The 71,777-nt window shown below is 50.5% G+C and overlaps 1 protein-coding gene across 1 annotated transcript; it reads left to right on the top strand.

Annotated features, from left to right (window-relative positions):
- Window positions 1–23,813: 23,813 nt before the first annotated feature.
- Window positions 23,814–49,829, top strand: LOC144676320 (myelin protein zero-like protein 3). The gene is made up of 6 exons (XM_078536764.1): window positions 23,814–23,945; window positions 24,532–24,689; window positions 34,299–34,509; window positions 36,578–36,735; window positions 44,769–44,834; window positions 49,616–49,829. The coding sequence occupies exons 1-4, from the start codon at window positions 23,834–23,836 to the stop codon at window positions 36,733–36,735; spliced, it is 639 nt and encodes a 212-aa protein (XP_078392890.1). The 5' UTR covers window positions 23,814–23,833; the 3' UTR covers window positions 44,769–44,834; window positions 49,616–49,829.
- Window positions 49,830–71,777: the final 21,948 nt, after the last annotated feature.

Genomic DNA, 71,777 nt, shown 5'->3' with positions numbered 1-71,777 from the left:
TGTCGCTGGACTGGTAACCCTGAGACCCAGGGTAATGCCCTGGGGGACCCAGGGTAATGCCCTGGGGGACCCAGGTTCAAATCCTGCCACAGCACATGGTGGAATTTGAATTCAATGAAAAGTCTAATGATGACCATGAAACCATTGTTGATTGTTTTGTAAAAAACCATCCTTTAATGTCCTTAAGGACATTTGCTGTCCTTACCTGGTCTGGCCTACATGTGACTAATAGTTCACTCTTTAAAAAAAAAAGCCCTCTGAACAAGGGCATTTAGGGATGGGCAGTAAATGCTATCCTGGCCAATGACACCCACATCCCATGATCGAATTTAAAAAAAAATCTCCTCCACAGGAGCAGAGAGGTAGACACAGTGGTGTCCCTATAAAAAAGAAATGGAAGTCAGAGACTTCAGGGGAGATGTAGTATAATGGGGAGAATTGGAGGCTTGGGGGAGATGTAGTATAAGGGGTGACTAACTATGATATGCTAATGAGAGACAGTATACATCATTACAGGAAGTGATGGAATGTCTCATGATCTTCCTCTCTCTTGTAGACCTTATGGCAAGATGAGGTTTCTCAATAAAGTTAGTGTTTTTCTTAGCTCAGCAGACTCTATAAATAATCCATATTAGCGCAACAAGACCAGAATATTATATGTATATTGAGGTGGATGTAAAAGATCCCATAGATTATTTTGAAGAAGAGCAATTGGTGTCCTGGCCAATATTTATTCTTCAGTCAATATCACAGAAGCAGATTATCTGGTCATGATCACACTGTTAACCACATTCTTAAATGTTGGTGGATGCTGACACAACTAAAGCAGAAGCAGGAGATGGTACACACTGTTGCCACCATGCATTGATGGTGGAGGGAGTGAATGTTGAAGGTGGTGGATGTGGCGCCAATCAAACAGACTGCTTCGTCCTGGATGTTGTCGAGCTTCTTGAGTGTTGTGGGAGCTGCACTCATCCAGGCAAGTGGGGAGTATTCCATCACACTCCTGACTTGTGCCTTGTAGATGGTGGACAGGCTTTGGGGAGCCAGGAGGTGAGTTACTCACTGCAAGATTGCTAGTACCCCTAGGATCTGTTCTTGTAGTCACAGTATTTATATGGCGAGTCCAGTTCAGTTTCTGGTCAATGGTAATCCCCAGGATGTTGATAGTGGGGGATTCAGTGATGGTAATGCCATTGAATGTTAGGGCAATGGTTAGATTTTCTCTTGTTGGAGATGGTCATTGCCTGACATTTGTGTAGCGTGAATATTCTTTTGAAAAATAGCGGGGGTTGGGTGTGGATTTCTCTAGTGTCCTGGAGTTAATATTTATCCCTCAGCTCCCAACACTAAAACAGATTATCTGGTCATTATCACACTACTGTTTGTGGGATCTTGCTGTACATCATTTGGGTTACCTACATTACAAAAATGACTATTTCATTGGCTGTGAGGCACTTTGGGATGTCCTGAGGTTGTGAAAGGTAAGATAGAATTACCAGTTTTTCACTATCCCCCTCAGTTGCTGATTTTTGTTTGGGTGCAGTGTGTGGATGTATTTCCAACTCTGTTCCGTCATTGTCCCTGACCCTGGCTATTGAAGCTCTATTATCCCCCTATTCCTTACCCCATTGTCCTAGAACACGGAATATCAGCACTGCTCCCAACCCTTCCCCTGGGTGTAAGCATCATGTAAGCATCGCTGGCTGGGCCAGTATTTATTGCCCATCCCTAATTGCCCTTGAGAAGGCGGTGGTGAGCTGCCTTCTTGAACCCCTGCAGTCCATGTGGTGTAGGTACATCCACGGTGCTGTTAGGGAGGGAGTCCCAGGATTTTGACCCAGCGACAGCGAAGGAACGGCGATATATTTCCAAGTCAGGATGGTGAGTGACTTGGAGGGGAAATTCCAGGTGGTGGTGTTCCCATCTATCTGTTACTATGAGAGAACAATGTTTGTCATTTGGTTGATGTGTGTCTGTGATGAAGGCTTTAATTTTGCTGCAATTCTGTGAGGCTGTGTGCGAGACTGTGAGCGAGACTGTGAGCGAGACTGTGAGCGAGACTGTGAGCGAGACTGTGAGCGAGACTGTGAGCGAGACTGTGAGCGAGACTGTGTGCGAGACTGTGAGCGAGACTGTGTGCGAGACTGTGTGCGAGACTGTGAGCGAGACTGTGAGCGAGACTGTGCGCGAGACTGTGCGCGAGACTGTGCGCGAGACTGTGCGCGAGACTGTGCGCGAGACTGTGCGCGAGACTGTGCGCGAGACTGTGTGCGAGACTGTGTGCGAGACTGTGTGCGAGACTGTGAAATCTGAAATATATTTTTCTCTTTTCCAGGTCAATTTCTGAACAAAGTTTAGTTTTAACAAGAGAAGAAGCGAAATTTTAAAATAGAACCACACGTCTCTTTATCTTTTGTAGAGGGAAAGAACATTTCAGATTCAATTTTTCCCTCTGCCTTTGCTTTTTACATGGTGCTCAGGTTATTGGGCTAACTGGACGCTATGCTAATGGCCCAGTCTAATATCAATCTACAGCAGCTCAGGATCAAGGTCACCACAGCCTGTGACCTGGCAGATACTTATCAGTAAATCTATGGAGAATTGTAAGGGAGTGTAGTAATTATAGTAATGGGTTACTAATCCAGAAAACGTGGGGTTAAAGTCCAGCAGGACAGTTTAAGAAAGTTAATTCAGTTTAATAAATGTGGAAATAAGATGCTGGTCTCAGTAACAGTCAATGTGAAACAATGAGTCTGTCAGAAAAACCCAGATGGTTCACTCATGTTCTTTAGGGAAGGAAACCTGCCCAGGCAACCCGCTCCGGGTATCCCGCTCCGGATATCCCGCTCCGGGTATCCCGCTCCGGATAACCCGCTCCGGGTATCCCGCTCCGGGTAACCCGCTCCGGATAACCCGCTCCGGGTATCCCGCTCCGGATAACCCGCTCCGGACAACCCGCTCCGGATAACCCGCTCCGGGTATCCCGCTCCGGATAACCCGCTCCGGATAACCCGCTCCGGGTAACCCGCTCCGGGTATCCCGCTCCGGATAACCCGCTCCGGACAACCCGCTCCGGATAACCCGCTCCGGGTATCCTGCTCCGGATAACCCGCTCCGGGTATCCCGCTCTGGATAACCCGCTCCGGACAACCCGCTCCGGATAACCCGCTCCGGGTATCCTGCTCCGGATAACCCGCTCCGGGTATCCCGCTCCGGATAACCCGCTCCGGATAACCCGCTCCGGGTATCCCGCTCCGGATAACCCGCTCCGGATAACCCGCTCCGGATATCCCGCTCCGGGTATCCCGCTCTGGATAACCCGCTCCGGGTATCCCGCTCCGGATAACCCGCTCCGGATAACCCGCTCCGGGTATCCCGGGTATCCCGCTCAGGGAGCCCACTCACCATCACCAATAAATCCTGGCCTTGTGAATGAAGCTCACTTTCTGAGGATGAATTATTAATAAAGTTCCCAATTGGAGGATCTTCCACACAATGTGAACTATTAACCACAGCAAAGTTTCACTTTCTCCATCTGCATCTATTCTCTTTCTTCAGTTTATTTTTTCCTATTCATCCCCTCCCGGAGGCAGTGAATTACGAAGGTCTGGTTTTGTCCTGAAGGATATTCCCTGGCTCTTTACCCTCCTGTAGCTACCCAGCTGCTGCCTCAGCCCCACTCAGTACAAACCCCAGAGTCGACTGGATCCAGATCTAGACTCTGTGCCACGCTGCACTGGATTCAGATCGAGTCTATGTGCCATCCTGCACCGGATCTGGATCTAGACTCTGTGCCACAGTGCACTGGATTCAGATCGAGTCTATGTGCCATCCTGCACCGGATCTGGATCTAGACTCTGTGCCACATTGCACTGGACCCAGGTTGAGACACTGTGCCACACAGCACTGAATCTGGATCGAGACCCTGTGCCACACTGCACTGGATCTGGATTGAGATCCTGTGCCAAACTGCACTGGATCCGGATTGAGATCCTGTGCAACACTGCACTGGATCCAGATTGAGACACTGTGCCACACAGCACTGGATCCTGGCCGAGACCCTGTGCCACACTGCACTGGATCTAGATCGAGACCCTGTGCCACACTACATTGGATTCAGATTGAGATCCTGTGCCACTCTGCACTGGATCCGGATTGAGATCCTGTGCCACACTGCACTGGATCCAGGTTGAGATCCTGTGCCACACTGCACTGGATCCAGGTTGAGATCCTGTGCCACTCTGCACTAGATCCGGATTGAGATCCTGTGCCACTCTGCACTGGATCCGGATTGAGATCCTGTGCCACGCTGCACTGGATCCGGATTGAGACCCTGTGCCACACAGCACTGGATCCTGGACGAGACCCTGTGCCACACTGCACTGGATCTAGATCAAGACCCTGTGCCACACTGCACTGGATCTAGATCGAGACCCTGTGCCACACTACATTGGATTCAGATTGAGATCCTGTGCCACTCTGCACTGGATCCGGATTGAGATCCTGTGCCACACTGCACTGGATCCGGATTGAGATCCTGTGCCACACTGCACTGGATCCAGGTTGAGATCCTGTGCCACACTGCACTGGATCCAGGTTGAGATCCTGTGCCACTCTGCACTAGATCCGGATTGAGATCCTGTGCCACTCTGCACTGGATCCGGATTGAGATCCTGTGCCACTCTGCACTGGATCTGGATTGAGACCCTGTGCCACACAGCACTGGATCCTGGACGAGACCCTGTGCCACACTGCACTGGATCTAGATCAAGACCCTGTGCCACACTGCACTGGATCTAGATCGAGACCCTGTGCCACACTACATTGGATTCAGATTGATATCCTGTGCCACTCTGCACTGGATCCGGATTGAGATCCTGTGCCACACTGCACTGGATCCAGGTTGAGATCCTGTGCCACACTGCACTGGATCCAGGTTGAGATCCTGTGCCACTCTGCACTAGATCCGGATTGAGATCCTGTGCCACTCTGCACTGGATCCGGATTGAGATCCTGTGCCACTCTGCACTGGATCTGGATTGAGACCCTGTGCCACACTGCACTGGATCTAGATCAAGACCCTGTGCCCCACTGCACTGGATCTAGATCGAGACCCTGTGCCACACTACATTGGATTCAGATTGAGATCCTGTGCCACTCTGCACTGGATCCGGATTGAGATCCTGTGCCACACTGCACTGGATCCAGATTGAGATCCTGTGCCACTCTGCACTAGATCCGGATTGAGATCCTGTGCCACTCTGCACTGAATCCGGATTGAGATCCTGTGCCACTCTGCACTGGATCCGGATAGAGACGCTGTGCCACTCTGCACTGGATCCGGGTGAGACTCTGTGCCACACAGCACTGGACCCTGATCGGATTAATCACTGAGCAGAGTCTGGTTCTTTATTACTAACAGGGTGCTTCACGTTTTCTAAAAGACATTTAGATTTCAGGTTGGTTCATTCTTCAATGTAACAGGAGAGGAGGGAGGGGTGAGAGGTCGATGTTAAAGGTTGAGTATCGAAAGGTGACTGTTAGAATTATGTAAATATTCAGCTGTTGTATTTTAAAATAATCCAGGGAATTTAAAATTATTTTAAGATATGTAAAAAAGATTTGTATTTTTATTGTTCAGACGCTATGACTTGGCTATGTACCCATTTAAAATGCACATTTTCATATTTACAATAAAACATTGAACAATAAATCACATTTTAACACAAACTCTGGGTTTTTATTTTCTATCAGGAATTAGCTTCAGTTTTGATTATCCTCCTGCCCTGAACATCTGAACCAAACCTCGGTATCAGGGTGGGGGTGTAGGAGGAGGGGGGACAGAGAATGGGGGGCAGGAGGAGAGGGGGACGGGGGAGACAGTGGGGGCAGGGGGAGGATGGGGAGGAGGGGGCAGGGGGAGAAGGGGGCAGGGGGAGGAGGGGGCGGGGGAGAAGGGGGGCAGAGGGGGCGGGGGAGAAGGGGCAGGGGGTAGGGGTAGGGGGATTGGGGAGAGGGGGAGGGGGTGTGTAGGAGAAGGGGAGGGGATGTGGGGGAGAGGGGGAGGGGGTGTGTAGGAGAAGGGGAGGGGATGTGGGGGAGAGGAGGTGTGGGGGTGAGGGGGAGGGGGTGTGGGGGAGAGGGGCAGGGGGTGTTCGTGAGAGGGGGAGGGGGTGGGACCGCAGGGGAGTGTGGGGTGGGGGAGAGGCCATTGGGGATGGTGGTTCAGGGGAGAGGGGGGCGGGAGGATGGGGCCAGGGGTTGGGGGTGGGGGTGCACGGGGGAGATGGGTGTCGGGGGAGATGGGGGCAGGTGAGATGGGGGCAGGGGGAGATGGGGGGAGGGGGAGATGGGGGGCGGGGTTGATGGGAGGGGGAGATGGGGGGCAGGGGAGATGTGGGCGGGGGTGAGGGGAGGCAGGGGGGGAGGGGGAGATGGGGGGAGGGGGAGATGGGGGGGGCGGGGGTGAGGGGAGGCAGGTGGATGGCGGACAGGGGTCTACGCAGCCCCACTGGCCCCTGTGACCGGATAATTTGTTTTTGTGATGTTGTTTCAGGGATAATATTGCCCGGCTCTTCTTGGAACAAGTAACATGGGGTCTGTTACATCCACCCAAGAGAGCAGGCAGGGCCTCAGTCTAATGTTGCATCTGCAGCACTCCCTCAGAGACAGCACCTCCAACATTGCAGCACTCCCTCAGAGACAGCACCTCCAACAATGCAGCACTCCCTCAGAGACAGCACCTCCAACATTGCAGCACTCCCTCAGAGACAGCACCTCCAACATTGCAGCACTCCCTCAGAGACAGCACCTCCAACATTGCAGCACTCCCTCAGAGACAGCACCTCCAACATTGCAGCACTCCCTCAGAGACAGCACCTCCAACATTGCAGCACTCCCTCAGAGACAGCACCTCCAACAATGCAGCACTCCCTCAGAGACAGCACCTCCAACATTGCAGCACTCCCTCAGAGACAGCACCTCCAACATTGCAGCACTCCCTCAGAGACAGCACCTCCAACAATGCAGCACTCCCTCAGAGACAGCACCTCCAACATTGCAGCACTCCCTCAGAGACAGCACCTCCAACATCGCAGCACTCCCTCAGAGACAGCACCTCCAACATTGCAGCACTCCCTCAGAGACAGCACCTCCAACATTGCAGCACTCCCTCAGAGACAGCACCTCCAACATTGCAGCACTCCCTCAGAGACAGCACCTCCAACATTGCAGCACTCCCTCAGAGACAGCACCTCCAACAATGCAGCACTCCCTCAGAGACAGCACCTCCAACATTGCAGCACTCCCTCAGAGACAGCACCTCCAACAATGCAGCACTCCCTCAGAGACAGCACCTCCAACAATGCAGCACTCCCTCAGAGACAGCACCTCCAACATTGCAGCACTCCCTCAGAGACAGCACCTCCAACAATGCAGCACTCCCTCAGAGACAGCACCTCCAACATTGCAGCACTCCCTCAGTACTGCACTGGGGGGTCAGCTTGGATGTATTTGGAATGGGGATTAAACCCACAACCTTTTAACCCTGAGCTGAGAATGCTCCACATTGAGCAATGATTAACATAATTTACTTTAATCTTTCTGTTAAATGGTGTCTTAACAAAGCCTGATGTTTTTGAGGCATAAACCTAGAGCTTGATAATTTAGGAGTGAAATCAGAAAACCACTTTCACACAAAGGACCCTGGAACTTGTGAACATATGAGTTAGGAGTAGGAGTAGGCCATTCAGCTCCTCGAGTTTAATTAGAGCTTGGCTGCTCTGATTGTGGCCTCAACTCTGCTTCCCTGTCTACCTCCCATAACTCTTAACTCCCTTGTCAATCAAAAATCTAATTCAGTCTTAAAAACATTCAAAGGCCCTGCCTCCATCAATCTTTGGGGATGAGAATTCCACAGACTAACGACGTTCTGTGAAAAAATTTCTCCTCATCTCCGTTTTAAATGGGAGAGCTCTTATGTTTAAACTGTGTCCCCTAGTTCTAGTCTCTCCCACAAGGGGAAACATCCTCTCAGCATCCACCTTGTCAAGTCCCCTCAGGATCTTATGATCAATAAGATCACCTCTCATTCTTCTGAATTCCAATGGATACAGGCCCAGCCTGTCCAACCTTTCCTTGTAGGATAAGCCCTTCATCTTAGGAATCAGTCAAATGAACCTTCTCTGAACTGCTTCTAATGTGATTGTATCTTTTCTGAAGTAAGGAGACAAAAACTATACACAATACTGCAGATGTAGTCTCACCAATGCCCTGTACAGCTGTAGAGGAACTTTTTATTTTAATTTGGTCATGAGATGTGGGCGTCGCTGGCTAGGCCAGCATTTATTGCCCATCCCTAATTGCCCTTGTTCAGAGGGTATTTAAGAGTCAACCACATTGCTGTGGGTCTGGAGTCACATGTAGGCCAGACCAGGTAAGGACAGCAGATTTCCTTCCCTAAAGGACATTAGTGAACCAGATGGGTTTTTACGACAATCGGCAGTGGTTTCATGGGGCTGAATTTTTACCTCAGTGGGTGGGGGGTGCACCCGACCCGCTTGAGCGTGAAATGATGGGCGACGGCATTGGCGAGGATCCCAACGCCAACGCTCACTCCCGCAATAGTTCTGTTGGCGGGCGCACATGGGAGCCGGCAGCACGCCCGCCGACAATTAAAAGGCCTATTAAGGCCATTAAAGTATCAATTAACTTAAATTTTTCGCTGCCCGTCCAACCTAATGGTTGACTTGCAAGCGAAAAGGCCAAGCGGCCTTTGCATTTTTTTCAAAACCTCATCCACGGGTGGGATGAGGTTCCCAGCATCAAATAAAAATGAAATAATTTTTTAAAAATTTCACTTATAACATGTCCCTACTCATATGACAGAGTCACATGAGGGGACATGTTTTATAACATTTTTCTAATCTTTATTATTTTCTTTGAAAACTCTTCATCTCCCTGAGACAGCTCCGCGCCTCAGGGACATTCCCAGGCTCACCCCACTGGTCCCACCCCGCACAGGCAGTGCAGAAAGGATAAATAGAACTGCAGTAAGGACCTTCAGTTCATAAAAGTGGGGGCTTAGAGGAGGCATAGAGTGGGTGAATGATAATAATCGAAAGGTTAAAAAACAGAGGTCAAAGGTCAGATTACAAAGGAAATAAAGAAAATATGAATGCTCTAGGAACAGGAAAGGTTATTGGAATTAATAATAAAGCACTTGCTAAAAATGGTGTGTTGGAAATGTGTCAAATTTTTGGTGTAACAATGTACAAAGTATCAGCAATCTAAAGTGTGAGAAACCGACTATCAGAGCAAGTATGGTACAGTTAAGCCGATATTGGTCTGTCCAGAATATACGCAGCATAATTAATAAAACCAATATTTCGGAAGAACAGAGGTTATGGATGTTGGTGGCCATTACAGAGACCTGGCTACAAACTGGGCATGACCATCATCCAAATATTCCAGGATATAACCAGAAGGAAAAACCAGTAAAACCTGGAAATGACTAGAATTGGTCCAAACTGGTCTTGTATACTTTAAAATGGAACTCCTGTTAGGACCAATACCAGTCATTTCCCAAGTTTTACTGGTTTTTCCTTGGATCTATAGAAAGGACAGGGAATTTGAAAATCCAGGGCAAGTAATAATATTGATAAAGAGAAGATTAGAACAGGGCAGAGAGGGGTTTCCTTTGGCAATCAGGAAGAACAAACACTGTTCAGAGCTCAACAAGAGCAAAGGAAGAGGGTCTACAGAGCAACAGTGCTATAGTCAGGGAAATGTATAAATATCAAGACCATGGACCCCTAATCATAAAAACCACGTGGTTTTAATGTGAAGACTTATCTTCACACTAGAATAGTAGTAAAGACAATAAATTTCTACATCAGGATAGTTTTATATTTTGGAACCAACAAGGGAACAGGAAAGACTAGATTCAGTGTTGAGTAATGAGCCAGAATTAGCTAAGAGTCTGACCCAGTCAACTGCGATTATATTATCACATTTTATATCAGATTTGAGAGGGGAAAGGGGAGAGAGAGACAACACAAGCATTTAGAGTTAATTTCAGAGGGGTGTAAAATAAAGGGAGCAGTCCCATTCCCATTGTCCCAGGATTGCAGATCAAGTAGGTCAGTAATTAAATCAGAGGACTTGGTTTTGGGATTCTTCTGTGTATCGCTGTGAGATGATCCAAGCCCACCCATTCTACATTTTATTTTGCAAATGGTGCCTTGACAACAAGTCTCCTCCCTCCCAGTAAATTCTGTTCTTCCAGTTCTACTGGATCACGAGGTGAGCTCAGATTTCAGACAGTTTAAACAAGTAACTGCAACATATTAATCACTGAACTTGCAACAGAGAATCTGTATGTCAGCAAGTTTGTCACAGCCAGAGTTTCCAGCCTGCCCATCACTTTTTTATTCATATGGTGGGGGCAGTACTTATAGTTGGAGATCTGTGACTATGATCAACCAAGTCAGTCCGTTGCCCACATCTTGAACTTCTGCATTGAGAGACTGAACCCCTGTGGAGTCCTAATTATTTACACTGCTTCAGCTGTTGAGTAGATTATTAACCTTGACATCACTTTAACTAATTTGACGGTATTTAACAGACTAATTTAGAGACACAGATTTTTAAAAAATTGGTTTGAAACAGAATACTCGTGTTAATGATAAAAATGATAATGAGTTGATTTTCCTGAGGTAATTTCAGGAAGGGAAAAGTTTTGCATTTGGTTAATCTAGCCCAGGGTGAGATGGGTTGTGACTGAGGTGGATGCGAGGTATAATCTAGGGAGGGATTAGACCAATGCAAACCCAATGTTACTAAGTTTATAGCAGCAAAATACCCATATTATGACAGCAACAATGGTCAAATTAACAAATAGCAATCGGTCTTGGGGAAAGCTCCTCACACAGTGATTGTGAGGGATTCACTGACAGGATTAGTGGTAGAGGCAGAAAGTGCGTCAACATTCAAAATTAGATTGGAGAAGTTGAAGAAGGGGAGGGTACGGAAACAGCACTGAACCGAGCAATTCCTGGTATAATCACTGCTCCTTTTGCTCAGCAAAATGCATTCTATCTGCCACTTTTCAAACCGGTCTGTAACTCACTCCCGGGTATCTGTTACTCTATATATAAACCACCCCGAACCCCTCGATTATATTCCAGTCTGTAACTCACTCCCGGGTATCTGTTATTATATATAAACCACCCCGAACCCCTCGATTAGATTCCAGTCTATAACTCACTTCCGGGTATCTGTTATTTATATATAAACCACCCCGAACCCCTCGATTAGATTCCAGTCTGTAACTCACTCCCGGGTATATGTTATTTATATATAAACCACCCCGAACCCCTCGATTAGATTCCAGTCTGTTACTCACTCCCGGGTATCTGTTATTCTATATATAAACCACACCGGACCCCCCGATCAGATTCCAGTCTGTAACTCACTCCCAGGTATCTGTTATTTTATATATAAACCACCCCGAACCCCTCGATTAGATTCCAGTCTGTAACTCACTCCCGGGTATCTGATATTCTATATATAAACCCCACCGAAACCCTTGATTAGATTCCAGTGTGTAACTCACTCCCGGGTATCTGTTATTCTATATATAAACCCCACCGAACCCCTCGATTAGATTCCAGTCTGTAACTCACTCCCGGGTACCTGTTATTCTATATATAAACCACCCCGAACCCCTCGATTAGATTCCAGTCTGTAACTCACTCCCGGGTATCTGATATTTATATATAAACCACACCAAACCCCTCGATTAGATTCCAGTCTGTAACTCACTCCCGGGTATCTGTTATTCTATATATAAACCCCCCGAACCCCTCGATTAGATTCCAGTCTGTAACTCACTCCCGGGTATCTGTTATTCTATATATAAACCTCCCGAACCCCTCGATTAGATTCCAGTCTGTAACTCACTTCCGGGTATCTGTTATTTATATATAAACCACCCCGAACCCACCCCCCGATCAGATTCCAGTCTGTAACTCACTCCCGTGTATCTGTTATTCTATATATAAACCCCCCGAACCCCTCGATTAGATTCCAGTCTGTAACTCACTCCCGGGTATCTGTTATTTATATATAAACCACCCCGAACCCCTCGATTAGATTCCAGTCTGTAACTCACTCCCGGGTATCTGTTATTTATATATAAACCACCCCGAACCCCTCCCCCCCGATCAGATTCCAGTCTGTAACTCACTCCCGGGTATCTGTTATTCTATATATAAACCACCCCGAACCCCTCGATTAGATTCCAGTCTGTATCTGACCCCCGGGTATCTGTTATTCTATATATAAACCCCCCGAACCCCTCGATTAGATTCCAGTCTGTAACTCACTCCCGGGTATCTGTTATTCTATATATAAACCACACCGAACCCCTCGATTAGATTCCAGTCTGTATCTGACTCCCGGGTATCTATTATTCTATATATAAACCACACCGAAGCCCCCCCCGATCAGATTCCAGTCTGTAACTCACTCCCGGGTATCTGATATTCTATATATAAACCCCCCGAACCCCTCGATTAGATTCCAGTGGGTAACTCACTCCCGGGTATCTGTTATTCTATATATAAACCACCCTGAACCCCTCGATTAGATTCCAGTCTGTAACTCACTCCCGGGTATCTGTTATTCTATATATAAACCACCCTGAACCCCTCGATTAGATTCCAGTCTGTAACTCACTCCCGGGTATCTGTTATTTATATATAAACCACCCTGAACCCCTCGATTAGAATCCAGTCTGTAACTCACTCCCGGGTATCTGTTATTCTATATAAAAACCCCCCGAACCCCTCGATTAGATTCCAGTCTGTAACTCACTCCCGGGTATCTGTTATTTTATATATAAACCACCCCAAACCCCTCGATTAGATTCCAGTCTGTAACTCACTTCCGGGTATCTGTTATTCTATATATAAACCCCCTCAATTAGATTCCAGTCTGTAACTCATTTCCGGGTATCTGTTATTCTATATATAAACCACCCGAGCCCCTCGATTAGATTCCAGTCTGTAACTCACTCCCGGGTATCTGTTATTCTATATATAAACCACCCCGAACCCCTCGATTAGATTCCAGTCTGTAACTCACTCCTGGATATCTGTTATCCCAGATACAAAACATTCAAATCTCTCCTATTGGCTAATATCTGATTCTTTGTGTTGAATTTGGTTTTTTTTTACTGTGTCTGATGTTTTCTTATATTTCTTTCCGCTAAGTGTGTTGCTGTTTAGTTCAGTAATGACAGGAAATGCCTCAATCCTGGCTAATTGCTGAAATGTACTCAGTTCCACAGATCAAAGTTTTCCCATTTCTATCTGGCTGCACATCTGCTAATTAATGAGTTTTGGGCACTGCCCTGTTCCACATGGTGTCCAGCTACACAAGGAACCAAAGATAGCAGTACCGGCGAAGGTTAAAGTCACAGGCTAGCACATGCAAACTGTGGTCCTGGAATGGGAAAAAAGTAAGGCTCTAGTTAGTTATTGATAGATTTAAACAAACAATCCATGTGTAAAATCTTCTGTTTGACTGAACGAGTTTGTTTTAGTGCTTCATGTCATGGAAAGGACAGCTTCAAAGGAGGCTGTTCAGCCCATCAAGTTTCTAGCAGTACTAGCTTTTCAGCTCTTATTCTCATTTCCGTCACCATCTCCTCATATCCTTTTATACTCTTAATTTTCAAATGCTTACCCAACCCTCAGTTAACTATCTCAAATGCTTTGTCTGAGAATTTTCAAATCCTCAGAATTGATAGCTAGATAGAGAAAAACTTTTACTGCTAATGGGAGAGTTTAGAACATAACCTTAAAATCAGAATTAGAACATTTAGGACAGAAATTAGGAAACACTTCTTCATGCAAAGGACTGTAGAAGTTTGGAACTCTCTCCCACAAAAAGCAGTAAATGCAAATTCAATTAATATTCTTTAAGTCTTGTATCGAATAATTAAGCCCTTGCCAACCAAGGGTATAAAAGGATATGGAACCCAGTGCATAGAGTTAAGATACAGATCAGCCATGATTTCATTGGATAGGAGAATCGCCTTGAGGGGCTGAATGGCTGAAAGGGGAGGCAATTGGTATTGTTGCTGGACTACTAATCCAGAGACCCAGGGTAATGCTCTGGGGACCTGGGTTTGAATCCCACCTTGGCAGATGGTGGAATTTGAATTCAATAAAAATCTGGAATTAAAAGTCTAATGATGACCATGAAACTATTGTCAATTGTTGTAAAAACCCATCTGGTTCACTACTGTCCTTTAGGGAAGGAAACCTGTCATCCTTACCTGGTCTGGCCTACATGTGGTGTGATTAACTCTGAAATGGCCTAGCAAGCCACACAGTTGTAACAAATCACTACAAAGTCACATAAAGGGAATGAAACCAGACGGACCACCCAGAATCGACCTCGGCACCAGAAATGACAAAGGCAATCTCAGCCCTGTCGACCCTGAAAAGTCGTCCTTATTAACATCTGGGGGCTTGTGCCAAAATTGGGAGAGCTATCTCACAGACTAGTCAAGCAACAGCCCGACATAGTCATCCTCACGGAATCATACCTTACGGATAATGTCCCAGACACCACCATCACCATCCCTGGGTATGTCCTGTCCCACCAGCAGGACAGGCCCAGCAGAGGTGGCGGCACAGTGGTATACAGTCGGGAGGAAGTTGCCTGGGAGTCCTCAACATCGACTCCAGACCCCATGAAGTCTTATGGCATCAGGTCAAACTTGGGCAAGGAAACCTCCTGCTGATTACCACGTACCGCTCACCCTCAGCCGATGAATCAGTGCCTCTCCATGTTGAATACCATTTGGAGGAAGCACTGAGGGTGACAAGGGTGCAGAATGTACTCTGGGTGAGGACTTCAATGTCCATCACCAAGAGTGGCTCGGTAGCACCACTACTGACCGAGCTGGCCGAGTCCTAAACGACATAGCTGCTAGACTGGGTCTGCGGCAGGTGGTGAGGGAACCAACAAGAGGGAAAAACACACGACCTCATCCTCACCAACCTGCCTGCCACAGATGCATTTGTCCATGACAGTATCGGTCGGAGTGACCACTGTACAGTCATTGTGGAGATAAAGTCCTGCCTTCACATTGAGGATATCCTCCATCGTGCTGTGTGGCACTAACACCGTGCTAAATGGGATAGATTTCAAACAGATCTAGCAACTCAAGACTGGGCATCCATGAGGTGCTGTGGACCATCAGCAGCAGCAGAATTGTACTCGAACACAATCTGTAACCTCATGGCCCAACATATCCCCTACTCTACCATTACCATCAAGCCAGGGGATCAACCCTGGTTCAATGAAGAGTGCAGGAGGGCATGCCAGGAGCAGCACCAGACATACCTAAAAGTAAGGTGTCAACCTGCTAAAGCTATAACACAGGACTACTTGCGTGCCAAACAGCATAAGCAGCAAGTGATAGACAGAGCTAAGCGATTCCACAACCAATAGATCAGATCTAAGCTCTGCAGTCCTGCCACATCCAGTCGTGAATGGTGGTGGACAATTAAACAACTTACTGGAGCAGGAGGCTCCACAAATATCCCCATCCTCAATGATGGAGGAGCCCAGCACATCAGCGCAAAAGATAGGCTGAAGTATTTGTTCCAATCTTCAGCCAGAAGCGCTGAGTGGATGATCCATTTCGGCCTCCTCCGGAGGTCCCCAGCATCACAGATGTCAGTCTTCAGCCAACTCAATTTATTCCACTGCTCTTCCAGGAATGCCTACCTTGAAGAAGTACTGCTCTTCTCTCTGCAACCTGTCCCACCCCCCTCAACCAGCTTATATTTCAACTCATTTCTATATTTCCTTAGTTCTGTTGAAGAGTCATACGGACTTGAAACATTAATTGTGTTCCTCTCCGCAGATGCTGTCAGACCTGCTGAGTTTTTCCAGCTATTTTTGTTTTTGTTTCAATTTACTCCACGTGATATCAAGAAACAGCTGAAGGAACTGGATAATGCAAAGGCTATGGGCCCTGATAATATTCCAGCAATAGTACTGAAGACTTGTGCTCCAGAAGTTGCCATGCCACTAGCCAAGCTGTTCCAGTACAGCTACAACACTGGCATCTACCCAGCTATGTGGAAAATTGTCCAGGTATGTCCTGTACACAAAAAGCAGGACAAATCCAACCTGGCCAATTACTGCCCCATCAGTCTACTTTCGGTCATTAGTCAAGTAATAGAAGGGGTCATCAACAGTGCTATCAAGCGGCACTTGCTTAGCAATAACCTGCTCACTGATGCCCAGTTTGAGTTCTGCCAGGGTCACTCAGCTCCTGACCTCATTACAGCCTTGTTTTAAACATGGACAAAAGAGCTGAACTCCTGAGGTGAGGTGAGAGTGACTGCCCATGACATCAAGGCAACATTTGACTGAGTGCGGCATCAAGGAGCCCTAGCAAAACTAGAGTCAATGGGAATCAAGGGGAAAACTCTCTGCTGGTTGGAGTCATACCTAGCACAAAGGAAGATGGTTGTGGTTGTTGGAGGTCAGTCATCTCAGCTCCAGGACATCACTGCAGGAGTTCCTCAGGGTAGTGTCCTCAGCCCAACCATCTTCAGCTGCTTCGTCGATGACCTTCCTTCCATCATAAGGTCAGAAGTGGGGGTGTTCACTGATGATTGCACAATGTTTAGCACCATTCATGACTCCTCAGATACTGAAGCAGTCCATGTCAAATGCAGCAAGACCTGTACAATGTCCAGGCTTGTGCTGACAAGTGGCAAGTAACATTCGCGCCACACAAGTGTCAGGCAATGACCATCTCCAACAAGAGAGAATCCAACCATTGCTCTTTGATGTTAAATGGCATTACCATCACTGAATCCCCTACTATCAACATCCTGGAGGGTTACCATTGACCAGAAACTGAACTGGACTAACCATAAAATACTGTAGCTACAAGAGCAGGTCAGAGGCTAGGAATCCTGCTGTGAGTAACTCACCTCCTGACTCCCCAAAGCCTGTCCACCATCTACAAGGCACAAGTCAGGAGTGTGATGGAATAGTCCCTATTTGCCTGGATGAGCACAGCTCCCACAACACTCAAGAAGCTTGACACCATCCAGGACAAAGCAGCCCACTTGATTGGTACCACATCCACAAACATTCACTCCCTTCAGCACCGACGCACAGTAGCGGCAGTGTGTACCATCTACAAGATGCACTGCAGGAATTCACCAAGGCTCCTTAGACAGTACCTTCCAAACTCACGACCACTACCAACTAAAAGGACAAGGGCAGCAGACACATGGGAACACGGGTGAGGTCCCAGAGGACTGGAGAATGGCCAATGTTGTTCCATTGTTTAAGAAGGGTAGCAGGGATAATCCAGGAAATTACAGGCCGGTGAGCCTTACGTCAGTGATAGGGAAATTATTGGAGAAGATTCTTCGTGACAGGATTTACTACCATTTGGAAGCAAATGGGTGCATTAGTGAGAGGCAGCATGGTTTTGTGAAGGGGAGGTCGTGTCTCACTAACTTGATCGAGTTTTTCGAGGAAGTGACAAAGATGATCGACGATGGAAGGGCAGTGGATGTTATCTACATGGATTTCAGTAAGGTCTTTGACAAGGTCCCTCATGGCAGACTGGTACAGAAGGTAAAGTCAGACGGGATCAGAGGTGAGCTGGCAAGATGGATACAGAATTGGCTTGGTCATAGAAGACAGAGGGTAGCAGTGGAAGGGTGCTTTTCTGAATGGAGAGCTGTGACTAGTGGAGTTCCGCAGGGATCAGTGCTGGGACCTTTGCTGTTTGTAGTATACATAAATGATTTGGAGGAAAATGTAACTGGGCTAATTAGTAAGTTTGCAGATGACACTAAGGTTGGAGGAGTTGCAGATAGTGAAGAGGATTGTCAAAGGATACAACGGGATATAGATTGGTTGGAGACTTGGGCGGAGAAATGGCAGATGGAGTTTAATCCGGACAAATGCGAGGTAATGCATTTTGGAAGGTATAATACAGGCAGGATTTATACAGCAAATGGCAGAATCCTTAAGTGTATCGATGGGCAGAGGGATCTGGGTGTACAGGTCCACAGGTCACTGAAAGTGGCAACGCAGGTGGATAAGGTAGTCAGGAAGGCATATGGCATGCTTGCATTCATTGGCAGGGGTTTGAGTATAAAAGCTGGGAAGTCATGCAGCAGCTATATAGAACCTTGGTTAGGCCACACTTGGAATATTGCGTGCAATTCTGGTCACCACATTACCAGAAGGATATGGAGGTGTTGGAGAGGGTGCAGAGGAGGTTTACCAGGATGCTGCCTGGTCTGGAGGTTATTAGCTATGAGGAGAGGTTTGAGAAACTCGGATTGTTCTCACTAGAGCGACGGAGATTGAGGGGAGACTTGGTAGAAGTTTACAAAATTATGAGTGGCATGGACAGAGTAGATAGTCAGAAGCTTTTTCCCAGGGTGGAAGAGTCAATTACTAGGGGACATAGATTTAAGGTGAGAGGAGAAAACTATAGAGGAGATGTGTGGGGCAAGTTTTTTACGCAGAGGGTAGTGAGTGTCTGGAATTCGCTGCCAGAGGAGGTGGTGGAAGCAGGTACGATAGTGGTGTTTAAGAGGCAGCTTGACAAATACATGAATAGGATGGAAATGGAGGGATACGGACCCCGGAAGTGCAAAATGTTTTAGTTGACGGGCAATATGATCGGCGCAGGCTTGGAGGGCCGAAGGGCCTGTTCCTGTGCTGTACTTTTCTTTGTTCTTTGTTCTTAAAACCACCACCTGGAAGTTCCCCTCCAAGTCACTCACCATTCTGACTTGGAAATATATCCCCGTTCCTTCACTGTCGCTGTGTCAAAATCCTGGGACTCCCCCCTTCCCTAACAGCACTGTGGGTGTACCTACACCACATGGACTGCAGCGGTTCAAGAAGGCAGCTCACCGCCACTTTCTGAAGGGCAACTAGGGATGGGTAATAAATGCTGGCCTAGCCAGCGAAGCCCACATCCCATGAACGAATTTTTTTTAAATTTCAATAAAATGCCCATCATAACCCACCTTCCTCTTGTTGTTTCCCGATATCTCAGGTGCTCTAAAAGGGAGGAACAGCCACCAGGTTTTCACTGCTTCAACTCCAAACCTGAGCATCTCCCAAACGGCTTGGTTACTGGACCTGGGTTCAATGGTTGTACTCTGACCCCAACACCGAGTTCAATGGTCAAGATGCATTCTGACCCCAACACTAGACAGATCAATGTTCAATTTATATAAGTGAATGCTGCCTTGCTGTGATTGGACAGGTCAAATATTGTCGACTTTTAGCCCAGAATTTCCTCAAGTTCAATATATTGAGTTGGGAGGTAACTACATCCCGATTGTAATCCCAATAACTACATCCCGATTGTAACCCCAATAACTACATCCCGATTGTAACCCCAATAACTGCATCCCGATTGTAACCCCAATAACTGCATCCCGATTGTAACCCCAATAATTACATCCCGATTGTAACCCCAATAACTACATCTGGATTGTGTTTCCAATAAGCACCTGGGGATTGGCTACTCACCAATTTGGGGTTTTTCACTATTTTTTCCTTTATTCTCTATGGGATGGGGGTTCTCTGACGAGACCAACATTTGTTGTCTATGCCTGATGCCCTTGAACTGAGGGCAGTAGAGAGTCAACCACATTGCTGTGGGTCTAGAGCCACATGTAGGCCAGACCAGGTAAGGATGGCAGATTACCTTCCCTAATGGACGTTAGTGAACCAGATGGGTTTTTAAGACAATCGATGACAGGTCACCATTACTGAGACAAACATTATATTCTAGATTTATTAATTGAATAAACAGTGGGATTTGAACCCATGACCCAGAGCATTAACCTGGGCCTCTAGATTACTAGTTCAGTGGCATTACCACTACAACACCATCACACCTCACATTTTAGTTTAGGCTTGAGCGTGACCCAGGTGAGGCTGCCCCCTTGCTCACACAGGTGAGTCTCCCCAAGGTAGTTGCCCCCCGTTACCCTTCCCCCAGTTGAATCTCCCCCCTCTCCTGCCCAGATGGTGCTCCTCCTCCCCCAGGTGAGTCTCCCCCCTCCCCCGGTGAGTCTCCCCCCTCCCCCGGTGAGTCTCCCTCCTCCCCCGGTGAGTCTCCCTCCTCCCCCGGTGAGTCTCCCTCCTCCCCCCAGGTGAAACTCCCACTCTTGAGAGCCTCTCCCACCTCCCACTCCCCAGGTGAGACCCCCCCCCCCCTTCCGGGGTAAGTTTTTCCTCTCCCCCTCCTCCACAGGTTATTGTTCCCCCTCCCACCTTCCAGATGAGCCCCCCTCCCCCCCCCCACCGTGAGTCCCGCCCCCCCCCCCCAGGTGAGTCTCCCCTCCCCTCTCCTCTCCCCTCCCCTCCCCTCCCCCTCCCCAGGTGAGTCTCCCCTCCCCTCCCCTCCCCCTCCCCAGGTGAGTCTCCCCTCCCCTCCCCCCCACCGCCCCCAAGGTGAGTCTCCCCTCCCTCCTCCCCTCCCCAGGTGAGTCTCCCCTCCCCTCCCCCCCCACCCCCAAGGTGAGTCTCCCCTCCCTCCTCCCCTCCCCAGGTGAGTCTCCCCTCCCCTCCCCAGGTGAGTCTCCCCTCCCCTCCCCCCTCCCCAGGTGAGTCTCCCCTCCCTCCTCCCCTCCCCAGGTGAGTCTCCCCTCCCCTCCCCAGGTGAGTCTCCCCTCCCCTCCCCCCTCCCCTCCCCCCTCCCCCCTCCCCAGGTGAGTCTCCCCTCCCTCCTCCCCTCCCCAGGTGAGTCTCCCCTCCCTCCTCCCCTCCCCAGGTGAGTCTCCCCTCCCCTCCCCAGGTGAGTCTCCCCTCCCCTCCCCCCTCCCCTCCCCCCTCCCCCCTCCCCAGGTGAGTCTCCCCTCCCTCCTCCCCTCCCCAGGTGAGTCTCCCCTCCCCCCTCCCCTCCCCTCCCCCCTCCCCTCCCCAGGTGAGTCTCCCCTCCCCTCCCCCCTCCCCTCCCCAGGTGAGTCTCCCCTCCCCCCTCCCCTCCCCAGGTGAGTCTCCCCTCCCCCCTCCCCTCCCCAGGTGAGTATCCCCTCCCCTCCCCACTCCCCAGGTGAGTCTCCCCTCCCCTGCCTCCTCCCCAGGTGAGTCTCCCCTCCCCCCTCCCCTCCCCAGGTGAGTCTCCCCTCCCCCCTCCCCTCCCCAGGTGAGTCTCCCCTCCCCCCTCCCCCCTCCCCCCGTGAGTCTCCCCTCCCCCCTCCCCCCTCCCCAGGTGAGTCTCCCCTCCCCCCTCCCCTCCCCCCTCCCCTCCCCAGGTGAGTCTCCCCTCCCCCTCCCCTCCCCCCTCCCCTCGCCAGGTGAGTCTCCCCTCCTCCCTCCCCTCCCCAGGTGAGTCTCCCCTCCCCCCTCCCCTCCCCTCCCCCCTCCCCTCCCCTCCCCCCTCCCCTCCCCAGGTGAGTCTCCCCTCCCCTCCCCCCTCCCCTCCCCAGGTGAGTCTCCCCTCCCCCCTCCCCTCCCCAGGTGAGTCTCCCCTCCCCCCTCCCCTCCCCAGGTGAGTCTCCCCTCCCCTGCCTCCTCCCCAGGTGAGTCTCCCCTCCCCCCTCCCCTCCCTCCTCCCCTCCCCAGGTGAGTCTCCCCTCCCCCCTCCCCAGGTGAGTCTCCCCTCCCCCCTCCCCAGGTGAGTCTCCCCTCCCCCCTCCCCTCCCCCCTCCCCAGGTGAGTCTCCCCTCCCCCCTCCCCTCCCCTCCCCCCTCCCCTCCCCTCCCCCCTCCCCTCCCCAGGTGAGTCTCCCCTCCCCCCTCCCCAGGTGAGTCTCCCCTCCCCCCTCCCCAGGTGAGTCTCCCCTCCCCCCTCCCCTCCCCCTCCCCTCCCCTCCCCCCTCCCCTCCCCCCTCCCCTCCCCTCCCCCCTCCCCTCCCCAGGTGAGTCTCCCCTCCCCCCTCCCCAGGTGAGTCTCCCCTCCCCCCTCCCCAGGTGAGTCTCCCCTCCCCCCTCCCCTCCCCCCTCCCCTCCCCTCCCCCCTCCCCTACCCAGGTGAGTCTCCCCTCCCCCCTCCCCTCCCTCCTCCCCTCCCCCCTCCCCTCCCTCCTCCCCTCCCCAGGTGAGTCTCCCCTCCCCCCTCCCCAGGTGAGTCTCCCCTCCCCCCTCCCCCCTCCCCAGGTGAGTCTCCCCTCCCCCCTCCCCAGGTGAGTCTCCCCCTCCCCTCCCCTCCCCTCCCCCCTCCCCCCTCCCCTCCCCCCCCCTCCCCTCCCCCCCCTCCCCCCTCCCCTCCCCCCCCTCCCCCCTCCCCTCCCCCCCCTCCCCTCCCCTCCCCCCCCTCCCCCCTCCCCCCTCCCCTCCCCCCCCTCCCCCCTCCCCCCTCCCCTCCCCCCCTCCCCCCTCCTCCCCCCTCCCCTCCCCAGGTGAGTCTCCCCCTCCCCTCCCCTCCCCCCTCCCCTCCCCTCCCCTCCCCTCCCCCCTCCCCAGGTGAGTCTCCCCCTCCCCTCCCCTCCCCCCTCCCCTCCCCTCCCCTCCCCCCTCCCCTCCCCAGGTGAGTCTCCCCTCCCCCCTCCCCTCCCCAGGTGAGTCTCCCCTCCCCCCTCCCCTCCCCAGGTGAGTCTCCCCTCCCCTCCCCACTCCCCAGGTGAGTCTCCCCTCCCCTGCCTCCTCCCCAGGTGAGTCTCCCCTCCCCTGCCTCCTCCCCAGGTGAGTCTCCCCTCCCCCCTCCCCTCCCTCCTCCCCTCCCCAGGTGAGTCTCCCCTCCCCCCTCCCCAGGTGAGTCTCCCCTCCCCCCTCCCCAGGTGAGTCTCCCCTCCCCCCTCCCCAGGTGAGTCTCCCCTCCCCCCTCCCCTCCCCCCTCCCCAGGTGAGTCTCCCCTCCCCCCTCCCCTCCCCTCCCCCCTCCCCTCCCCTCCCCCCTCCCCTCCCCAGGTGAGTCTCCCCTCCCCTCCCCCCAGGTGAGTCTCCCCTCCCCCCTCCCCAGGTGAGTCTCCCCTCCCCCCTCCCCAGGTGAGTCTCCCCTCCCCCCTCCCCTCTCCCCTCCCCCCTCCCCTCCCCCCTCCCCTCCCCTCCCCCCTCCCCTCCCCAGGTGAGTCTCCCCTCCCCCCTCCCCAGGTGAGTCTCCCCTCCCCCCTCCCCAGGTGAGTCTCCCCTCCCCCCTCCCCTCCCCTCCCCTCCCCCCTCCCCTACCCAGGTGAGTCTCCCCTCCCCCCTCCCCTCCCTCCTCCCCTCCCCCCTCCCCTCCCTCCTCCCCTCCCCAGGTGAGTCTCCCCTCCCCCCTCCCCAGGTGAGTCTCCCCTCCCCCCTCCCCAGGTGAGTCTCCCCCTCCCCTCCCCCCTCCCCCCCCCCTCCCCTCCCCCCCCCTCCCCTCCCCTCCCCCCTCCCCTCCCCTCCCCCCTCCCCTCCCCCCCCCCCTCCCCTCCCCCCCTCCCCCCTCCTCCCCCCTCCCCTCCCCAGGTGAGTCTCCCCCTCCCCTCCCCCCTCCCCTCCCCTCCCCCCTCCCCTCCCCCCCCCCCCTCCCCTCCCCCCCTCCCCCCTCCTCCCCCCTCCCCTCCCCAGGTGAGTCTCCCCCTCCCCTCCCCCCTCCCCCCTCCCCTCCCCTCCCCTCCCCCCCTCCCCCCCCCCTCCCCTCCCCCCCCCCTCCCCTCCCCCCCCCTCCCCTCCCCTCCCCTCCCCTCCCCTCCCCTCCCCCCTCCCCAGGTGAGTCTCCCCTCCCCTCCCCACTCCCCAGGTGAGTCTCCCCTCCCCCCCCGCTCCTCCCTCCCCAGGTGAGTCTCCTCCCTCTGAGCTGCCGCCGTTTCCGGTCTGACCTGGTGTCGCGCGATGAGCCGGAGAGACCGGCACCGGGACTCGATCCGGATCCCGAACCGGGACTCGATCCGGATCCCGAACCGGGACTCGATCCGGATCCTCCTGGTTTTGCTCCTGTTTCCAGGTGAGTCCCGCTCCCGCTCCCGGTTTCTCTTTAATTCTCTCGATTCCCGGGACAGAAAAAACAACAACAACAACAACAACTGGGCCCCTCACAAATTAACGCGAACATTGGTTGAATCCCATTGGCCTCTAACCGGGAAATAATGGTCAAAGTAAGAGTTGCATTTGTGTAGCGCCTTTCCTGGCTTCGTGACATCCCAGAGAGGTTTGCAGCTAATGAAGTATATTTGAAGACTCCAGCAGCCAACTTGTGTACAGCAAGATCCCACAACCAGATCAAAATCTCCCAATGACCAGGTTATCAGATTTCTCACTGAAGTTGGCTGAAGAATAAATATTGTTGGATGCTCTTCTCCAAAATGGGATCATTTACATCTAATTATTTATTTCATAAATTTGTGTCATTTCTTTTTACAATATTGAACAATGTTAATGTCAATGTGATTGTAGAATAAGATTTTCGAGCTCAGTTTAAACCATTTTGATGTTAGAAGCTGTGTACTAAAATAAAATATATGTTTTTTTTATATAAAAGACACAATATAAATTCAAGCTTATTTCCTTGTCCCTTGCATTCCTCTAAACAGGCTCTGATGCTCTCGAAATTTCCATGGCTCCAAAGGTGAGAGGTTTTATCGACGAGGATGTGGAGTTGAGCTGTAAGTTCAGGTCGTCTGTCCCGATCACCGAACGTCTGACAGTGGACTGGTCTTACCGAGCATCAGAAGGAGCGTCAAAGCATGCTGTGAGTTTTAGAAATTGTGTTGACCTGTATTTGGTGGACTCAGTGAGTGGAGCCTTCTTTTGGACGCTTGGTCTCTGACAGTCAATGTTCAGCTGCCAAGGTGTCTGATTTGTGTGACTTTTCTTTCAAAGTTCAATGTAAGGATCATTAGAAGCTTCGCTGTTGACGTCCCCCCCCAGCCCCTGAGAGATGGAGTCAGGGTTCCAGCAAAATCTGTATTAATTTGGATCTGTACTAAAATCTGGTTGTAAAGAGTCCACTTGATCTGGGAAAATCTCCCAGCATCTCTTTCACACACACACACACACACACACAAGTGGAAATCTGGAACTCTCTTCCTCAATAGTCTTGGGGGGGTCAACTGAAATTGTAAAGCCTGCGATCAGGAGATGTTTGTTGGATAAGAGAATATGGAACAATGTCGAGGAAATGGAACTGAGGAGCAATATCTGTTGTGATCTGATTGACTGTTGGAGTGGGCTTGAAGGGCTGAATGGCCTCCACCTTTTCCTTTGTTCCTCTGTGAGCAGATTTGGATCATGGAATCATTACTATGATACAACATAGAAGGAGGCCATTCAGCCCATCATACCTGTGCTGGCTCTTTGAAAGGCCTATCCCTAACCCTAACCCTAACCCTTTCCCATTGTCCTGTAAATTTCCCTTTCAATTATTTGTCCAATTCCCTTTTGAAAGTTCCTATTGAATTTTCTTTCAGGCAGCGAGTTCCAGATCACAACTCACTGTAAAAAGAAAAGATTTCCTCATGTCATCTCTCGTTCTTTTGCTAATCACCTTAAGTCTGTATCCCTCTGGCTGCTGACCCTCTGGCTGCTGACCCTCTGGCTGCTGACCCTCTGATTGCTGACCCTCTGGCTGCTGACCCTCTAGCTGCTGATCCCCTGGTTGCTGACCCTCTGGCTGCTGACCCTCTGGCTGCTGACCCTCTGGCTGCTGACCCTCTGATTGCTGACCCTCTGGCTGTTGACCCTCTGGCTGCTGACCCTCTGGCTGCTGACCCTCTGGCCATTGGAAACAGTTTATCCCTGTTTTACTCTGTCTATTTCACTCTACCTAAACTTCTCAAGACTTTGAACATTTCAGTTAAATCTCCCGTTAACTTTCTTGGCTCTAAGGAGAATAATCCCAGCTCCACTACACTCTCTATATGACTAAAGGCTCTTAACCCTAAATCTAAATCTACTCTGCACCCTCTGCAAGACTGCAACATCCATCTTAAATTGTGGTGCCTAGAACTCGCGATAATGCTCTAGCTGGGGCCTAACCGGTGCTTTGATTCGCTGCTGCAGTTCCTGTCAACACTTCAGGTACATGTCCTGATTAAACCAAACACAATGTTGAGTTTTGGGTGTAAGCAAAATAGCATTGAGAATATTAATCATTCCGATGTAAATCAGAGATGTCATTAGAACAGGAAGGTTGGCCTGTCTGGATTGCAGTTCAATCATCTGAACCTGTAAATGTCTAATTTGAGCTTGTTATTTTTTATTCCTTCATGGGATGTGGGTGTCGCTGGCTGGGCCAGCATTTATTGCCGGTCCCTAATTGCCCTTAAGAAGGTGGTGGTGAGCTGCCTTCTTGAAAGCAGTGTAGGTACATCCACAGTGCTGTTAGGGAGGGAGTTCCAGGATTTGAACCCAGTGACAGTGAAGGAACGATGTTTCCAAGTCAGGACTGTGAGTGACTTGGAGGGGAGCTTCCAGGAGGTGGTGTTCCCATCTATCTGCTGTTCTTGTCCTTCTAGGTGGTAGAGGCCACTGGTTTGGAAAGTGCTGTCTTAGCCTTGGCGAATTGCTGCAGTGCATCTTATAGATGGTACACACTGCTGCAACTGTGCGTCGGTGGTGGAGGGAGTGAATGTTTGTGGATGTGGTGCCAATCAAGTGGGGCTGCTTAGTCCTGGATGGTGTCCAGCTTCTTGAGTGTTGCGGGAGCTGCACTCATCCAGGCAAGTGGACAGTATTCCATCACACTCCTGAATTATGCCTTGTAGATTGTGGACAGGCTTTGGGGAGTCAGGAGGTGAGTTTCTCGCCGCAGGATTCCTAGCCTCAGACCTGCTCTTGTAGCCACAGTATTTTATGGTTAGTCCAGTTCAGTTTCTGGTCAATGGTAACCCTCCAAGATGTTGATAGTGGGGTATTCAGTGATGGTAATACCATTGAACATCATCGGGAGATGGTTAGATTCTCTCTTGTTGGAGGTGGTCATTGCCTGGCGCTTGTGTGACACGAATGTTACTTGTCACTTATCAGCCCAAGCCTGGATGTTGATCTAATATTCAATTCAAGATTACGTTATTTCTGTTTCCCATGACATGAGAGTTTCTGACCACAGTTGGTAACTATAAATATAGTGAGGCCTAGATAAAGAAACACAGGGAACTCTGCTGTCTGACCTTCTCTCAGGACTGGGTAACCTTTAACCTCTATCTTGAAGGTGAAGATTCCCATGATGGGAAAGGGAAGTTTAATGGGCCTTCTCCATGATGTCATAAGCACTTTAATCACAGAAAATGGTTCATCTTCAAGGTCTAAGAACATTCTGGAAGAATTTCTGTATTTTTAAAAGACACTGCCCTTAAAGGGTAGCACAAGGACTCTGGTGGCTGCTGTTCCTAGAAAAGACAGCATTTTACAAGAAAAGGTAATTAATTCGTTTTGAAGAATCTGGGAACCCCTGGACCCCGGTGGACTGTTTACAAAAGGGTTACACGATGGCTTATGGCTTTGAAAAAAACCGTACCATAAAAGTTCTGTTTGAAAGCTGGTCGGCTAATTTTGCTTCAGAGGGAACAAGAAGGAACAACTGTTTAAGTAAAGAAGACAACAGCTCCTGAAGTCCCAGACCCGTGCAAAGCAAAAAGTGAATGGAAGTTGCTCCAAAGTTGCTCTATGCTCTGAAATATGCTAACTGCAAGTTTTCCTCAAAGCCTGCCTGAAAAGTAGCGCAAGAATCAACAATTGTTTTGCAGACCAGTGCTGAAAAATCAACTATATAACCCGGACACCATTTTAAGGAGTTCACCATTTATTCCTTTCCTTTGAACCAATGACTTTTAATCTTTTGGCAGAATTCTTCTATTTTATCTTAGCATTTTTTTGAGTGAGGCCTAGATTTCATCGGCGGAGTTCTGCCGAAGGGTCATGAGGACTCGAAACGTCAACTCTTTTCTTCTCCGCCGATGCTGCCAGACCTGCTGAGTTTTTCCAGGTAATTCTGTTTTTGTTTTGGATTTCCAGCAGCCGCAGTAGTTTTTTGTTTTTATCGCCAGCTTAAAGTAACCTGGTGTGGAGCAACACTGACGCATTGCGAGCACCTTATCTACTTAGGAGTCACCCTTAACAGATGCCTCATCTTCAAGAACCACATCGAAAAGACAAAGGCAAAAGTGAGCGCATAAAACAACATCCTGAATAAGCTCACTAACACAAAATAGGGAGCAAGCCCGAAAACACTGCGAACCAGTGCACTTGCGCTTTGCTATTCCACTGCCGAATATGCCTGCCCTGCATGGGAAAGATCTATTCGTGTTAAGAAGATGGATGCCGTTCTGAATGCAAGCTGCTGACTTATCACAGGTTGTTTAAAACCAACAACCACCAACAGCCTATATATCCTGGCGGGTATCGCTCCCTCTGATATAAGAAGAACGGTAGCCAGCAAGAAAGAGCGACTCCGTCAAACATCAGATGAGAGGCACCCTCTACATGGTCATACACCAACACCCAGCTGCCTAAAGTCAAGGAAGAGCTTCATGAACAGTGTTGTTCCATTACAATCCACCCCATCTGAAGCCCGCATCACCTTGTGGAAAGATCGGCTCGCCAGTCTCAAACAACCCCCAGCGATGGGAATTCTACCGGATGAAATCCTTCCCCAGGAGCTAATTGCAACTGGACAACCTGGAAGTGCCTGAACAGACTTAGCACTGGTGTAGGTCGTTCAAAGGTGTCACTAAGCAAATGGGGATATACAACCAGCCTGACAACATGTGAATGTAGAACTGAGCCACAGGCTATGCAACATCTCCTGTAATGCTTATCACTAGAGGAATCCTGCACTGTTACAGATATTGCTGAATTCAACAACAAGGCACAAAAATGTGTCCAATTCTGGCTGGGCCATGTATAGACTGTCCGTGGACATGATAAGAAGAAGAGGGTCAGTACTGAGGGAGTGCTGCACTGTCAGAGGGTCAATACTGAGGGAGTGCTGCATTGTCAGAGGGTCAATACTGAGGGAGTGCTGCACTGTCAGAGGGTCAGTACTGAGGGAGTGCTGCACTGTCAGAGGGTCAGTACTGAGGGAGTGCTGCACTGTCAGAGGGTCAGTGCTGAGGGAGTGCTGCACTGTCAGAGGGTCAATACTGAGGGAGTGCTGCATTGTCAGAGGGTCAGTACTGAGGGAGTGCCGCACTGTCAGAGGGTCAGTACTGAGGGAGTGCTGCACTGTCAGAGGGTCAGTACTGAGGGAGCGCTGCACTGTCGGAGGGTCAGTACTGAGGGAGTGCTGCACTGTCAGAGGGTCAGTACTGAGGGAGTGCTGCACTGCCGGAGGGCCAGTACTGAGGGAGTGCTGCACTGTTGGAGGGTCAGTACTGAGGGAGTGCTGCACTGTCAGAGGGTCAGTACTAAGGGAGTGCTGCACTGTCAGAAGGTCAGTACTAAGGGAGTGCTGCACTGTCAGAGGGTCAGTACTGAGGGAGTGCTGCACTGTCAGAGGGTCAGTACTGAGGGAGCGCTGCACTGTCGGAGGGTCAATACTGAGGGAGCACTGCACTGTCGGAGGGTCAGTACTGAGGGAGCGTTGCACTGCTGGAGGGCCAGTACTGAGGGAGTGCTGCACTGTCGGAGGGTCAGTACTGAGGGAGCGCTGCACTGTCGGAGGGTCAATACTGAGGGAGCACTGCACTGTCGGAGGGTCGTACTGAGGGAGCGCTGCACTGCCGGAGGGCCAGTACTGAGGGAGTGCTGCACTGTCGGAGGGTCAGTACTGAGGGAGTGCTGCACTGTCAGATGGTCAGCACTAAGGGAGTGCTGCACTGTCAGAGGGTCAGTACTGAGGGAGTGCTGCACTGTCAGAGGGTCAGTACTAAGGGAGTGCTGCACTGTCAGAGGGTCAGTACTGAGGGAGTGCGGCACTGTCAGAGGGTCAGTACTGAGGGAGCGCTGCACTGTCAGAGGGTCAGTACTGAGGGAGCGCTGCACTGTCGGAGGGTCAGTACTGAGGGAGTGCTGCACTGTCAGAGGGTCAGTACTGAGGGAGTGCTGCACTGCCGGAGGGCCAGTACTGAGGGAGTGCTGCACTGTTGGAGGGTCAGTACTGAGGGAGTGCTGCACTGTCAGAGGGTCAGTACTGAGGGAGTGCTGCACTGTCAGAGGGTCAGTACTGAGGGAGCGCTGCACTGTCGGAGGGTCAGTACTGAGGGAGTGCTGCACTGTCAGAGGGTCAGTACTGAGGGAGTGCTGCACTGCCGGAGGGCCAGTACTAAGGGAGTGCTGCACTGTCAGAGGGTCAGTACTGAGGGAGTGCTGCACTGTCAGAGGGTTAGTACTGAGGGAGCGCTGCACTGTCGGAGGGTCAATACTGAGGGAGCACTGCACTGTCAGAGGGTCAGTACTGAGGGAGCGTTGCACTGCTGGAGGGCCAGTACTGAGGGAGTGCTGGACTGTCGGAGGGTCAGTACTGAGGGAGCGCTGCACTGTCGGAGGGTCAGTACTGAGGGAGCACTGCACTGTCGGAGGGTCAGTACTGAGGGAGCGCTGCACTGCCGGAGGGCCAGTACTGAGGGAGTGCTGCACTGTCGGAGGGTCAGTACTGAGGGAGTGCTGCACTGTCAGATGGTCAGTACTAAGGGAGTGCTGCACTGTCAGAGGGTCAGTACTGAGGGAGTGCTGCACTGTCAGAGGGTCAGTACTAAGGGAGTGCTGCACTGTCAGAGGGTCAGTACTGAGGGAGTGCTGCACTGTCAGAGGGTCAGTACTGAGGGAGCGCTGCACTGTCAGATGGTCAGTACTAAGGGAGTGCTGCACTGTCAGAGGGTCAGTACTAAGGGAGTGCTGCACTGTCAGAGGGTCAGTACTAAGGGAGTGTTGCACTGTCAGAGGGTCAGTACTAAGGGAGTGCTGCACTGTCAGAGGGTCAGTACTGAGGGAGTGCTGCACTGTCAGAGGGTCAGTACTAAGGGAGTGCCGCACTGTCAGAGGGTCAGTACTGAGGGAGTGCTGCACTGTCAGAGGGTCAGTACTAAGGGAGTGCTGCACTGTCAGAGGGTCAGTACTAAGGGAGTGCTGCACTGTCAGAGGGTCAGTACTGAGGGAGTGCTGCACTGTCAGAGGGTCAGTACTGAGGGAGCGCTGCACTGTCAGATGGTCAGTGCTAAGGGAGTGCTGCACTGTCAGAGGGTCAGTACTAAGGGAGTGCTGCACTGTCAGAGGGTCAGTACTGAGGGAGTGCTGCACTGTCAGAGGGTCAGTACTGAGGGAACAAGTTTGTTGGTAATTATTTTCTTACATGATATTTTATTGCCTTCAACCCTGATACACCATCTCTCTGTCGCACTGTGGGATTTTGCAACCTACACCTGTGACTGAGATAAGGTACAACAAAGCTCCATGTTTCTATCTAGTATTTGTTTAATTGTCATTAGCTCTGTCTATTGGGTCTTTTCTTCCTGAGAGTTATTGCTGTGTTTACCAGCTGAGGAAAGACTGTAAGTAAAGGTTACCTCCAAACTGATCCTCTGCTGCCAGTGATGCATCAGGTGACCACAAGCCATGAACTGGCTGAGCTCAGTCCATAAGGGCCTTTAGTTGCTGCTGCTTCATCTGGGCCGTGTTGACCATAATCCTGGCAATGTTTCCTTGGTTATCTCTTGTCTGAAGGAGTGACGCTATTTTAGAAATTGCTCATCTGCAGTGACTGGGAGTGTGTGTACACAGTGGGGTATTGGGGTACAGTGTGTAGAAATATCCTAAACCTAAATTAAACCAGAATGCTGCATTGTTAATGTAAATGGAGTGAAGTTTCCCCCAACACAACAGAGAAATTCATCTCCACTTTTGTGTTCATTCCTTCCACCCCTCCCCCTCCCTCCTACCCCACCTCCCCTCCCCCTCCCTCCTACCCCACCTCCCCTCCCCTCCCTCCTACCCCACCTCCCCTCCCCCTCCCTCCTACCCCAACTCCCCTCCCCCTCCCTCCTACCCCACCTCCACTCCCCCTCCCTCCTAACCCACCTCCACTCCCCCTCCCTCCCACCCCACCTCCCCTCCCCTCCCTCCTACCCCACCTCCCCTCCCCCTCCCTCCTACCCCACCTCCCCTCCCCCTCCCTCCTACCCCACCTCCCCTCCTCCTCCCTCCTACCGCACCTCCCCTCCCCCTCCCTCCTACCCCACCTCCCCTCCCCTCCCTCCTACCCCACCTCCCCTCCCCCTCCCTCCTACCCCACCTCCCCTCTCCCTCCCTCCTACCCCACCTCCCCTCCCCCTCCCTCCTACCCCATCTCCCCTACCCTCCCTCCCTACCCCACCTCCCCTCCCCCTCCCTCCTACCCCACCTTCCCTCCCCCTCCCTCCTACCCCACCTCCCCCCCCTCCCTCCTACCCCACCTCCCTCCCCTCCCTCCTACCCCCACCTCCCCTCCCCCTCCCTCCTACCCCACCTCCCCTCCCCCACCTCCCCTCCCCCTCCCTCCTACCCCACCTCCCCTCCCCCTCCCTCGTACCCCACCTCCCCTCCCCCTCCCTCCTACCCCACCTCCCCTCCCCCTCCCTCCTACCCCACCTCCCCTCCTCCTCCCTCCTACCGCACCTCCCCTCCCCCTCCCTCCTACCCCACCTCCCCTCCCCCTCCCTCCTACCCCACCTCCCCTCCCCCTCCCTCCTACCCCACCTCCCCTCCCCCTCCCTCCTACCCCATCTCCCTCCTACCCTCCCTCCTACCCCACCTCCCCTCCCCCTCCCTCCTACCCCACCTCCCCTCCCTCTCCCTCCTACCCCACCTCCCCTCCCCCTCCCTCCTACCCCACGTCCCCTCCCCCACCTCCCCTCCCCCTCCCTCCTACCCCACCTCCCCTCCCCCTCCCTCCTACCCCACCTCCCCTCCCCCTCCCTCCTACCCCACCTCCCCTCCCCCTCCCTCCTACCTCACCTCCCCTCCCCCTCCCTCCTACCCCACCTCCCCTCCTCCTACCCCCCACCTCCCTCCCCCTCCCTCCTACCTCACCTCCCCTCCCCCTCCCACCTACCCCACCTCCCCTCCCCCTCCCTCCTACCCCACCTCCCCTCCTCCTCCCTCCTACCCCACCTCCCCTCCCCCTCCCTCCTACCCCACCTCCCCTCCCCCTCCCTCCTACCCCACCTCCCCTCCCGCTCCCTCCTACCCCACCTCCACTCCCCCTCCCTCCTACCCCACCCCCTCCCTCCTACCCCACCCCCTCCCTCCTACCCCACCTCCACTCCCCCTCCCTCCTACCCCACCTCCACTCCCCCTCCCGCCTACCCCACCTCCCCTCCCCCTCCCTCCTACCCCACCTCCCCTCCCCCTCCCTCCTACCTCACCTCCCCTCCCCCTCCCTCCTACCCCACCTCCCCTCCCCCTCCCTCCTACCCCACCTCCCCTCCCCCTCCCTCCTTTCTCTCGCACGGAAACCTGTTTGGTCTCCTGACCACCATTCATCATTAGGACAATTGGAGAGATGACTTGTTCAAGGGGAGTAGGCGTACAGGAGGGGCTGGTGACAAACTCTCTCTCGCTGAACAGTGGCTAAGCTCTAAAATGTGGTGGAAGCGCCACTGGGTGGCAGTGTTTGGTATTGCAGCGGTTCCAGGTTAGGGACAAGGTGCAGTCAGGGCTGATTAAACCGTGAAGATATCCCACTGAAAGAAAGACTTGCATTAATATTGCACCTTTCCCAACCTCAGGACATCCCAAAGTGTTTTATAGACAAGGAAGTACATTTGAAATGTAACCACTGCTATAAAGTAGGGGAATCTTGGCAATCAAATTGCACAGAGCAAATCCCAGAAAATGTAATGAAATGTTGACCAGATAAATATATTTTGTGATATTGGTTGAAGGATAAATATTGGCCAGGACATCAAATAGTGCTAACAGGGCTTTTAAATCCACCTGAGAGGGCAGACAGAGTCTCAGTTTAATGACTCATCCAAAAGGACAGCACCTTAACAGTGCAGCACTCCCTCAGTAATGCACTGGGTTGTCAGCCACGATCATTGTGGTCAAGGAGTGTGCCCTAGACCCACAATCGTCTGACTCCGAGTTGAGAGTGCTCTCACTGAGCCACGGCTGAAGCAGCAACACAGGCCTCCCACCATGGTCGGTGCTGTGGGCACCTTCTGTTCATTTCCCATCATGAACAACACTAATAGTGACAAATGGCAAGACTGCCAACAGTACTGCCCATGGTCAGTGCCAGATATGGACCTCCAGGAGAAAATAAACCAGGTGTGGCCAGTGCGGGGGGAGGGTTTTCTACAAATCTTTGCTCTGGCTGGAATTGAATCAACTTTATGTTCCACCTAAACCAGTTCATCCTTCATCTATCTCTCTCCCAACATAGGTGCTTCACTATCAGTCCATGGTATTCCTGGCCCTCCATGGCCCCTTTAAGGATCGTGTCCTGTGGAACGGAGAGATTGGAAAAGGCAACGCCTCCATAATTCTGAAGAATTTGACACAGAGTGACAACGGGTCATTTAGTTGCGTGGTGCAGAACCCGCCAGATGTAACCAGTGAAATTCTGAGCACTGTCCTCACTGTGACTGAGAGAGGTCAGAACATAAGGAATAGGAGCAGGAGTAGCCGATCGAGTCTGCTTCACCATTCAATAAGCTGGTTAAAGTGCATGTCTGATTCTCGGAACATTCTTGCTCCTTAAATGTCCCAATTTCAAGGCTGAATTTCATCCTTTCCCTGTTCCAGAAAGCTTAGGATTATAGCTAGATGGCCTCACAGAATGGGGTAGTCTTGATTCTTTCCCCTTGTCCCTTTACCCCCTTTCTCCAAATGACTCCAGTCGAGTCTCTGTGTTGATTCTTTGGGAGTGAGGCTTGTTATGAATTTCGATACCTGTGAACTTCTTGACAGGAGAGGGTAGTTCAAGTGTGGGGGACCTGCTCCATGAACCAGTCAGTCACAGTCTGGACAGTGCAGCTTCTCCAGAATTAACCCTTGAGCCCCAGCCTTGAGCTCCTCTGCCATTTCCGCCAACTCCAGCATGATGCCACCACCAAACACATCTTCCCTTCACCCCCCCCGGCGGCATTCCATAGGAACCGTTCCCTCCTGGACACCCTGGTCCACTCCTCCATCACCCCTAACACCTCATCCCCCTCCCACAGCACCTTCCCATGCAATCGCAGAAGGTGCAACACCTGCCCCTTTACTTCCTCTCTCCTCACCGTCCAAGGGCCCAAACACTCCTTTCAAGTGAAGCAGCATTTCACTTGCACTTCCCTCAATTTAGTCTACTGCATTCGTTGCTCCCAATGCGGTTTCCTCTACATTGGAGAGACCAAACGCAGACTGGGTGACTGCTTTGCGGAACACCTTCGGTCTGTCCGCAAGCATTACCCAAACCTCCCTGTCGCTTGCCATTTTAACACTCCACCCTGCTCTCATGCCCACATGTCCGTCCTTGGCCTGATGCAATGTTCCAGTGAAGCTCAACGCAAACTGGAGGAACAGCACCTCATCTTCCGACTAGGCAGTTTACAGCCTTCCGGACTGAATATTGAGTTCAACAGTTTTAGACCATGGACTCTCTCCTCTACACCCCTTTTTTAATCCAATGTTTATTTATTTATTTTTATATTTAATTATTTGATTTTTTTAATCCTTTTTCCCCATACCACCCCTCCCCCACAAGGTCATCTGTCACTTTTTTTAATGTTTTGCTTTCACAGAGTGATGACCCTTGTTCTGCTATTAACAGCGTCTGGTATCTTACCTTTATGCCACTATCAGCACCTTCTTTACCGTTACGATTAACACTCACTTTGTCTTGTGTCCATGACATCTTTGTCAATATGTCCTTCGCTGTCACCTATCTCTGACTTTCTATCTTATTCCACCTGCTCCACCCCCTCTTAAACAGTTTAAAATCTATCACATTTCTACCTTTCTTTACCTCTGAAGGAGGGTCACACCTACTCGAAACATTAACTCTGTTTCTCCCTCCACAGATGCTGCCAGACCTGCTGAGCTTTTCCAGCATTTTCTATTGTTATTTCAGATTTCCAGCATCCTTATAGTTTTGCTTTTATCTTGAGTCCCTGGTCTTAGCCCTATGACATCCTGTGTTCCACTGCCTCTTCTCTGCAGGCTATCAGTCTATCTGTCACCCAGGGCCATCAACACTAGATAGTAGTAATTCCAATAGGGATCGTAGTGATTATAGTTTTGATAAATGTAAGACTGTAGCTTTAAGATTAATCCTGTGTTGTATGATCTTTGTAACCCAATGGGTTAGCAGCTTGGGGAAACTCTAGGAGACAGTTCCTCTTTAGTTCTAGAGTTTGATGCATACATGTAGCTGCTGCTGCCTTGTAACTAAGGTTAATGTGTCCACCAAGAAAAATTGCCTGGAAATCAACTCTGTAACAGGGAAATAAGAAGTTTCTTTAGTCAGAGTGTGGTTAGACTGTGGACTTGCTACCGCAGGAGGTGGTTGAGATAAATAGCTTGGATGAAAACTAAAGGAGTGCATGAAAGAAAAGAGAATAGAAAGATGGACTGAGAGACTGGGAGTGGGTAGATGGAATGGGAGGAGCCTCGGGTGGAATATAAACAGCAGCATAGACTGGTTGTAATTTCTCTTGTTTCTCTTCCTTTTCACAGAGCTCCCATTTCGCCTCAGTGTGGTTGTCATGTTGGTGCTTCTGGTCGTTGTTCCATCTCTGCTGGTGGTCACATTCTTCCTGCTGTGGATGGGCAAGACATTTGGCTTCTTCAGATCCAGCTCTAAAAACACATTGACAGAGGTGGTGATGGGGTAGGTCCAGCTGGGGCAGGTTTACCGGGGGGTGGTGGGGGTGGGGGGGTGCAGTTTTACTGGGGGCAGGTTCACCAGGGCAGGTCCACCGGGGGCAGGTCCACTGGGGGGGTGGGTTCAGCCGGGGCTTCTTTTCTCTGGTCCCTGTTTTCTCTGGCCCCTGTTTTCTCTGGCCCCTGTTTTCTCTGGCCCCTGTTTTCACTGGCCCCTGTTTTCTCTGGCCCCTGTTTTCTCTGACCCCTGTTTTCTCTGACCCCTGTTTTCACTTGCCCCTGTTTTCACTGGCCCCTGTTTTCTCTGACCCCTGTTTTCTCTGGCCCCTGTTTTCACTGGCCCCTGTTTTCACTGGCCCCTGTTTTCACTGGCTCCTCTTTTCTCTGGCCCCTGTTTTCTCTGGCCCCTGTTTTCACTGGCCCCTGTTTTCTCTGGCCCCTGTTTTCACTGGCTCCTGTTTTCACTGGCCCCTGTTTTCTCTGGCCTTTGTTTTCTCTACCCCCTGTTTTCACTGGCCCCTGTTTTCTCTGGCCCCTGTTTTCTCTGGCCCCTGTTTTCTCTGGCCCTCTTCTCAGCCAACTGAGCCTTCATTTCTGGGACAAAGGATGGAGCCTTGTCTCTTCCGCTGCCTTTGCAAACAGGCATCCTCCAAATGTCCGGCTGTCAGTACTTTCACTGTCAAATTAATTACTTTACAATGTCACAATACTGATTATGAAAAAGACTGGCAACTAACATTAAAAGAAATCCCAAAGTATTCTATAAGCACATCAGTAGTAAAAGGGTGGTAAAGGGAGGAGTAGGGCCGACTAGGGACCAAAAAGGGGATTTACACAGAGGCAAGAGGCATGGCTGAGGTGTGAAATGAATATTTTATATGTCTTTATGTACGAGGCAGATGCTGCCCAGGCCATGGTGACAGAGGAGGAAACTCAGTCACTAGAAGTGTTTAAAATTGAAAAGGAGGTGGTATTGGATAAGCTGTCGGTAATTAAAGTTGATAAGGCACCAGGACTGAATGAGACTCATCCAAGAATATTGAAGGAAGTGAGAGTGGAAATTGCAGAGGCACTGGCATAAATCTTTCAATGTTCCCTGGATTCAGGGAGGTACCAAAGGACTGGCGAATTGTAAACATTACACCCTTGTTCAAAAAAGGTTGTAAAGATCTGCCCTGCAATTACAGACCAGTCAGTTTAACTTCGGTAGTGGGGAAGCTTCTAGAAACAATTATTCGGGATAGAATTAATGGTCACATGGAAAAATGTGGATTGAATCGGAAGAGTCAGCATGGATTTATTAAAGGAAAATTGTGTCTAACTAACTTGATGGAGTTTTTTGAAGGGGTAACAGTGGTGGTTGATGAGGGCAAGGCTGTTGATGTGGTGTATATGGACTTCCAAAAGGCGTTTGATACAGTGCCACACAACAGGCTTGTGAGGAAAAGTTATAGGTCATGGAATAAAAAGGACATTAGCAACGTGGATACAAAATTGGCTGAGGGACAGGAAACAGAGAGTAATGGTTAATGGGCATTTTTCGGGTTGGAAGGTTTGTAGTGGAGTTCCCCAGGGGTCAGTATTGGGGCCCTTGCTTTTCCTGATATACATAAATGATCTAGATCTTGATGTGCATGGGGACAATTTCATGTTTGCAGACAACACAAAACTTGAGTGGATTGTAAACCGTGAGGACAGTGTAGAACTTCAAAAGGACGTTGACACATTGGTGGAGTGGGCAGATAGGTGGCAGATGAAGTTCAATGGGGAGAAGTGTGAGGTGATGCACTTTGGTACAAAGAACATGGAGAGACAATATAAAATAAAGGATACTATTCTAAAGGGTGTGCAGGAGCAGAGAGACCTGGTTGTGTACGTACATAAGTTTTTAAAGGTGGCAGGATTGGTAGAGAGAGCTGTTTCTAAAGCACACAGTATTCTAGGCTTCACTAATAAGGACATAGAATACAAGAGCAGGGAGGTTATGATGAACTTATATGAGACACTGGTTAGACCTCAGCTGGAGTATTGCGTACAGTTCTAGGCACCACATTATGGGAAGGATGTGAATGCATTGAAGAGAGTGCAGATGAGGTTTACGAGAATGGTTCCAGGGATGAGACACTTCAGTTATGAAGAAAGATTGGAGAAGTTGGGACTGTTTTCTTTGGAGAGGAGAAGGCTAAGAGGAGACTTCACAGAATCACAATGCAGAAGTGGCCCTTCGGCCCATCGAATCTGCACCGACACATGAGAAACACCTGACCTACCTACCTAATCCCATTTACCAGCACTTGGCCCATAGCCTTGAATGTTATGACGTGCCAAGTGCTCATCCAGGTACTTTTTAAAGGATGTGAGGCAACCCGCCTCCACCACCCTCCCAGGCAATGCATTCCAGACCGTCACCACCCTCTGGGTAAAAAGGATTTTCCTCACATCCCCTCCTAAACCTCCTGCTCCTCACCTTGAACTTATGTCCCCTCGTGACTGACCCTTCAACTAAAGGGAACAGCTGCTCCCTATCCACCCTGTCTATGCCCCTCATAATCTTGTGCACCTCGATCAGGTCGCCCCTCAGTCTTCTCTGCTCCAATGAAAACAACCCAAGTCTATCCAACCTCTCTTCATAACTTAAATGTTTCATCCCAGGCAACATCCTGGTGAATCTCCTCTGCATCCTCTCCAGTGCAATCACATCCTTCCTATAATGTGGCGACCAGAACTGCACACAGTACTCCAGCTGTGGCCTCACCAAGGTTCTATACAACTCCAACATGACCTCCCTACTTTTGTAATCTATGCCTCGATTGACAAAGGCAAGTGTCCCATATGCCTTTTTCACCACCCCACTAACATGCCCCTCCGCCTTCAGAGATCTATGGACACACACGCCAAGGTCCCTTTGTTCCTCAGAACTTCCTAGTGCCATGCCGTTCATTGAATACTTCCTTGTCAAATTACTCCTTCCAAAGTGTATCACCTCACACTTTTCAGGGTTAAATTCCATCTGCCACTTATCTGCCCATTTGACCATCCCGTCTATATCTTCCTGTAGCCCAAGACATTCAACCTCACTGTTAACCACCCGGCCAATGTTTGTGTTATCTGCAAATTTACTAATCCTACCCCCCACATAGTCATCTATGTCGTTTATATAAATGACGAATAATAGGGGACCCAGCACAGATCCTTGTGGTACGCCACTGGACACTGGCTTCCAGTCACTAAAACATCCTTCTGTCATCACCCTCTGCCTTCTACAACTAAGCCAATTTTGAATCCATCTTATCAGGTTACCCTGTATCCCATGTGCCTTTGCCTTCTTTATAAGTCTCCCATGTGGGACCTTGTCAAAGGCTTTGCTGAAATGCATATAAACTACATCAACTGCACTGCCCTCATCTACACACCCGGTCATCTCCTCAAAAAATTCAATCAAATTTGTTAGGTATGATCTCCCTCTGACAAAGCCATGCTGACTATCCCTGATCAAACCTTGCCTCTCCAAGTGGAGATAGATACTCTCCTTCAGAACTTTCTCCAATAGTTTCCCTACCACTGACGTGAGAATCACTGGCCTGTCGTTCCCTGGCTTATCGCTACAACCCTTCTTAAATAGCGGAACCACATTAGCTGTTCTCCAGTCCTCTGGCACCTCCCCCGTAGCCAGAGAGGAATTAAAAATTTGGGTCAGAGCCCCTGCGATCTCCTCCCTTGCCTCCCTCAGCGGTCTGGGACACAAATCATCTGGACTTGGGGATTTATCCACTTTTAAGCCTGCCAACACCTCCAATACCTTGTCACTCCCAATATCAATTTGCTTAAGAACCTCACAGTAGATTCATTTGGAGAATCACTGGTAGCAAATAGTAAGAAATCTAATCCTTTGTCCCAATCCTTTGGGTATTCATAGCAATAGGTCTTAATCATGGTTTGGAGAGTCTCATGGTATCTCTGTAAAGCTCCCTGTGTCTGTGGATGATAGACAGTAGACTTTAGTTGTTTGATATCCAAATTGCTAATTATGTCCTGGAAAGGTGGAGTGAAAAACTGAGTTAACCTTTCCACTACCACCCTAGCTGTAATTGTCCTTAAAGGAATAGCTTCTGGAAATCAGGTTGTCATATCCATGATTGTAAGGATATACTGATGTCCTGCTTTTGTTTGGGGTAATGGTCCTACACAATCTACTAATACCCAACTGAATGGTTCTTCAAAAACTGGTATGGGTATTAAAGGCATTGGTTTTATTACATGTTGAGGTTTACCTACTACCTGACATGTGTGGCACGTTTTATAAATTGCACTACGTCCTTATGAAGCCTTGGCCAGGTAAAATGCCTGTTTATCAATGCTTGGGTTTTCCGTATTCCTACACGTCCTGCCATAGGGATTTCATGTGCTACTCACAATATCTCCTTATGATATTTGGGCGTTACCACTACCTGATGAACAACCATCCATTCCTCATCTGCAGGTCTGCGAGGATGTCTCCACTTCCTCATCAGAACTCCGTTTTTAATGTAATAGCATTCCGGAACTCCTCCTGCCTCAGCTTCAGTGTGAGCTGACTGTGTTAACTTGTTTAACTCTGGATCTGCTTTCTGAGCCTCAATTAATGAAGACCTGCCAAACACTTCCTTTGAATTATCCTCATCCTTAAAGAAAGTTTTGGCAACTCTAACATCTGTTCGTGATATTCCTTTGACCTCTGTTTAGGTCTCTGTTTGGACTTTGTTTAACCATTGCTCTGGTCACCACACATGATGGAAAAATACCAGGAACTTGTTCTTGTAACTATTCCGTCTCATTAGCCTCTCTCAGACTTTCCGTAATTGTGGGCGAAGCTATAACCTTCACTCCTGCCAAATCATTCCCCAGGAGTAAATCAACTCCATCCACAGGCAATTTCTTAACCACTCCTACAACCATCGATCCAGACAACAAATCGCACTCTAATTGCACTTCGTACAATGGAACCGGGATATACTCTCCACTTATCCCGTTTACCAATACTTTAGCTTTCATTGAACTCTCTGGAGGGAAAACTAGGTCCTTCTCCAACAAAAGAGTTTGAGTAGCTCCTGTGTCCCTTAATATAGTTATGGGTTTAGCTGAACCATTTGGTGAAAAGGGGGTTACCTTTCCTTTAGACAAAAACCTTTTATATCTCTCATCTACCTCATTCACTTCACCTGCGTTCACAGCAGTGTTTACCTCCAGACCCTTATTTGTAGTTAAAGCTGCAATTTGATCCGTGTCATTTTCTTTTTGAGTCCCCTTTTCGGATTCACTCTTACAAACTCCAATAAGTCCCATTGGCTTCCCTCACAACTTCCAACATTCTGAACAAATATGTCCCACTTTATTACAATGGAAACGCTTAGACCTTAGAGTTTCACCTCCACCCTCAGCACCTTCCTGATCTGGGGAGGAGATCTCAAGGGATTCCCAACTATTCACTCTTTACCCTGCCTACTTGTCTTCCTTTTACTCTCCCACTTTCTATCCTTTTCAAATTTATGGGGTGATGGAAAAAAGGTTTAGTTTTATGGATTAGTTCATAATTGTCAGCCATTACTGCTGCCTGTCCAGCAGTTGCAACCCTTTGGTCTTCAACATGGGTTCTTATTACAGAAGGTAGGGAGTTTTTAAATTCTTCCAAGAGAATGATCTCTCTGAGAACTTCATAGATAGTTTCATCTCCTATTGCTCGTATCCACCTGTCAAAACTACTTTGCTTAATCCTTTCAAATTCAATGTAAGACTGTCCAGGCTGTTTTCTTAAATTTCAAAACTTTTGTCCATATGCTTCAGGGACCAATTCTTATGCACTCACAATGGCCTTTTTCACCACATCATAATCCCTGGAAATCGCCTCTGACAGTGAAGCATAAATTTCCTGTGCTCTACCTGTCAATTCGCTCTGCATGGGCAATGTCCAGTTTTTCTTTGGCCAGTCCATCTGTTTAGCTATCTTCACAAATGAAATAAAGAATGCTTCAACATCCCTTTCCTCAAACCTTGGAAGAGCTTGTACAAATTTAGACATCTCCCCACTGGGTTCTGATCTGGAATTAAGTCCTGCCTCACCACCTGGTGTCTGTTTTTTAACTGCCAGCATTTTAAGCTGGAATTCTCTCTTTTTCTCTTTCCTCCTTTTCTAACTTCGTCATTTCTAACTCCCTTTGGAATGGCCCCTTTCTCTTTCCTTTTCTGCTGCCTCTAGTTCCAATTTTTTTATTTGCAACTGAATTTGAGCATTGCAATGAACCAGCCCTCAGAGAACTCGGTCTCTCGGGTATTCCTTCCAATTTCATCTCTTTGATTATCTCTGCTTTCCTAGATTTGGCAGCCAGTCCTACTCTTAATTTACTTGCCAAGTCGTTTAACCTGGCTTTTGGGATCCCTTGTAAAATCATCAGGGACATCTCTTCCACTTGCAGGAAAGCTTTAGCAGTTTCCAGTGCCATCTTAGTTTTGACAGTACAAACCTGGTTTACTTACTAAATCTACACCCAAATTGTTGTTTTTTTTGTTCCAAAGTATCCCAGACCCGAGCCAGCAAACTTTGTCACGAGTCGCTGGGGATAGTGCACTGTAATATCGACTCACTGGGGACAGTGCGCTGTAATATCGACTCACTGGGGACAGTGCGCTGTAATATCGACTCACTGGGGACAGTGCGCTGTAATATCGACTCACTGGGGACAGTGCGCTGTAATTTCGACTCACTGGGGACAGTGCGCTGTAATATCGACTCACTGGGGACAGTGCGCTGTAATTTCGACTCACTGGGGACAGTGCGCTGTAATATCGACTCACTGGGGACAGTGCGCTGTAATTTCTACTCACTGGGGACAGTGCGCTGTAATATCAACTCACTGGGGACAGTGCGCTGTAATATCAACTCACTGGGGACAGTGCGCTGTAATATCGACTCACTGGGGACAGTGCGCTGTAATATCGACTCACTGGGGACAGTGCGCTGTAATATCAGCTCCACTGTTCCCTGAGCCACGACAAACGTGAAAAGTTTGACCAAACCACCAGATTGCCCCAATTCTACCTCACTGTTTAATTTAGGTAACAGAATGCGAGCACCAGGTTTGTAAACTTAATAAGAAAATAACTGTTTATTGAACAATCGTTAACCAGTGGCAAAAGAAAGAAATATGAACTACTAACTTCTAACACCATAACTTAAAGTCTACCCCTTTCTTAAATCCCTACACACACACTCACACCCTGTTCCAGGACTGCAACATTGTATATATCTCTCATCCTGTTCCAGTGGACATGTCTTTCAAACTGCAGCCATTGTAACAACAAAAAATAAAAAGGTATGTTCTTTACAACAGTCCAACAGAAATAAAAAGGTATGTTCTTTACAAGTCCAAATGCAGCAGCCATTGAAAACATAGGAAGATCCCGCAAATAGCAAGAAAACAAATGATCAGCTCTTCTGCAGAATTGCTGGTTAAGGAATAAATACAGCAGAGAATCATGGAAACATTCAGCACAGAAGGAGGCCATTAGGCTCATTGTGTCTCTGCTGGCTCCTTGACAGAGCTATCTAATTTGTCCCACACTCCCCTGCTCTTTCTCCGCAGACATGTAATATTTTTCCTTTCGCATATTCAGTTCCCCTGTAGAAAGTTATTATTGAATCTGCGTCCACCACCCTTTCAGGCAGCGCCTTCCAGATCACAACAACTTGCTGTGTGAAATAAAATAATCCTCGGTTCCCCCTCTGGTTCTCAGTTTTCCCTCCCTCTCCCCCTCCAGCCCAGCCCCCTCCCCCTCCCACCCAGCCCCCTCCCCCTCCCTCTGAACCCTCACCCGCTCCCTCTCCCCTCCCCATCACTTGATACTCTGAAAGAATGAGTTAGAGAAGGAGACAGTTTAGCTGGTTTGATTTTTGGATGATACAAACACTTAATTCTCTAATGAATAATTGGTTATGGAGAATTGAATTGTGCCTATTTGCCTCATGTGACAGACAATAACTGAAGCTATTTTCCTAAACAGGGTGGATGAGGATGAGGATGAGAATGAGGATGGCCTGGGGAACAGAATTTGCCTGCGATGTGCTGCATGTTTCCAGGTGGGAATCTCAGAACACAGCATCTGACTACTGAACACCAACTTCTTCTTTGCTCTGTGGGGGCAGGGGGCAAGGGGGTGGAGGGTTGGTCCTTGGGGCCTGAAGGTGGAATCCATTCACAACCTCAGCAGCCTGAATCATATGATCATAAGAAATAGCAGGTAGGCCATTCGGCCCCTCAAGCCTGCTCTGCCATTCAATAAGGTCAAGGCTGATGTGGTTGTGGCTTTAACTCCACTTTCCTGCCTGTGCCCCAAAACTCTTAAATCCCTCGTCAATCAAAAATCTGTCTAATTCAGCCTTGAATATATTCACTGGCCCAGCTTCCACTGCTCTCTGGGGAAGAGAATTCCAAAGACTAACAACCCTCAGAGAATAAATTTGCCTCATCTCCAACTTAAATGGGAGATCCCTTATTCTGAAACTGTGTCCCCTGGTTCTAGATTCTCCCACGAGAGGAAACATCCTCTCAGCATCCACCCTCTCAAGGCCCCTCAGAATCTTATATCTTTATATGAGATCACCTCTTTTTCCTAAACTTCTAAAATAGGTCCAACCTGCTCAACCTTTCCTTATAAAACAACTCCCTCATCCCAGGAATCAGCTGAGTGAGCCATCTGTGAACTGCTCCCAGTACAAGAATATCCTTCCTTAAGTAGGAGACCAAAACTGGTACGCAGTACTCCAGGTGTGGCCTCACCAATACCCTGTACAGTTGTAGCAAGATTTCCCTACTTTTATACTCCACCTCCTCGCAAGGAACACCGACATTCCATTTTCCTTCCTGACTTTTTGTGATTCCTGTACATGGACACCCAGATCCCTCTGTACCACAGCATTCTGCAGTCTCTCCATTTAAATTAGAAGCTATTGTTAGAAGCTATTACTAAAGATGTTATAGCAGGGCACTTGGCAAAATTCAAGGTTATCAAGCAGAGTCAAGAAAGGGAAATCATGCTTAACCAATTTATTGGCGTTCTTTGAAAAAGTCACATGCGCTGTGGATAAAGGGGAACCGGTGGATGTACTGTACTTAGATTTCCAGAAGGCATTTGAGAAGGTGCCACATCAAAGGTTATTGTGGAAAATAAAAGCTCATGGTGTAGGGGGTAACTTATTGGCATGGATAGAAGATTGCCTGGCTAACAGGAAGCAGAGAATTGACATAAATGGTCATTTTCTGGTTGGCAGGATGTAACAAGTGGTGTGCCACAGGGGTCAGTTCTGGGGCCTCAACTTTTTACAATTTATAGAAATGACTTAGATGAAAAGACCGAAGGTATGATTGCTAAATTTGCTGATGACACAAAGATAGGTAGGAAAGTAAACTGTGAAGAAGACATAAGGAGGCTACAGAGGGATATAGATAGGTTACTGAGTGGGCAAAGATCTGGCAAATGGGGTATAATGTGGGAAAATGTGAAATTGTCCATTTTGGCAGGAAGAATAAAAAAGAAGCTCATTGTCTAAATGGTGAGAGATTGCAGAGTTCTGAGATGCAGTGGGATCTGGGTGTCCTAGTGCATGAATGACAAAAGGTTAGTATGCAGTTACAGCAGGTAATTAGGAAAGCTAATAGAATGTTATTGTTTATTGTGAGGGGAATTGAATATAAAAGTAGAGAAGGTTATGCTTCAGTTAGACAGGACACTGGTGAGACTACATCTGGAGTACTGTGCACAGCAGGGGTGGGAAACCTTTTTCTTAAAAAGGGCCAGTCACACACAGACAAGGTCAGTCAGGGGCCACACACATATAAAAACCAGCTTGATTTATTTTTTTAAAGAGAGAATACAGAAATGTTCAACTCATCCACTACTTTAATGCGATGGCTGAGTTTGTTTTTCCCTAATGGGCAGCACAGCTTCTGTGTCTCAATCACAGCACTCCTGGAATTCAGCTCAACTTTTTGCTTGCTTTCCTATCCCATTCTCTCTGCCTCTCTCTCTCTCTCCTTTCCCCCTTTGTCTGTGTGTGTGTGTGTCTCTCTCTCTCTCTGTGTCCCTCTCTCTCTCTCGGTCCTTTCCCAATCAGCCCCTCTCTCTCTCTTTCTCTCTCTCTCCTTTCCCATTCTGTTTCTCTCTCTCTCATCTCCTTTCCCACTCTGTCTCACCCCCAAACCAGCCCAGGTCAGTGGCTGAACAACCCAAGACTCTGGCCAACACCCAGTCTGAGGCTGCACCTGGGCCTGGAGCCTGGGCCTCTCCCTCAGTCTGCAGGGGCTGAGCCCCTGTCCTGGGACACCAATGGAGCTGGGAGGGAGGGGGCGGGTGAGCCGCCGATGGAGCCAGATGTCCTGCTCCCTTTCTCCCCCACCCCGGGTTACTCACTATAAAGTTCATAGTGTGGAACTTCTAATTTCTGTGCTGTCCCAACAAGTTCCTCTATCCTGGAAGGAATTGTATCTTTGTCAGACACATCTGGGAAATGAAGTTCTCTGAGTTGAGATCTGAGCATTTAGTACACTGACTATCTTATTGAAAATTAGATAACATAATAGAAAGTTATTAGAAGTGGATAAAGAGTACTAAAGTACTCGCTTGTCTTCTTTCTGTTCTATGGTATAAAAGTAAATTTTCCTGTCCTCTTTTATTCTCCACTTCCCCTGCAGCAGAAATCATTCTGACCAGCCCAGTCATGGTTGACCTGAGGATCTGTTCTCAGACCTTTCCTATTAAGCCTCTTGAGTCGGCCTCCACTGTGGTTGTCCGGGTCGCTCACTCTTCCCCATCTGATCGGCAGCCGGCAGCTTGCTGTCCCTGCCCTGTGCTCCTGCTCCTGGATCTCAGGCCTCGCTCCCTCCCCAGAGCCTGGGCCTCTGGTGGCTCCGGCCAAGGCTCAGACATCAGAACATGGTGGCGGCTGGCCCAGCGTGTAGCACGCGGTGGGGGAGGAGGGGGCGGGGGTGGGGCAGGAGGGGGTGGGGCTGGGGGAGGGGGAGGGGGGGTGAGGGTGGGGGAGGACGGGTGGGCTTGGGGGTGGTGGAGGAGGGTGTGGGTGTGGGGGTGGGGGGGGCAGGAGGGGGTGGGGCTGGGGGAGGAAGAAGGGGGTTCGGGGTGGGGAAGGAGGGGGAGGGGGTTGGGGAGGGGGAGGGGGTTGGGGGAGGAGGGGGCGGGGGTGGGGGAGGGCGGGAGGGCTTGGGGGTGATGGAGGAAGGTGTGGGGGTGGGGGAGGGGGAGTGGGGGTGGGGGAGGAGGGGGGTGGGGGTGGGGGTGGTGCAGGAAGGTGTGGGGGAGTGGGGGTGGGGGAGGAGGGGGTGGGGTGGGGGAGGGCGGGTGGGGTTGGGGGAGGGAGGGTGGGGGTGGGGGAGGAGGGTGTGGGGGTGGGGGAGGAGGGGATGGGGGAGGAGGGGGTGGGGCTGGGGGAGGGCGGGTCGGCTTGGGGGTGGTGGAGGAAGGTGTGGGGGAGGGGGAGTGGGGGTGGGGGAGGAGGGGTGGGGATGGGGAGGAGGGGGTGGGGCTGGGGGAGGGGGGGTGGGGCTGGGGGAGGAGGGGGTGGGTGTGGGGCTGGGGGATGAGGGGGTGGGGGCTGGGGGAGGAGGGGTGGGGCTGGGGGAGGAGGGGGTGGGTGTGGGGCTGGGGGATGAGGGGGTGGGGGCTGGGGGGGGGGTGGGGCTGGGTGAGGGGGGGTGGGGCTGGGGGAGGAGGGGGTGGGGCTGGGGGAGGGGGAGTGGGGGTGGTGGAGGAAGGTGTGGGGGTGGGGGAGGAGGGGGTGGGGTGGGGTGGGCGGTGCAGATGTAAAAGCGCAAATGGCGGAATCCAGCCTGGACTGGGGGTTCCCCACCCCTGGTGCACTGGTCTTATTTTTAGGAAAGATATAAATGCGTTGGAAGCAGTTCAGAGAAGGTTTACCAGACTAATACCTGGAATGGGCGGGTTGTCTCTTGAGGAAAGGCTGGACAGGTTAGACTTGTATCCACTGGAGTTTAGAAGAGTAAGAGGCAACTTGATTAAAACCTTTAAGATCCTGAGGGGTCTCGAGAGGGTGGATGTGGAGAGAATGTTTCCTCTTGTGGGAGAATCTAGAACTAGGGGTGACTGTTTAAAAATAAGGCGTCACCCATTTAAAACAGAGATGAGAATTTGTTCTCTCAGAGGGTGGTGAGTCTTTGGAACTCTCATCCTCAAAAGTGTATCTAACCCTGTCCTGTACCTGCCCTGGGAGTGTTTGATGGGAACGGTGTAGAGGGAGATTTACTCTGTATCTAACCCCGTGCTGTACCTGCCCTGGGAGTGTTTGATGGGAACGGTGTAGAGGGAGCTTTACTCTGTATCTAACCCCATGCTGTACCTGTCCTGGGAGTGTTTGATGGGGACAGTGTAGAGGGAGCTTTACTCTGTATCTAACCCCGTGCTGTACCTGTCCTGGGAGTGTTTGATGGGGACAGTGTAGAGGGAGCTTTACTCTGTATCTAACCCCGTGCTGTACCTGTCCTGGGAGTGTTTGATGGGGACAGTGTAGAGGGAGCTTTACTCTGTATCTAACCCCGTGCTGTACCTGTCCTGGGAGTGTTTGATGGGGACAGTGTAGAGGGAGATTTACTCTGTATCTAACCCCGTGCTGTACCTGTCCTGGGAGTGTTTGATGGGGACAGTGTAGAGGGAGCTTTACTCTGTATCTAACCCCGTGCTGTACCTGTCCTGGGAGTGTTTGATGGGGACAGTGTAGAGGGAGATTTACTCTGTATCTAACCCCGTGCTGTACCTGCCCTGGGAGTGTTTGTTCTGTTTATTGTAAGAAGATGAAACCTGTGTGTGATTATTTTGTCTCTTTCTCTCCAGGATTCCGATGAGGAAGATGAAGATTTCCATCGGTTTTACCCTGCATCTGAATCGATTTCGTAGTCTGAATTCTTTGTTGATCCCTGCAGTTTGGAGCAGGGTGCTGCCTGTGAGGTGAATCCCTGGTCTGATCACTGTCCTTTTTAAGTGCTTGAAGCTGTTTAGATGGTGGAGGGAATAGTTCCACAGTCACTGCTCCTGCTGATGCACGGTGTGGGGGTAGTGGGGATGTGGGGGTAGTGGTGTGAGGGCATAGGGGGATGGGGGTGGGGTTACGGGTGGGGGGGATGGGGCTGTGGTAGTGGGGGATGGGGTTTGGGTGTGAGTTGGCCTGGGGGAGTGGGTTTGGGGGAGTTGGGCTGTGGAAGTGGGGTTGGGGGGAATGGGGTTGGGGGAGTGGGGCTGGGGGAGTGGGGCTGGGGGAGTGGGGCAGGGGGAGTGGGGCAGGGGGAGTGGGGCTGGGGGAGTGGGGCTGGGGGAGTGGGGCTGGGGGAGTGGGGCTGGGGGAGTGGGGCTGGGGGAGTGGGGCTGGGGGAGTGGGGCTGGGGGTGCTATTTGTATTTGTATTGCTCACAAACTTTACACATGTAATTATCTAAATTTCAAGAGGCTGCTTAAAGTTCTTGTTAACTCTGTAATGATCTTGGCAGCTTCTTATTGAAGAGGAGTTAATGTTTCAGAATGAAAGGTCATGGATCTGAAACGTAAACTCAGTTTCCTCCTCCATAGATGCTGCCTGAGGGCCTGTTAAATATTTCCAGCATTTTCTGTTTTTATTTCTGATTTCCAGCATCTGCTGTAATTTACTTTTGTGTTGGGAGCCTGCTGTTAAAGAGAAAGGAAGGATATTATTCCAAACCTCCAGAAATCACTGAATAGACCACAGCTGGAGGATTGTGCTCAGTTCTGGCACATGCCCGACCCAACCGAGCGTGAAATGACACGCAGTGACATTGCAGTGACATCGCAGTGATATCGCAGTGACACGCAGTGATATCGCAGTGACACGCAGTGACATCGCAGTGACATCGGGCGAGCGTCCCGACATCATGGCGCACTCCCGCCTGCCCCACCGAGCCCACATGCCAAGGGCAAAATTCTGCCCACTGTTTCACTGGCAGAGGGGATGAGTAACCAGAGGAGAGATGGGGATTTTTTCAGACAGTGAGTTGTGATCTGGAAGGCGCTGTCTGAAAGGGCGGTGGAAACAGATTCAATAGGAACTTTCAAAAAGGAATTGGATAAATACTTGGAAAGGAAAAAATTGCAGGACTCTGGGAAAAGATCAGGAGGAGTGGGATTAATTGGATAGCCCTTTCAAGGAGCTGGCATGGGCACGATGGGCTGAATGGCCTGCTGTGCTTTACCATTCTGTGATTCTAGGCAGATGGACAATAGCTGGTGAAATATCTGAGGTACCAGCAATAGCTCAACTAACTCTGCAAAATACTCTTTGTTGGAAAGAGGACACAAGAATCTCTGGTTTAAAGGAAGTTACTTTAACAAAGTCCATGGTATTTTTATCACAAATCTTCAGGTTATTTTTATATTTTGTATATTTGTGTAAGGATGTTCCTGGCTCTCAGAACAAAGGCAGGGCTGTGAACTGATGCACGTATGTTTGTTGCTGCTCTCTCCATCTCTCGCTCACTAGCTCTGTCTCTCTTATTTACTGGCTCTCTCTCGCTCTCGCACTCACTCACTGTCTCTCTCTCTCTCACACTTGCTGGCTTTCTCTTCCTCTCTCACCTGCTTTCTCTCTCACTCGCACTCTCTCTTTTTCTCACCTGATTTCTCTCATTCTCTCCCTCACCTGCTCTCTTCCCTCTCACTGTCACAGTTTCTTTGTCACTTCTCTATCTTTTTTTTTCCTGTCTCATTTAAACCTTTTCTATCTCAAACCCTTTTCTCTCTCTCTCTTTGTCTCTCTCTGTCTCATTGTGAGTTTTATGCTATATTTAGCTGTATTTTCACTGTGTTTTTTGCGAATAAATGTATTTGTCTATTTTATAGTAAGACACTGATCAGCCTCATGTCACTGACTTTTAAATCTTCAACCACAGCAATGTGATTGACTCTTAAATGTCCTCTGAATTCAGGAACCAGGGATGGGTAATAAACGCTGGCCTGGCCAGCGACACCCACATCCCATAAACGAGTTAAAAAAAAAGAAAAACAGCAAAAAAATATAAAATGAAGCAAAATGTTAATGCTGGAGTAATCCAGCGGAACCTGTAGAAGAACAGGTTAATATTTCAGGTTGTGACCTCTTGCCATAGGGTGAAACTGATTTTCTAACAAACATTAAACTCAAAAAATGTGAGCAGCAGGTGAAGCTGTTTCACGCTGTTACTATACAGCAGCAACACGAGTGGTATTCACCACTAACAGGATGCTACCATCGAGCCAAAAAGACGTTCTGTCTATCATACAAATTACTGATGTGGTATCTGAATTTCGGTGCCAGTGTGATACTGGGTACATAGGCCATACATCCCAAGGACTGGCAGATCGTATCCAACAGCATGTCTCAGCCGCTGTTTGCAATGGACAAGGTACAGACCGTATCCAACCAGCCCGTACCCAGCCAGCCTGTACCCAACCAGCCCGTACCCAACCAGCCCGTATCCAGCCAGCCCGTACCCAACCAGCCCGTACCCAACCAGCCCGTACCCAACCAGCCCGTACCCAACCAGCCCGTACCCAACCAGCCCGTATCCAGCCAGACCGTACCCGACCAGCCCGTACCCGACCAGCCCGTACCCGACCAGCCCGTACCCACAGCCCGTACCCAACCAGCCCGTACCCAACCAGCCCGTGCCCAACCAGCCCGTACCCAACCAGCCCGTGCCCAACCAGCCCGTACCCAACCAGCCCGTGCCCAACCAGCCCGTGCCCAACCAGCCCGTACCCAACCAGCCCTTGCCCAGCCAGACCGTACCCGACCAGCCCGTACCCAACCAGCCCGTACCCAACCAGCCCGTACCCAACCAGCCCGTGCCCAACCAGCCCGTACCCAACCAGCCCATGCCTGACCAGCCCGTACCCAACCAGCCCATACCCAACCAGCCCGTGCCCAACCAGCCCGTACCCAACCAGCCCGTGCCCAACCAGCCCGTACCCAACCAGCCCATGCCTGACCAGCACTACCTTCACATACAGTATAAACTGTTCTTTTCCACCTTTATATTGGTATTCTTGCGAGTGTCCTGATGAGTGCAAGATGAAAAGCTTCGACATGTCTTTTCATGGGGTATGTGCAAATTGGTGGTTGTGTTTTTGACATTACAATAGTGACTGCACTTCCAAAAGTACTTTGTTGGCTGTAAAGCACTTTGAGAGGTCCTGAGATCAAGAAAGACACTATAGAAACATAAGTTCTGTCTTTCTGAACCATTAGAATGACCTGATGGCCCATCACAGGAAGAGGAAGAGGCCATTCAGCCCTCAAACCTGTTCTACAATTCAATTAAATCATGAATAATTTTACCTTGATAAGTTATTTGTGTTTGTTCCATAACATTAACCACTACCAAAGAAAATTCCATCAAACTCAGACTGTGTATGTGAATAAAGACATACATTTATATAGCACCTTTCACAACATCAGGATATCCCAAAGCACTTCACAGCCAATAGAATAATTTTGAAATGTAGTCACTGTTGTAATGTGGGAAACGTGCAGCCAATTTACACACAACAAACTCCCAGAAACAGTAATGTGACAATGAACCAAAAATCTTTACATCCCCTCAGTACTGACCCTCTGACAGTGCAGCACTCCCTCAGTACTGACCCTCTGACAGTGCAGCACTCCCTCAGTACTGACCCTCTGACAGTGCAGCACTCCCTCAGTACTGACCCTCTGACAGTGCAGCACTCCCTCAGTACTGACCCTCTGACAGTGCAGCACTCCCTCAGTACTGACCCTCTGACAGTGCAGCACTCCCTCAGTACTGACCCTCTGACAGTGCAGCACTCCCTCAGTACTGACCCTCTGACAGTGCAGCACTCCCTCAGTACTGATCCTCTGACAATGCAGCGCTCCCTCAGTACTGACCCTCTGACAGTGCAGCGCTCCCTCAGTACTGACCCTCTGACAGTGCAGCACTCCCTCAGTACTGACCCTCTGACAGTGCAGCACTCCCTCAGTACTGACCCTCTGACAGTGCAGCACTCCCTCAGTACTGACCCTCTGACAGTGCAGCACTCCCTCAGTACTGACCCTCCGATGGTGCAGCACGCCCCCAGTGCTGACCCTCTGACAGTGCAGCACTCCCTCAGTACTGACCCACCGATGGTGCAGCACTCCCTCAGTACTGACCCTCCGACAGTGCAGCGCTCCCTCAGTACTGACCCTCCGATGGTGCAGCACTCCCTTAGTACTGACCTTCTGACAGTGCAGCACTCCCTTAGTACTGACCCTCTGACACTACAGCATTCCCTCAGGACTGACACTCCGACAGTTCAGCGCTCCCTCAGGCCTGACGCTCCAACAGTGTAGCACTCCCTCAGTACTGACCCTCTGACAGTGCTGCACTCCCTCAGTACTGACCCGCCGACAGTGCAGCAGCCCCTCAGGACTGACCCTCTGACACTACAGCATTCCCTCAGGACTGACACTCCGACAGTACAGCACTCTATCAGTACTTAGCCTCCAACTGTGCAGCACTCTCTTCCTGTCGGTGATAACATTGACTTCACTCCAGAAAGAGGAATGTCAGAGTTTAGCACTATTAATATTCCATTACCCAGGGTGCTGCAGCCTTCCCTGCTCAGGGCCTCACTTCACTGATAATTGGACAAAATTACCACGTGCTCCTGGAATTCCTTCTCTGGATTTTGCTCCACAATAGCATTGAAGCTATCGTCACTCAGGAAATTAGGAAGTTGCTGTCCGAGATACCCTGCTCAGTATTGAAAAAGTTTGTTTAATTATCCACTAAACACATCCGAAAAATTCGGGCTTGTCCATTCATGTGCAAGTGAATTTTTAACGATGTGAATTGTTAATTACTGCCAAACAATCCCTCTGACACTACAAATTAGCTTTCATAAGTGTAGAGTCTAATTCCATCATATTTGAATTATTGTTGAAGATTTAAAGATTGAAATTAATTTTTACATTTTGTTTTTCCGTTTTGTACCCTTCTCACTCTTAATTCACTGTTTCTTCCCCTCTCTGTTGCTTTCTGTACACAATTTGACATGAATTAAATATTCCAACATACACTTCCTCATTTGGACTCTGTGCTGCTCTTGAACTTTATTGGTTAAAGAGATATATACCATTGCTTGCTCAGTTCACCTGTAGAGGAAACGGTGCCAAAATTATGTTCTAATTACTGAAATTTCAGTTCAAAATCCCACAGAAAACCTGTGGGTGAGTGTAATGACTGCAAAATCCAGGACAATAAGCAGATGCATTTCACCCTTTTCCTGCTAGTGGCATTACTGAGCCTTTAGTTCCAACTGCTCAGCATCTCCATCTGGAAGAGTACAGTGGAACTACAGCCAATTCCTGATGCCACCTTCAACCATTTCTTTAATTTTAAAATTAAAATTTTCTGATCGCAGATAATCACCTTCTGCGCTCTACCATCTGCACTGTGAGAGGTTCAACACTGAGGGAGTGCCGTGTTGTCGGAGGGTCAGGTGTTTGGGGTTGAAAAGTGTACCGTGTGCATATGGTGATTAGCTTCACTCCCCTTGGACTGTTTCTCATCCTCACTGTCCGCTGACGGCTGTTGGTAAATTGTCAGGAGGTTGGGCCAGGCCGAGAGTTGTGATGTCCTCCAGGAACTAATGTCCTGACAGTATTTACTGTTGTGGCTAATGCTTGTGGGATCTGAAATGTTAAAGGAAAATGTTTTTGGGAAAGGGCTGTTTGATAAACCAATGACTGTGTCACCCTCATCCCTTTCACCATCTCCTCTCTCACGTCTTCCCCTTTACTCCTTTGTCTCCAACATAAAATGTCCCAAATACCCCATTTACCCCTCAGCCTCCTCACCCACTTTCCCCTTCTTCCCCCATTCCTTTAGTGTCTGGCTCAGGGTTTCAGGACTTGCTCCTCTAGATACCCCCCCGATCCCCACCCCCCTGCCCTGGCTTCCCTCAGTCAGGCACGTTCTTCATTTCTGAATCCAGACAGAATTGCTGCTTCTCATTGGCCGTGGATCAGAATGGGAACCTCGGGATGATTTTTTGCTTTTCTGGTCCAGAGTGACCACATTGCCTGATCATCACCCCTGTCAAAAACAGTAGCTTGTTCACCCTTAAACGTTGAGGATTTAATCCTATTCTGAAATGCAGAATGTGAGGCAGTTAATGCACAACATTGAATGGACAAAATCCCAATGATAATCTTTAACTGTGTGTGCGCTGCCATTTATGACAATACCACAGGTTGAGTCTGTGCCAACAGGCTGTGCACGGACACTGTGTGCAGCAACATCTAGAATGAAGAATCCTGAGACCCAGTCACTGAATCCAGATTCTCTGATGCTGCATAAACAAGTGGAATCCAGCACAGTCTCCGGGACTGGCGGGAGCTTTTGCCAGCCGAATCTGGGAATGCTGCAGTTTCGCTGTGCCTCTGGGAGAAAATGAGATTATCATCCCAGGGAAGCTTTTCACTGGCCCAGAAAATCCTTTGTCCCTGTTTATCCTCTTCATCTCAGGAGCTGTTTTATTTGAAAAGAAATATTCACCACTCGGTTTGTCTGGTTTTATGGGTTGGGGCAAGAGGCTGGTGGTGAGAACATTGGGTGGAATGTCCCAGATTTGCACTAAGTGCAGCAGCAGACGGGGACGGGGAGAATGACATTTTACTCGTTGGCTGCAATGGTGGATTTTCACGCTGTGTGGTCCCAAACCCACTGCATTAATTATGCGTTCCCAGGAAACACTCCATTTCCATGGCGGGCGATCTCATTCACACGCCACCATCAGCTCACTGCTTCCTCAGGCCGGGCATTATATTTAAAGTGCAGCCATGTTCACAGCTCTCAGCACTTCCAGCCCAGGACTGCTGCACAGAAAACATGGCCCTGAAAGGCAAAACGACTGCAGCCCCCAGGTTCAATGATGCGTCCCTCGAGCGCCTTTTGGACACAGTGGCAGCTCACCGTGATGTCCTCTAACTCTGCTCTGGCCACAGGAGGGGCAGCAACATCACCAATCCGGCTTGGGAGGTGGTCAGCACCAACACCCTACAAAACAGGACACCCTCCCAGTGCCGAAAGAGGATGAATGATCTCCTCCCTTCCACCAGGGTAAGTCACTCTTTTCATCACAACTCACACACTCGTAAACCCATCACACATCTACAGGGCTGTCACTTACTGCCAGCTCAAGGGACATCACCATTAGATGTCTCAAACACACCGCAATTGTCCTCACTCCGTCCACGGGACCACTCACTGCCCACACATGCCAGGCATTCTTATCATCTGTCCTGGCAGCCGTGCTGCTTACACTCTCTCCATCTCTATCCACGCAGGACAAGCTGGCACACAATAACAGGGAGAGGTCGCAGACCGCTGGAGGAATGCCTGAAATCAAGGCCCTCACTGACTTTGAAAACAGAGCCATCCAGTTGGCCGGCGAGGATCTGGACCGGGCCTGTGCTGACGGTGAGGTCGGCGCTGCTCTTCCAAGTGAGGGTCCAGCAGTGCAACATCCATCAGACAAACATGAGTGAGTGATGTGTCCTTATTCACAGGCCACTGCCATGAATTATTTATCTCCCCGTGCTTTCGCAGGCACATCAGCCAAACAGCCGACAGAGTCCACAACTGAGACCTCTGATCAAGCCCCGAAGAAACCTCGGAAGAAGAATCTGGAGGCACCGTCCCTGAAGTCCCATCACCCACAACCTCCACCTCCTAGTTTTAGAGTAGCCTCGGGATCACAATCTGGTGAGCACATCGCACTGTCTGATCCACAGCAGGCGGAGGCAGGGACTTCCCAGGTCCCCGGCACTCGGAGGGCTGCTGGAGGCCAGAACGTTGCTGAGTCCGAGTCAGGTGAGGAGCCTCTGGACTCGGTCATGTCACAGTTGCTGGAGCTGCAAAGGCAAGCTCGGGAACATCAGGAAGGGGTGTCCGCTGCACTCCTCAGATTGCAAGGCACAATGGAGGAATCCGTCCGCCTTCACTCTGAGATGATAGCATCGGCATTGCAACGCACCGAGGTCAACACTGGTAGGATGGCGGCCACCATGGAGACCTTGGTCCAGGACATTGGTCCTGCACTGCTGTGTGGGCTCAACTCCATCACTGATGCTATAGTTGGCCTCTAACAGTGTGTACTCGAGAGGGGTGCTGTGCAGCTCGATCTCACTCCAGCTACCCCTTCCACTCACGGAGTCAGCCAGGGGCCCTCGGGTACCCATAGGGAGGAGGGTCAGCAGGTGCACCCCGGGACCATCCACCCAGGTGACTCTGGGAGTGACCGGCCCAACCGAATCCCCTCTTCCTGTAACCTCAGCAGCTCCAGCTCCACAGGCCCAGGAGGGGCCACTGCCACACAGCAGGACCCCGAAAGCAGGCCGGGGCCCTCCAATTCTCAGCCACCCATAGGACACCCGCCAAAGTCATCACAGACAGGGCGCTGCATTCAGCAGGCTGCTTCCACCTACGCTGTGGATGTCAGGGGAGCACCAAGACGTAGCGGCAGGGTTAGGAGAGTTAAGATGATGTAACCCTTTTGAGTCAACCAAATAAACTAAATTAACAAAATTAGGGACAAAGTAAAAGCAGCCGCTTAAAGGGAAACTCCAAAAACAAAGACATTTAAAGGAAACTTACAAACATCTAACCAAAATGTGATTAAGAGGGTTGATAAAGCACCCAGCCCCCGCGATGCCCACCGGGTATGGAAGACCTCAACGGTGCCAGCAGACACCGCGTGCTCCCTCTCCAGGGACACCCGGCTGCGAACGTAGCCGCGGAAGAGGGGCAAACAGTCGGGTGGGACAACCCCCTCGATCGCCTGCTGCCTGGACCTGTTAATGGCCAACTTGGCCAGGCCCAGGAGCAGGTTCATGAGGAGGTCTTCCTCCCTCCCGGCTCCCCTCCGCACCGGGTGCCCATAAATCAGGAGCATGGGACTGAAGTGCAAACAAAACATTAATAAAATGTTCTTTAAATAACTGAAAAGGGAGTGCAGCCTACCACACCCTACATAAACATGGTCCACAGACTCCACAAGACCGCAAAAAGGGCAGGTATCTTGGGAGTCGGTGAACTGACACATCCTATGATTGTAGGGGACTGCTGCATGCAACCCCCTCCACCTCAGGTCCCCGATGGAAAGTGGGAGGACACCTCCGTAGAGCGCCTCCCAACGGGGACCTCCGCCGCTGGATGGCAACAAGGCAGCCAGGGCATGTCCGGGCGGCAGGCGAGGGCAAGGAAGTGAAGGGTGTGCAGCAGCAGCGCGTACAGGAAACCCCTCCGCACTGTGCTGAAGGAAACGGAGGGCATTTTCCTGAGGCCACTTGGGTTGTGGGGCATTGGCTCCCGAGGGAGAGTTCGAGGCTTGGGGCCAATATGGAATTCTGTCCAAACAGGGATCTGTGACCTCACGAACGCGCCCCGAGACCCGACGGGTTGCAGGTCCCGCAGCCCCTCTTCTCCTCGTACACCAGCCGCAGGGCCGGGTCCACATCGGGCTGACGGAGACGTGTCTCCAAATTGAGCACCTCCTTCTCCAACTCCTCGACCCTGGATTTCCGCCTCTTTGTCGACCCCCTCGCGTATTCCTGACAGAAAACTCGGACGTGAGTCTTGCCCACGTCCCACCAGAGCCTCAAGGAGGGGAAGCCTCCCCGCTTCCTTCTCCAGCCGGCCCAGAAACGACGAAACGAGTCCAGGAACCGCTCGTCCTCCAGCGACAGGTTGTTAAAGGGCCAGTACACGGACCCTGTCCGAGCGCAGAATGGAGCGAGCTCCGCCCACACCAGACGGTGGTCCGTGCACGGCACCTGCTGCACAGAAGCCGCCGGAACGCAGGACACGTATGCCTTCGAAACGTAAAGGCGGTCGAGTCTGGACGCTCCGACTCCAGGTAACACAAAGGTGAAGACGCTGGAGTCAGGATGGAGATGTCGCCAGACGTCCACCAAGTCGAAGGACCTGATCAGGCCCCGTAACTTACTCACACCTAGCGTGCGGTGCTGGGCACCGTGACGGTCCCGGGCCTCGAGGGTGCAATTAAAATCCCCCCTGAGGACGATGCACTTGCCCGCATCGATGGAGCCCAGATGAGTGGACACTTCCTCAAAGAGTCTCGCTTGTTGCTGCGCGCCCAGGGGAGTGAAGCGCCGCGCCCCCCAGGCGCACAGTCAGGTGCAGCAACCAGCCTGGCACCAGCTCCTTCACCCCTAAGATCTCCGGCTGAAAATGCGGGGCCAACAGAGGGCGCTGGTGAGAAATGACTGAAACATTTTGGGAGAAGTCGGCGCAGTCACCACGACTCAGGAGGGAATCGAAGAGAAGGACTCTTGCACTCAACATTTGAAAAAGAGCGCGGATCTTGAAAATAAAAGGAGGGGAAGCTGAAGAGGAGCAGCCAGCCTGTGAGGGACCAGTGGGTGAGTGGCCCAGTGAAGGAGTGGAGCTTTGAGGCTTTGGCTCAAGAGGCTTAGGTGAGCAGAGGCTGAGGACGAGCTTGCTCCCAGTGGGGTAGGGCCGGGTAAAGTCCTTTAATTAAATTAGGAGTAGGTAATGGAGGCAGCAGTTGGGGCAGTCGAGTGCTCCGAATGCAGCATGTGGGAAGTCAGGGAGAGCACAATCGTCCCTGCAAAAGGTGCATCCAGCTGCAGCTCCTGACAAACCGAGTTAGGGAACTGGAGCTGGAGCTGGATGAACTTTGGATCATACTGGAGGCAGAGGCAGTAATAGACAGGAGTTTCAGGGAGACAGTCACTCCTAAAAGTCAGGAGGCAGGTAGCTGGGTGACTGTCAGGAGAGTGAAGGGGAATAGACAGAAAGAGCAGAGCACCCCTGTGGCCGTTCCCATCAACAATAGGTATACCGTTTTGGATACTGTTGGTGGGGACGACCTACAAGGAACTAGTTGTAGTGGTCGCGTCTCTGGCACCGAGGCTGGACCCTCAGCTCAGAAAGGAGGGAGGGAAAAGAGGAGAGCAGTAGTGATAGGGGATTCGATAGTTAGGGGGACAGATAGGAGGTTCTGTGGGAGAGATCGAGAATCCCAGATGGTCTGTTGCCTCCCTGGTGCCAGGGTCCGCGATATCTCGGATCGAGTTCTCAGTATTCTCAGGAGGGAGGGTGAGCAGCCAGATGTCGTGGTCCATGTAGGGACCAATGACGTGGATAGGAAGGAGGAGGTCCTGCAAAGAGAGTTTAGGGAGTTAGGTGCAAAGTTGAAGGACAGGACCTCCAGGGTTACGATCTCAGGAGTCCAACCCTGCCACGTGCTAGTGAGGCTAGAAATAGGAGGATAATGCAGCTAAATACGTGGCTAAGGAGATGGTGCAGGAGGGAGGGCTTCATGTTTCTGGACAATTGGGCTCTGTTCCAGGGAAGGTGGGACCTGTTCCGACGGGACGGTTTGCACCTGAACTGGAGGGGGACTAACATCCTTGCGGGTAGGTTTGCTAGTGCTGCTCCGGGGCGTTTAAACTAGATTTGCAGGGGGAGGGGAACCAGAGTGTTAGAGCAGATAGTGAGGTGGAGGAGGATAAAGGTCAAGCAAGGAATGCATGTATAGACAGAAATCAAAGATTTGTACGGGATAGAAATGTTCTCAGGTGCATCTATTTCAATGCAAGGAGTATTGTCGGAAAGGCAGATGAGCTTAGGGCGTGGATTGGCACGTGGGATTACGACATTATTGCTATTAGTGAGACTTGGTTGCAGGAGGGGCAGGACTGGCAGCTCAATGTTCCGGGGTTCCGTTGTTTCAGACGTGATAGAGGGGGGAGGGATGAAAGGGGGAGGAGTGGCATTACTAGTCAGGGAAAATATCACAGCTGTGTGTAGACAGGACAGCCCGGAGGGCTCGTCTACAGAGGCCATATGGGTGGAGCTGAGGAATGGAAAAGGTGTGACCACACTAATAGGGTGGTATTATAGACCGCCCAATAGTCAGAGAGAATTGGAGGAGCAAATCTGTAGAGAGATAGCAGACTGATGTAAGAAACAGAAAGTTGTGATAGTAGGAGATTTTAACTTTCCACATATTGACTGGGACTCCCATACTGTAAAAGGGCTGGATGGCTTGGAGTTTGTCAAATGTGTTCAGGAAAGTTTTCTAAATCAATATATAGAGGTACCAACGAGAGAGGATGCAATACTTGATCTCCTATTAGGGAACCAGACAGGTCAGGTGACAGAAGTATGTGTAGGCGAACATTTTGGGTCCAGTGACCACAATGTCATTAGTTTTAAGTTAATTATGGATAAGGATAGGTCTGGTCCTCGAGTTGAGATTCTAAATTGGAGAAAGGCCAAATTTGTGGAAATGAGAGAGGATCTAGGAAGAGTGGATTGTGATAAGTTGTTTTCTAGCAAGGATGTGTTCAGTAAGTGGAAGGCATTCAAAGGCGAAATTTTGAGAGTGCAGAGTTTGCATGTTCCTGTCAGGATTAAAGGCAAAGTTAATAGCCATAGGGAACCTTGGTTTTCAAGGGATATTGGCGATCTGGTTAAGAAGAAGAGAGAGGTGTATAGCACGTATAGGCAACAAGAAACAAATGAGGTACTTGTAGAGTATAGAAAATGTAAGAAAATACTAAAAAAGGAAATCAGGAAGGCAAAAAGAAGACATGAGGTTGCTTTGGCAGATAATGTGAAGGTAAACCCGAAGGGTTTCTACAAGTATATTAAGAGTAAAAGGATAGTAAGGGACACAATTGGTCCCCTTGAAGATCAGAGTGGTCATCTATGTGTGGAGCCTCACGAGATGGGGGAGATCTTAAACAGTTTTTTTGCATCAGTATTTACTCAGGAAACTGGCATAGTGTATAAGGAAGGAAGGGAAACAAGCAGTAGTTTCATGGAACATATAGAGATTAAAGAGGAGGAGGTGCTTGCTGCCTTACAGCGAATAAAGGTAGATAAATCCCCCGGGCCTGACATGATATTCCCTCGGACCTTGAGGGAGACTAGTGTAGAAATTGCAGGGGCCCTGGCAGAAATATTTAAAATGTCCTTAGCCACGGGTGAGGTGCCGGAGGATTGGAGGGTAGCTCATGTTGTTCCGTTGTTTAAAAAAGGCTCCAAAAGTAAACCAGGTAATTGCAGGCCAGTGAGCCTGACGTCAGTAGTAGGTAAATTATTGGAAGGTGTTCTGAGAGATCGGATATACAATTATTTGGACAGCCAAGGGCTGATTAAGGATAGTCAGCATGGCTTTGTGCGTGGTAGGTTGTGTTTAACGAACCTTGTAGAGTTTTTCGAGGAGGTTACCAAGAAAGTAGATGAAGTAAAGGCTGTGGATGTTGTCTACATGGACTTTAGTAAGGCCTTTGACAAGGTCCCACATGGGAGGTTAGTTCAGAAGGTTCAGACACTTGGTATCCATGGAGAGGTTGTAAACTGGATTCAAAATTGACTGTGTGAGAGAAGACAGAGAGTGGTAGTGGATGATGCTTCTCAGACTGGAGGTCTGTGACTAGTGGTGTGCCTCAGGGATCTGTACTGGGACCATTGTTGTTTGTTGTCTATATCAATGATTTGGATGATAATGTGGTGAATTGGATCAGCAAGTTTGCTGATGACACTAAGATTGGAGGCGTTGTGGGCAGCGAGGAAGGCTTTCAAAGCTTGCAGAGGGATCTGGACCAACTGGAAAAATGGGCCAGAAAATGGCAGATGGAATTTAATGCAGAAAAGTGTGAGGTGTTACATTTTGGAAGGTCAAACCAAGGTAGGACATACACAGTAAATGGTAGGGCACTGAGGAGTGCGGAGGAACAAAGGGATCTGGGAGTTCAGATACATAATTCCCTGAAAGTAGCGTCACAGGTAGACAAGGTTGTAAAGAAAACTTTTGGCATACTGGCCTTCATAGATCAAAGTATTGAGTATAGGAGTTGGGATGTTATGGCGAGGTTGTATAAGACACTGGTGAGGCCAACTTTGGAGTATTGTGTGCAGTTCTGGTCGCCTAACTACAGGAAGGATATCAGTAAGATTCAGAGAGTGCAGAGAAGATTTACTAGGATGTTGACGGGTCTTAAGGAATTGAGTTACAGGGAAAGATTAAACAGGTTAGGACTTTATTCCTTGGAGCGTAGAAGAATGAGGGGAGATTTGATAGAAGTTTACAAAATTGTGAGGGGTATGGACAGAGTAAATGAGAGTAGGCTCTTTCCACTTAGATTAGGAGAAATAAACATGAGAGGACATGGCTTTAGTGTGAAAGGGGAAAGGTTTAGGGGGAACTTCTTCACTCAGAGAGTGGTGAGAGTGTGGAACGAGCTGCCATCTGACGTGGTAAATGTGGGCTCACTCTTAAGTTTTAAGAATAAATTGGATAGATACATGGATAGGAGAGGTCTGGAGGGTTATGGACTAGGTGCAGGTCAATGGGACTAGCGGAATAATATTTCGGCACAGACTAGAAGGGCCGAATGGCCTGTTTTCTGTGCTGTAGTGTTCTATGGTTCTATGGTTCTAACAAGATAGCCACCCCACCAGAATTGGAGGCTAGGTGAATCATGTAGACATCCCCCCCTTCGCCACTCCAGGAGCCTTGTAGCTTTGTCTCCCGGGACGGTCTCAGTTTCCTGCAGGAAGCACACTGCATACTCCCCGTCCCGGAGGACCGAGAGGTTCTGGAACCTGCACTGTGCGTCCCTGCTGCTGCCCTGGATGTTGAGGGTGGTTATGGTTGTCTTCATTGTCAGGAGTGTGTGCTACCATCACCTAATGAAAAGGGTAAGAAGGAGAGGATTATTTTAATCCTTCCTCTCCTTCAGGAGCCCAGCGAGAAACGTATGGACCCTCCTCTTGGCGTTCCCGAACAGCCCAGGGGCTTTGAGGGTCTCGCGGGTGGACCCAAACGCAAGAGGAAAAGAATGTCACCAGTCCAGGGCCGACTCACTGACCACGATTACTTGCTTAAAAGTCCCGAGTTCCTGCACAGGGATGAGGGTAGAATTGGTGGGGGCACCAGGGAATCCACCACCTCACCCGCCAATGACTCTAAGTCGTCCCCGGTGCTCACCACCGAAACTCTGCCGTCCTCCCGGTCGTCACCTCCAGCTTCCAGCCCCTCCCCGGTATTGAGAACGGGGGCTGGTTCCGAGCTGCCAGTAGGCTCCATCTCCACCTCGATCCCACCCCCAATGTCAGGGGCAGAGGGTCCTCTCTGGTCTCCTCTTGGGGATATGGGCCATAGGGCGGTGGTGGCTCAAAGCCTCACTCCCCTCCCGGCACCGAGTCACCCAGTGAGTCCGGAAAAAGCTCCGGAGCCAGGGCGGAGGTGCCCGGCATTGAAGGTTGGGAGGGAGTGGGGGGGCTCCTCCTCACCACCACCCGATGACCTAGTGGTCAGGGCCATGAAGGGACTGCCGCAGTCCCCTGGAGATGGCACTTCGAGGGTACAAGGTGGGTCGGGGTGGGGCACCACTGCCAGGGCGATACCCTCACCGACCGGCAGCGATGGGGGAGGGGCGATGGAGGAGGGGCGGTGGGGAGGATGTGCGGTGGGGGAGGGGCGGTGGGGAGGATGTGCGGTGGGGGAGGGGCGGTGGGGGAGGGGCGGTGGGGGAGGGGCGGTGGGGGAGGGGCGGAGGGGGAGGGGCAGTGTGGGAGGGGGGGCGGAGGGGGAGGGGCTGTGGGGGAGGGACGGAGGGGGAGGGACGGAGGGGGAGGGGCGGTGGGGAGTGGCTGTGGGGGAGGGGCGGAGGGGGAGGGGCGGCGGTGTGGGGGAGGGGCGGAGGGGGAGGGGCGGAGGGGGAGGGGCGGCGGTGGTGGGGAGGGGCGGAGGGGTGGTGGTGGGGAGGAGGGGCGGAGTGGGAGGGGCTGTGGTGGGGAGGAGGGGCGGAGGGGGAGGGGTGGTGAGGAGGGGCTGTGGGGGAGGGGCGGCGGAGGCGGGGAGGGGCGGAGGGGGAGGGTCAGTGGTGGGGAGGAGGGGGAGGGGCGGCGGTGGGGAGGAGGGGCGGAGGGGGAGGGGCGGCGGTGGGGAGGAGGGGCGGCGGTGGGGGGGGGCGGGGGGGGAGGGACGGAGGGGGAGGGGAGGAGGGGGCGGGGCGGTGGGGAGTGGCTGTGGGGGAGGGGCGGAGGGGGGGTGACAGAGGGGGAGGGGCGGTGCCAGCTGTGGCCACCTGGATGGTGCTGCCAGCCTTGGAGATGGGGCAATCCTAACTCATGCATCCCACCCGCTTGCAGCCTTGGTCCCGCAGGCCACTCGCTGACCAAAAGATGCAGTAGGCGACCCCCTGAAGGGTAATGTCAAAGCCCCCCTCGCTGCACTTCTCCCGGGCCAGGCGTACAAAAACCTGGCACCGGGAGGTATTCACATTCTGAAGGCTCCCGTCCTTTAGGCCAGAGGGATCAGATTAGAGTTTATCTCTTCTACTCCCAGGCACGTCTCAGAAATCGCCAAAGTCATTTTGCCGTCTCATCATTTCTAAAACGCCTCACCAACTCCTGAATTCAAAGTGCCTCTTGTACTCGTAACCTTTAAGATTTACCACCTAACCAGTCAAGGAATTAGAAATATAACTTAACCCGGCACAGTCCCCAGTTGTTATGACCGATGCAGTTTGTTAAACTGAGTTATTTTTAAAATCCCAGAGGGACACTTTAAACAACTGTCATAACTTATAATTTTAAGTGTTATGTTTGAGATCCGACTCTAAATTCAGGAATCAGACCACCAGTTCTCGAGGTTTGACATTAAACGAAATGAATCATTTTATTAATTTACACAGGTTAAAATATATATAAACATGGCTACAAATTACTACGATCATAACTTTTAACAAATTCCCAAACTAATCTCCATTAAGGCAAAAGCAACCCATAGACTTAAGCAAACACCAGGCAAAGCATTTTCACCTCACCAATTCAAAATTAGTTTCTTTTCACTTTGGTTCCTGTGGAGACAGTGGAGGTTTACAGCTGCTTTGATCTTACATTGTCTCTGCCCTGCACACCCAAAACTGCTAAAGTTATACCAAACACCGCTCATTGAATGTAAATTCTCATTGGATCACCAGCCTCTTTAAACTCCACCTTTTAACAATAAAACCCCTTTCATAGAACCAATTTTATTAGTAATATAAACATACCTGCTCACTAGGTGATAGTTTTCACCCTGCTTCTTGAATGCTCTATTCAAAAAGTGCAAATGCACGCTATCCTCATATATCAAAACTAATACACATCAAAGCACCCGGACGAGCTGGCTTTAATCCAATTAAGACACACCCACAGACTAAACCTCTATTTTAAAAGAAAAATATTTTCCAAAATATTATATACATTAATAGCTTCATGACAGTACCCCAGTTCCCCTATTGTTCACCAATTCTGCCAGTGCATGTATCCCAATTCCTAAAGCACGTGTACCTCAATTCCATACTGTATGCACCCCAGCTCCCATAGTGTGTGTATCCCAATTCCCCTAGTGTGTGTACCTCAATTCTCCTAGCATGGGTACTTCAATTCCCCTAATGTGTGTACCTCAGTTCTCCTAGTGTGTGTTCTCCAGTTCCTCCAGTATGTGTAACCCAGTTCCCCTAGTGTGTGTTCCCCAATTCCCCTAGTGTGTGTTCTCCAGTTCCCCTGGTGTGTGTAACCCAGCTCCCCTGGTGTGTGTAACCCAGTTCCCCTAATGTGTGTTCCCCAATTCCCCTAGTGTTTGTAACCCAGTTCCCGTGGTGTGTGTAACCCAGCTCCCCTAATATGTGTAACCCAGTTCCCCTAGTGTGTGCACCTCAGTTCCCATAGAGTGTATACCCCAATTCCCATTGTGTAGGCATCCCAATTCCCTTAGTGTGTATACCTCAGTTCACCTAGTGTGTGTACCTCAGTTCACCTAGTGTGTGTACTTCAGTTCACCTAGTGTGTGTATCTCAGTTCCCCTAGTGTGTGTACCTCAGTTTCCACAGATTTTATACCCCAATTCCCATTCTGTGTGCATCCCAATTCCCTTAGCATGTGTATACATTAATTCCTCTAGTGTGTGTACCCCAATTCCCCTAGTGTGTGTTCCTGTTCCCCTAGTGTGTATATCCCAATTTCCCTAGTGTTTGTACCCCAGTTCCCACAGTGTGTGTACCCCAATTCCCCAAGTGTGTCTGCCTCATTTCCCATATTATGTGTTCCCCAATTTCCCTAGTGTGTGTACCCCAATTCCCCTAGTGTGTGTACCCCAGTTCTCCTATTGTGTGTACTCCAATTCCCCGAGTGTGTACCCCAATTCCCCTAGTGTGTGTACCTCAGTTCTCCTACTGTGTGTATCCCAATTCCCCATCTGTGTACATCCCAGTTCTCTTAGTCTACCCCAGTTCCTCACTGTGTGTACCCCAATTCACATGGTGTGTGTACCCCGCTCTCTCATATCTGAACGGCCAGCGATGTTCTGGTTGTATGACGGGTACTGTGCTAATTGTTGTCCTGTCATAATCCTGCTCTATACCTGGGCCTGAGTCCCTATCAGATTCCTTTTCTTTAATGAAATTTGTGAGTGGCAGTTTTCAGTAACAACGTGTTCAGTGGGGTGGGTTTACAAAGACCAGATTAATGGTGAAAGGTCATTAGTTCTGTTTCTCCACAGATTCTGCCAGACCTGCTAAGTATTTCCAGCATTTTTGGTTTTTGGTTCTGAGTAATGTGCTGTTGAGTGGTCTGATTGCCAGCTGCATGCAGTGTCCATGTCCTCTGTGTGGGGGAGTTTCTAATATTCCATTCCCAGAGGAACATCTTCAACAGACCCTCTGGCCTTGGCAGCCGACAGAGACGCAACAACCACTGTTGCCAACGGCAGCCACAAGATTGGGAAAATCCCAATCACAGAACTTACAGTGTAACCCTAACAACCAATTCCAAGAAAATCATTTCACTTCTGGAAAGTTCTATTCCTGGAATGACACTGCCTGGGCACAAACAGTTCCAATTAGTATTGAATTGTCTATGATGCAGTTACATGTCATGCTTCAAGTACTGACTCCGGATCAGATTGTGTTTAACATTTCTCATCTCCAAATTGAACTCCTATTCTTATCAAAGAGTTTATCTGCTCAAGCTCTCTATACACACGAGATCACAGTAATGGGTAAGGTCGGAGTTCACTGGCATGTGTCACCTCTGCAGACAAGTGTCTGTGTAGATGTTGGCATTGGCTATAGCACGTCCTGTGATGGAGCAAGTTTATCAACACTCAGCATCCAGATTTACACATGGAGAATGGCCACTAACCACTGGAAGTTGTCCAGTGATTACCACATACCACCCTCCCTCAGCTGATGAATCAGTGCCCCTCCATGTTGAACACCACTTGGAGGAAACACTGAGGGTGGCAAGGGTGCAGAATGTACTCTGGGTGGGGGGCTTCAATGTCCATCACCGAGAGTGGCTCGGTAGCATCACTACTGACCGAGCTGGCCGAGTCCTAAAGGACATAGCTGCTAGGCTGGGTCTGCGGCAGGTGGTGAGGGAAAAACATACTTGACCTCATCCTCACCAACCTGCCTGCTGCAGATGCATCTGTCCATGACAGTATCGGTAGGAGTGACCACCGCGCAGTCGTTGTGGAGATTAAATCCCGTCTTCACACTGGGGATACCTTCCATCGTGTTGTGTGGCACTACCACCATGCTAAATGGGATAGATTTTGAACATATATAGCAACTCAAGACTGGACAACCATGAGGCACTGTGGACCATCAGCAGCAGAATCGTACTCAACCAGAATCTGTAACATCATGGCCCAGCATATTGTTTAGGGAAGGAAATCTGCCATCCTTACTTGGTCTGGCATACATGTGACTCCAGACCCACAGCAATGTGGTTGACTCTTAACTGCCCTCTGAATTGGCCTAGCAATCCACTCAGTTGTATCAAACTGCTACAAAGTCACAAAAAAAGGATGAAACTGGACGGACCACCCGGCATCGACCTAGGCACCGGAAATGACAACGGCAAACTCAGCCCTGTCAACCCTGCAAAGTCATTCTTACTAACATCTGGGGGCATGTGCTAAAATTGGGAGAGCTGTCTCACAGACTAGTCAAGCAACAACCTGATATAGTCATCCTCACAGAATCATATCTTACAGATAATGTGAAGAAGTCACATGGACTCGAAACGTTAACTCTGTCTTTCTCTTCACAGATGCTGTTAGACCTGCTGAGTTTTTCCAGCATTTTCTGTTTTTGTTTCAGATTTCCAGTTTCCGTAGTATTTTACTTTTATCTTACAGATAATGTCCCAGACACCACTATCACCATCCTTGGGTATGTCCTGTCCCACCAGCAGGACAGGCCCAGCAGAGGTGGCGGCACAGTGGTATACAGTTGGGAGGGAGTTGCCCTGGGAGTCCTCAACATCGACTCCGGACCCCATGAAGTCTCATGTCATCAGGTCAAACATGGGCAAGGAAACCTCCTGCTGATTACCATGTACCGCCCTCCCTCAGCTGATGAATCAGTGCTCCTCCATGTTGAACACCACTTGGAGGAAGCACTGAGGGTGGCAAGGGCACAGAATGTACTCTGGGTGGGGGACTTCAATGTCCATCACCAAGAGTGGCTCGGTAGCACCACTACTGACTGAGCTGGCTGAGTCCTAAAGGACATAGCTGCTAGACTGGGCCTGCAGCAGGTGGTGAGGGAACCAAAAACAAGGTAAACATACTTGACCTCATCCTCACCAACCTGCCTGCCGCAGATGCATCTGTCCATGACAGTATCGGTAGGAGTGACCACCGCACAGTCATTGTGGTGACGAAGTCCCGCCTTCACATTGAGGATATCCTCCATCGTGTTGTGTGGTACTGCCATCATGCTAGATGGGATAGATTTCAAAGAGATCTAGCAACTCAAGACTGGGCATCCATGAGGCGCTGTGGGCCATCAGCAGCAGCAGAATTGTATTCAAACACAATCTGTAACCTCATGACCTGGCATATCCCCCGCTCTACCATTACCATCAAGCCATGGGGTCAACCCTGGTTCAATGAAGAGTACAGGAGGGCATGCCAGGAGCAGCACCAGGCATATCTAAAAATGAGGTGCCAACCTGGTGAAGCTATAACACAGGACTACTTGTGTGCCTAACAGCATAAGCAGCAAGTGATAGACAGAGCTAAGTGATCCCACAACCAACAGATCAGATCTAAGCTCTGCAGCCCTGCCACATCCAGTAGTGAATGGTGGTGGACAATTAAACAACTCACTGGAGGAGACAGATCCACAAATATCCCCATCCTCAATGATGGAGGAGCCCAGCACATCAGTGCAAAAGATAAGGCTGAAGCATTTGCTACAATCTTCAGCCAGAAGTGCTGAGTGGATGATCCATCTCGGCCTCCTCCGGAGGTCCCCAGCATCACAGATGCCAGTCGTCAGCCAATTCGATTCACTCCATGTGATATCATGAAATGGCTGAAGGCACTGGATACTGCAAAGGCTATGGGCCCTGACAATATTCCGGCAATAGTACTGAAGACTTGTGCTCCAGAACTTGCCAAGCTGTTCAGCTACAACACTGGCATCTACCCAGCTTTGTGGAAAATTGCCCAGGCATATCCTGTACACAAAAAGCAGGACAAATCCAACCCGGCCAATTACTGCCCCATCAGTCTGCTCTCCATCATCAGTAAAGTAATGGAAAGGGTCACCAAGAATGCTATCAAACGGCACTTGCTTAGCAATAACCTGCTCACTGATGCCCAGTTTGGGTTCCGCCAGGGCCACTCAGTTCCTGACCTCATTACAGCCTTGGTTCAAACATGGATAAAAGAGCTGAACTCCCGAGGTGAGGTGACAGTGACTGCCCTTGACATCAAGGAAACATTTGACTGAGTGTGGTTTCAAGGAGCCCTAGCAAAACTGGAGTCAATGGGAATCAGGGGGAAAACTCTCTGCTGGTTGGAGTCATACCGAGCACAAAGGAAGATGGTTGTGGTTGTCGGACATCAGTCATCTCAGCTCCAGGACATCACTGCAGGAGTT

This window comes from Cetorhinus maximus, unplaced genomic scaffold (genome assembly GCF_964194155.1).
Source record: "Cetorhinus maximus unplaced genomic scaffold, sCetMax3.hap1.1 HAP1_SCAFFOLD_1500, whole genome shotgun sequence".
Lineage (NCBI taxonomy): Eukaryota > Metazoa > Chordata > Chondrichthyes > Lamniformes > Cetorhinidae > Cetorhinus > Cetorhinus maximus.
Note: the sequence above shows the minus strand (reverse complement) of the source record. Positions and strands in the feature narration are given on the sequence as shown.

Coding starts and splice junctions, on each gene's coding strand:
- LOC144676320 (XM_078536764.1), top strand. CDS start 23,834: ATGAGCCGGAGAGACCGGCACCGGGACTCGATCCGGATCCCGAACCGG. Junction 23,946..24,531: donor GGTTTTGCTCCTGTTTCCAG/GTGAGTCCCGCT, acceptor TCCTCTAAACAG/GCTCTGATGCTCTCGAAATT. Junction 34,510..36,577: donor CCTCACTGTGACTGAGAGAG/GTCAGAACATAA, acceptor TCCTTTTCACAG/AGCTCCCATTTCGCCTCAGT.